General features: G+C 37.2%; 3 protein-coding genes across 4 annotated transcripts in view; 2 read left to right on the top strand and 1 right to left on the bottom strand.

Annotated features, from left to right (window-relative positions):
* LOC139713798 (mitogen-activated protein kinase 1-like) overlaps positions 1–17,965 on the top strand; it is a 56,508-nt gene extending 38,543 nt beyond the window's left edge. The window contains exons 5-9 of one of the 2 annotated variants that reach the window (XM_071625501.1): positions 4,194–4,398; positions 5,646–5,804; positions 8,882–8,991; positions 10,523–10,625; positions 12,252–17,965. In XM_071625501.1, coding sequence (XP_071481602.1) covers positions 4,194–4,398; positions 5,646–5,804; positions 8,882–8,991; positions 10,523–10,625; positions 12,252–12,265 — 591 coding nt within the window. In that variant the 3' untranslated portion in view covers positions 12,266–17,965. Of the gene's footprint in view, positions 1–4,193; positions 4,399–5,645; positions 5,805–8,881; positions 8,992–10,522; positions 10,643–12,251 lie in introns of those variants that run through there. The other variant, XM_071625500.1, reaches the window with a different exon arrangement.
* A 4,693-nt stretch (positions 17,966–22,658) lies between these two features.
* On the top strand, positions 22,659–34,588 carry LOC139713799 (NADPH oxidoreductase A-like). Its single transcript, XM_071625502.1, has 12 exons — positions 22,659–22,792; positions 24,166–24,326; positions 25,022–25,139; positions 26,435–26,579; positions 27,090–27,306; positions 27,923–28,142; positions 28,597–28,730; positions 30,195–30,353; positions 31,324–31,558; positions 32,177–32,260; positions 33,184–33,305; positions 34,338–34,588. Exons 1-12 carry the CDS (start codon positions 22,660–22,662, stop codon positions 34,509–34,511), a joined length of 1,902 nt encoding a protein of 633 aa, XP_071481603.1. The 5' UTR covers position 22,659; the 3' UTR covers positions 34,512–34,588.
* Positions 34,589–41,886: 7,298 nt separating this feature from the next.
* On the bottom strand, positions 41,887–57,821 carry LOC139713804 (lysophospholipase D GDPD1-like). The gene is made up of 8 exons (XM_071625508.1): positions 57,655–57,821; positions 55,598–55,640; positions 54,698–54,896; positions 53,361–53,471; positions 45,699–45,788; positions 44,354–44,490; positions 43,293–43,398; positions 41,887–42,095 (listed from the first exon to the last, which is right to left on the bottom strand). The coding sequence occupies exons 1-8, from the start codon at positions 57,794–57,796 to the stop codon at positions 41,937–41,939; spliced, it is 987 nt and encodes a 328-aa protein (XP_071481609.1). The 5' UTR covers positions 57,797–57,821; the 3' UTR covers positions 41,887–41,936.
* Between the last annotated feature and the right edge of the window lie 14,268 nt (positions 57,822–72,089).

Below are 72,089 nucleotides of genomic sequence, written 5' to 3'. Positions count from 1 at the left end.
CTCGGCCATGGATCGCCTGATTGCCTCAATATTTTGCATGAGGGTAGAGGATGAAGTAATCCACAAAGCTGTTTGACTTAATTTAGGAAAGTCCTTTTCCTCTATTTTATATGAATTAATTTATGCTAATTTATGGAAGAAATCATAGCTTTGGTTTATTATTTCTCATTGAATGAATCTGTAGGGATTGCAATTTTTGGTACAAATGCCCTTTATAACTTCCTAATCAATTTATCAAAGAAAATGATAGGTTGTGATTTTTATGTCTTATGTATTTTATTGTTTCCAATTTTCTTATGTATTTCTGTGATTTTTTCACTTTTTTTGGGCTGTGTATGATATGTCTATGTGCAAGAGGGTGTGTGTGTGTGTGTGTTTCATATTTAAACACTATTTGTCAAAGTTATGTTACCTTCTAGAAAGTATAATGTACATAATAAAGGACAAGTTGATTTTGTCCAATATAGGTTTATACACAGTTATATCGTCGCTGGGGTGACAAGACCTTGTATCTGAAATTTTGGTGAAGATGACTTTTTTTGATTAATGGTCAAATCATGGGTTAAGTGTCATCCTGGCCAAATCCCAACTGTCTTACTCCAAAAATGAAGCCACCACGGCATGTCAAAGGAAAGACTTTTGACATGTAGAAATGTCAAAATTTCACTGACATGTGTTCAGTTAATGTAATCTGACATCTATACCATAGGCCCAATAACTAAAATTTGGTATCAAAACATGCGGGAAGGATCACAGAAAAAAAGTTGTGGAATTTTGTTTTGAAATATTAAGCCCCCCGCAGTATTAGGATTTATGAATATTCTATTATTCAGTTGCAAGGATTACAGATGGCAGGGAAGCAAAGTCTAACCTCTAAAACACCAAGTTTAGTATAAGTCTCCAGTTTCTCTAATCTTTTTTGTCAATACACGAAAGTCACACAAAGCGTGGTGGGATGTGGAAACAGTTTTCCTCAAAAGAAAGAAGATTTTACCTTTCGCACCGATGGCAAAACTATTAATGTGCTGTAGCAATAGAAGTTTAAAACAGCTGTCCTTGAATGGGTTGATCTGTGCATGATGTGGGCTGATGGGACAGATTTTCAGTATTGTTCACAATTCATGCAGTAAAGTGGTATGTTACGATTTATGAAACAGTGTATTTGACTGCAGTGCAAACAGTAAGTTGCGTTTTGCATGCATGATTGTACCGAAACTGGTCACATACAAATGTAATTTGTTCCATGGTACATCTGCTCTGTTTCATTTTGTAGATGAATTGAAATTGAAATTAAGCCAAACTTTCTTGCTAGCATGTGTAGAACAAATGTATAGTTGGTATGTTCCAGTGTTTTATGGTAATGTTTGTACTTAATGCACAAAAGCCACGGTCTCTAGTCACACAAATTCAGGAGGTGCAATGGCTGATGGCATAGGATTTAAACTGTCACAGTATTGCAAAAGCTTTGCAACTGCCCATATTATCAAAACTCTCAAGGTATCACGTAAAGTGCTTCAGGCTTTCTTTGAGCTTGTGTATATTTTTTTTGGAAGAAAAAAGTAGGAAGGGAAGAAAGAGATCTTTTTAATATCTAGGTGCAGGAAGTGCTTGCCGTGACCAAATACAGATCTGAAGCAGGATGTTTAATATTCATTTCAGTAATTCCTTCTGCATCATGCCTTTCTTTGTAACTTAGTTCTATTCCATTCTAAGCTTTGTGTGTGTGTGTGTGTGTGTGTGTGTGTGTGTGTGTGTGTGTGTGTACATATTCATTTCATTGTAAACATGGGTCTGATATCGAATGAAATTCAGATAAAGAATATCTATCATAAAACAAAAAAGTGTGTGTGCTACAGATTTATTAGTCTTCAAACTTTAAATATTAAACACTGCACATGGTGCCAGAGCTACACATTATATGTTATAGACTGTGTGTGTGAAAGAGAACAAATTGTTGGATGCATAAAATGCATCATGACATACAATCTTTCTTCTATTCCTCACAAGAATGTATCGAGTGTGCAAGAGTCAGCAAGCCATGAGCTGATCTTAACAAGATTGTGCCTGTAAACTATGAAGAGAGGCAGGGAAGACATTTCCACGAATGTAGAGTGAGCCATATCAAGATTGTAAAAATTAGCCCCGAGAGCACCTCGTCCGCATCTTCACTTCTCACAGACGTCTCTCCTTCAAACTACTTTTACGAGCTCTCCTTGAGCATTGGGGGGGGGGGGGGGGGGGCGTGATTGCGTGACAAATTACGCAGTGATGATATTTATATTTCATCTGTTAACTGCACCGTGCAATTACAGCTCTGCCATCAGTGTATGCATTATTACTGAGGGAGAGGCAGAACGTAGGACTGCCACATGCTGCATTTATGGATGGTTCAGCCACTTAGGGAAGAAGTCTCAATATTTTTATCTCAGTGCTGTGGTGGATTGAAGCGCAGGAAGCTTTTCGAGGAAGTGGGTGATGAGCACATATACATAACACCAACCCCCCCCCCCAAAAAAAAAAAAGAACAACAACCACAACAACAACAATAACAAACAAAACAAAAACAAAAACAGAGACAGACAGACAGAGAGGAAGAGGGATAAAAAGAGATAGAAAGATAGAAAGAGAGAGAAGTCATAACAAGAAAGACTTAGAAAATGGCAGTATTATTTTGAGAGCATAGTGTGGCATTATTACAAACTTGCCTAGCAAATTATGGGGCTCAACTTTAACTATCCTATGTTACTCAGGTTCATACACTGTATCTGCTTCAATGAAACTGCAGTGCTAATGATTTGAATTGAAGGAGGATAGCCAGAAGTTGTTAAATGTAGGGAGAGGCAGGACATTCATACAAGAGTTCAGATCATTTGATTTCAGCTGTTTTATTTGCAAGCTCCAAAATGTCCAGGATGCTGTTGTACACTTATATCAAACCAGAAACATTCATGGCATTAAACTTTTGTGAATTGCCACTGGCATTCAATGCACTGTGTAGATTAAAAAAAAAAAATCACATACATTTTACTGTCACAAATCTTGGCTCCTCGCAAAATTTGCAAAAGTTTCATGCTTGCAAAAATTTGTGGTTTTACAGTATATGTGTCAATCAATGACGACAAGCATTTCAACTAGGCAGGGTCCACAATGTGTGGCACTAAGTGACTTACAATTGATTTATGTTATTACTTTCATCCGCAGTGTTTTCTCACGCTACACAAAAGCAGTTGCTCATCACACAAATATCATCATGGAGTGCAGTATCAGTTACGCATTCATCATGATGAGCGATATCATTTGACAAGTTGATATGATATCTGTTTAAGAGCTTTCTGTTGTCTCAACCGATGATTTGTTTTTCTATTAAAGGGAAGGTAAACCCAAAGAGCAATGTGGATTGAGTGAAAGCAGCAACATTAGTAGAACGCATCAGTGAAAGTTTGAGGAAAATTGGACAATCGATGCAAAAGTTATGAATTTTTAAAGTTTTGGTGTTGGAACCGCTGGATTAGGAGACTACTAGAGGATATGACGTATGAGTGGACAACAATACAAAGAAAATATAAAGGAAATTCAACAAAAATTCACTTTTCTAGAATTATAAAAGAGCAATGGACCAACCGCTTTCAGAAAGCAGGGGGAATAATTGCTACCCTTAACATAATGTCAGTATCAAGTTGATGGAATTTGTAATTTTCATGAAAAATGGATTTTTGTAGAATTTTCTTTTTATTTTCTTGGTATTGTTGTCCACTCATACATCATAACCTCTAGTAGTCTCCTCGTCCAGCGGTTCCAACACCAAAACTTTAAAAATTCATAGCTTTTGCATCGATTGTCCGATTTTCTTCAAACTTTCACTGATGTGTTCTACTAATGTTGCTGCTTTCACTCAATCTACATTGCTCTTGGGGTTTATCTTCCCTTTAAATGTAAAGATTGTCTCAGTGGTCAGTATGGTTGAGCCCTACACCATGCATTGTGTCTGACTTATTAATTTTTGGCTATACAACACCTGTAGATATTTAGTGGTTTTTTTTTTTTTTTTTTGTTCCTTTGTTGTGGCTTCAGAGGAACTACTTGCGCATTGAGTTTTAACCATGATTTACTGCTTAACTCTCCTTATATGTTTAGCTGAAGCTAACTATACGTTTTGTCTTGTTCTTTTATAATTTCTCAATTGTCTCTGGTAGATCTGTGACTTTGGTCTGGCGCGAATAGCAGACCCTGACCACGACCACACGGGGTTCCTGACGGAGTACGTGGCGACAAGGTGGTACCGTGCCCCCGAGATCATGCTCAACTCCAAGGGCTACACGAAGTCAATTGACATGTGGTCCGTGGGCTGCATCCTGGCAGAGATGCTCTCAAACAGACCCATCTTCCCCGGCAAGCACTGTATCCTCTGCCTGAAGGCCCTTTGCATTTGATTTGATTTGATTTGATTTGATTTGATATATTTATTCTCCGTATGGCATCATTTACTATTTTTTTTAATCAACATAATCAAACATAATATACACAAATATGATACTCATCATAGCTACATGTAGTTTCTACTATTTCAACAGTTTTGATTACACATACATCCTGTGACTTAATTACAGTACATGTGTTATGAATTACCAAACAGAATGGTCGCCAATAAAAAGCTATAAGCTTGACCCTTTGGCAACCGATGACACAGTACGTTAATGCAATAAGAGAAGGGGGGGGGGTCCAACATGATGCTCGTGGATAAGGGGGATAATACGAGAGACAGAAAGAGCGTGAAAGAGAGGGTGATAGAAACCTTCCGATGCCAGGCTGGCCAGATCAAACTCACAATAAATACAGTGTGTGTGTGTGTGTGTGTGTGTGTGTGTGTGTGTGTGTGTGTGTGTGTGTGTTTTGGAAGAAGGGGGTTTGGGGTAAATAGGACATTAATAGGGCGGGAAGATGGCTGTAGGAAGTACCTTTAAATTCAGAGGGATGGTACAGTTATGGTTAAGATGGGGCTTCAGGTTTCCAATGTTTTTTATGACGATTTTTGGAGGTAATGAGAAACGTATAATGAAATATGAAAGACCATGCAGTTCTTAGAGGAATTCAAAGTTATTCGATGAAAGTTGGTTTTGAAATGACTTAGATATCCAAAACAGAGTGATTCTAATGAAAGGTGGAACCCACCTTTTATTAGGATCGCTTTTTTTACTTTGTTTTTGGATATCTCAGCCATTTCAAAACTGGTTTTCATAAAATAAACTTTAAATTCCTCGTAGGATTGTGTGTTCTTTAATATTTCATGAAGTGGTTTCTAAGTATCGTCAACGAAATGGTCACTTTGTCGATGAAATGACTGATTTCGTAACGAAATAGACCATGGGATACTTTACGCTCCATGCAAATTGTCCATGGTTTAAACCCTGGTTTCAATTGTACCACCTTCGTGAATCCGGCCATGGATTCTTTTGGTGATGCTGCCATGTCATCATCCTTGTTCGTTGCAATTTGTGATAACTTTCAAAAATATCCTTATTCTTCATCCCAGTTATCATAAATTCTGAAACTCTGTTTTCAGTATAACTAATTTATAGCTGTTCCAATGTAAAAATCTGAAAATCATCCGGAGGTTTCCCTTAACTGTGTTGATGCGTCTCACCCAGACCTTGACCAGCTGAATCACATCTTGGGGATCCTGGGCTCTCCTTGCCCAGATGACCTGGCCTGCATCATCAACGAGAAGGCCCGGGCTTACCTGGAAGGGCTGCCCCTTAAGCCCAAGGTGCCGTGGAGTCGTCTCTACCCCAAAGCTGACGGCAAAGGTGAGATGGCAACATGTAGATGATGTTGGATAGCCCGAGGATTCATAATCATCAGTTGAGAACCAAGAGACCAGTGATAATAATAACATAATAATGATACTAAAAGGTCTTACTCATCCAGGGTAGCCTCTTCGGTGTATCCACTGCTCTACCAGAGAGCCCTGCCATTATCATTTTAATACCCTAATGCCCCTTGGGTTCTTTGCCAACTATTGAATGTGCATACACTTGAATTGACAGTCCTAAAATAAATGCACAACTTAGGTATAATTGGGCCAGGTAAAGTTTAATGCCTCGTGGCTGAAGGCCATGGTGGAATAGAATTGCACAGGGGCTATTAATCAAATGCTTAACCCTAAAATGGCCGGGGGGGGGGGGGGGGGGGGGGATGGGGGATGGGGGAACAGAATCCGCCCCCTTGACATTTCACACAATAATTCTGTAATGCAAAAATGCCTCATCATGAGGCGTCAGGAATTTATTTGTTCAAAACTCGTGCAAATTTTGAGACCAAGTTCGTAACGTGTGCGCCTACTTTTACAAAGCCAGGGCCACTTTTGTAACTACATGTCACCCCAGAACGAGCATAATTTTGTGATTTTGTGTACATTTCCTATAGAAAACAGTGCTCTGTCATGAAACTCATAAAACCTGATTTTTTCTTCTTTTTTTTTTTTTTACTAACAATCACCTTGAGTGGTCAGTGACTATTTTCAATCAAAAACCATAGAAAAAAAAAACAAAGTTGAAAAACCAAAGGAATACATAAGTTCCTAAAACAGTAAAATACATACATAAAATTGAAATGACTTTTGTAGGTTTTTGTGATGTATAATTGTTGAATATGCTTAACAGATATACAGACCAAAAAAAGTAGACTCTCAATTATTTGTTTGTTTTTGTTTGTTTGTTCATTTTCCATCTGAGAAGATGGCTGGATATCCCACATTCAGCTACATTAAGCTGATCTTCTATAGGGTCCAGTTGGATGTGAGGTGGGGACCACTTCACCGGGTTAAACACCCTGCTCTTTGCGATGAATGAATGAAGCAGGATCTTTTATGTGCATGAGTTGTTACTCTCTCATACACGGGACCTCCATTTTATGTCCTATCCGAGGGACAGAGTGTTTTGCCTCTTGCTAGAGGGGACGGTATGCTTACACACAACATTGCTCAGTCCAGACTCGGGTTCGAACCCGGGCCGCGTGATCGTGAGGCAGACGCGCTACCGACTGAGCCAACTCACCGCCTGACAATGCCTTTTATTAGGCTAAAACTCTCTCAATGCCTTTAATTAGGCTAATGGGCTTAGTGTGCATGATCGATTAATTACGTTATAGATGCCCCTTCATTCATTGCAAATAGCAGGGTGCTACCCAAAGAAGTGGTCCCCCTACCCACCCATGCAAGAAAACGGCCAAATGTTGCTGACCCCTCCTGGTTTGCCCCAGACAGCAAACAGTGTCAACCAGGCACATTGTGCCATATATGCTTGAATGAGTGATTCCAGTGATTGCATAGGATGCCAGAATGACATCTCGTAGTACAGTTGAACCTCTCTTATCCAGCCTCCCTTTATCCGGATCTCTCTATTATACGGACGCAATCTCGCCGTGATTTTTTTAAAAATAATTACGGGAGGAAAGGGGGATTCCCAACTCCTTGAGAACTCCTACACAAACACACATGAATTACATATACTTGATACATTTCTGAATAGTTATTTAGGTAAATAATCCCAAGAATTTATAAAAGAAAATGATTTCATTCTTGCAAACACGAACCTCTATTTTGGGGTCTGTTACTGAGTGTAACAATGAAAAGGTTGCAGTATACACATTACTACATGTGGTACTACAATGGGCTACTGTACATGTGTATGTATATTATGTACATGTATAAAGCATTGAGTCTCCCGTATCCGGCCAAATCCCTTATCCGGATGAGCCCCGGTCCCGACTTGTCCGGATACGAGAGGTTCAACTGTATGAGCATACAGAGTCACAAGGCAATCTAATAGACCCATTCATATTGTAAATCACACTAGAGCAATACTCTTTATACAGTGGGGTGTTGTACGGTGGAACCTCGTATATAAAGAGGTCAGATATATAAACAAAACCCTTTCATAAGAAGGCAGTTTTGCAGGTCCAAAGTGTTTCTCTGATGACATAGATGGTACCCTGGGGTACCAAATGAAAATCAGCGATTTTGTCGAATTATTATTTTTTTAAAGATTGTACCCTGGGTTGCCAAAAAGTGAGAAATTATTTTGGTGTGATTTCTTCAACATTCAATCTGCCCCATGTTGTTGTAAAAAATTCTGTAAGTCATTTTTTTAGCTAGCTAGAGCCAGCGCGCACTAGCCACCGCACTGCACTGCACTGCACATGCAATTACTAGCACAGAATACTATGCATGCATGGTATAACATGCAGTGGCATGGGAATGACTACGTACATGCACACACAGTGCATGCATTTCTCTGCGGCTGTCCTCGAGTGGACGTGAGGTGGTGCTACACAATATGGTACCCCGTGGTACTACGGTACCCCGGGATAACGCGTGATGCATCATATGTCCAAGTTTCTCTACCCTGGGAACCTTATCTAACAAGGTACTGTAAAACAAGGAATGTCCGCGTGCATTTTAATTTCGCGAATTTCGCGAATTTCGCGAGCGCCAAGATTCGCGAAATTAAAATGCACGCGAAATTTCTTGTCTACACTATATGCATTGAATGCCAGAGGCAATTTGCGAAAATTTCATGCCACGAAAAAGGCCGTCGGCTCCAATTCGCGAAAATTTGGTGCCGCGAATATATCATGTTTTACAGTAATTCTGGTTGTCGGGTCCTCGTCATGACGAGGTTCTCCTGTACGTTACTAGTATTGGCTAAAACACCATGGTTTGCCGCTTTCTGTTACAAGAGTTATACCATGTGACTCTACATTGGAACCCAAACAAGTGGGGATCAAAACTCCCCACCATTCAGCTCCATGCATATGCAGACTGATCATGCTGTTGTTCTTGCCATAGAAATCACTTGAAACTATAAACTCTTGTCACTTGCAGCACTGGACCTCTTGGAGCGCATGTTGTCCTTCAACCCGGACAAGAGAATAACAGTGGAGGACGCCCTCGCTCACGAATATTTGAGCCAATACTACGACCCCGAGGATGAGGTAGGTGGTACACTTTGAGTGTATTTAACCCATATCTGCCGGTCGTGTAATGCAGTTTTAAAGGCTGTTGCAGCCAGAGACTATTTCATGTACATTCACTAAACTGTGCTGTCTCAAATTCAAGGTAATGTCACCGACACTTATGAAAAGAAAACTATGAAAAACTATGGAAAACTATATATCAATTGAAAGAGAAAGAAATGGCCTTTCATATAAGATGTAAATCAGCATCATGTCATGAATTATGTGATGTCAAATGATTTTAATATTTTCATATGATTTACATATTTATGAATAATCACATCGCTTATTCAAAGGAAACCACTAATGAAAAATATCCATAGCCTTTATGCAGAAAAACAACTATAAATTTTGAAATCTTCATAATGTAAGCTTTCCGATGGTATGTAACTCATAGTGTGTATTGATTACAAATATGAAGAAATATCGAATAATAACTCAAAGAGCTGCACCTGCAGACTAGTGTGGTCTATAAACTCATAGACTCTATGGGTGGGACTACAGGAAAGTACGCCTATACGTACACGTACAGCAGTGTTTGATCTCACATATAGATGAAGACCTATTCTGTCAGCAGCCTGCTGTAAACCTCCGAAGGGAATACAAATCCAAGTAAAAATATCAGTAACAGGAAGTGATGCAAAGGACTGGGGGGGGGGGGATATCAGGTCATAGTTCACAGGCTATAATATAAAGCTATATAAATGACGTCATTGTCCAAACCATTTCTGCTATGGATTATCCCGTAGATTGGCGTTCGCAGTGTTTGCGTGAACTACGGGATATCCCGTAGATCGGCGGATGCGTATGGGTTAATTTTGTTGTTGTTGTTGTTGTTGCTGGTATTGTTGGTGTTAGTAGTAGTTAATATCACAATTATAGATATTGCTTCAGTGTAATATGTGTACTGGAGGTGCTGTTATTGTCTTTCTCATATGATTATCATTGTTTATTGCTGTCAAACTATAGTATCAATTTATTAGCTTCAACTTGGTAACTTTCTTTATCAAGTAAGGGTTCCTGATAGTAATGGAGATTAAAATCTGTAGAAAGTGCAAATATTTATCTTGAATTTTGTTCTAGGCACATGTTCTTACAAAATTATTTTGCTATGGAAATTTGATCACTTTGAATGATATTTTAGGACCAGATGATTCATATGATACTATATCTGTGTCATGATCATAGAGTATACACTTCTCCATTTGCTGAATATATCATAGAAGTTGTAAAAGACAGTACATCTTGTGATAATGGCCTCTGTTAGTGTGATCATGCAGTCAATGAATCCAAACTTTGTACGTCTTACTTTGAGTAATTGCTGTTTACTTTAATATGTCGATGTAGAGCAATTTATCAATCAGTTTTGGTATTCAGAAAGCAATCCAATGCAAGAATCATTAGAATTGTATGCTCTGTAATATTTCACAGGTGGTTTTTAATTATCTTGCAAAAAGTTAAAACCTGAATTCCCCATCTCAGCCAAAACTCTACCATCCTTTTAATACAGCCCGTTGCTGAGAAGCCCTTCACGTTTGCCACGGAGCTGGATGACCTACCCAAGGAGAGACTGAAGGAGATGATCTTTGAAGAGGCCAACAAGTTCAAAGCAGGTATAACAGGCTCTTAGGGTGCATTTGAGTGCTCAAAAGCAAACCAAAGCGATCTGTACTGTGCTTTGCTATATTTGGAGTGTTCGTGCGCTCTGTGGAGAAAGCGTACCTCATGAGTTCTTTTTAGAGGGGATCACACATTTTGTAGCAGCAGGGTCATTCACCTGGCACACTTAAACTATTTACAGATGTCCCGAACAAAGAGAATGAACTCTTTGCATTATGACATATGTGCACGTTACGCGTATTCTTCACATGCAAACTTTTGGTGTGCTTTGGTACCCTTTTGGAGCACATCAGGAAGTGGTCCACTTCTGACTTGGTTCGGTTCGGTATGGTACACTGTAACAGTGTTCAAGCGCTCCTGTGATGCAGGTTCGGTTCGGTTCGGTTCAGTTTGCTTTAGGAGAGCGCTTGAATTCCACTAATCTTTCCCTGCCAGCTCTCTGTATAATGTCGCAATATTGTGGAAAGCATTGCCCTTGTTAATTATACAAAGACTGAATGGTCGTGACTGCGATGGCACAAGATTTCGTAGGAGTTGAAAGATATCTAGGCGCTCTATTAATTGAGGCGAAGCCAAGTTCAACAGTGCGCCTCATCTTTCACTGAGTGTGAAATCTTGTTCCATTTCATGAGTAAACACCATACGCTACTGTATTTGTTTTATACAACACCTCAGACGTCAAAGGATGTGGCCCACACTGATTCTTTGATTTAGTACAGAAATGGCAACCATATTTCTAATGAAAGGTGAATGAATGGCACAGTGCATCAACCAATCAGATATCTAGAATTGCTGTAGGTGTCTACTCTATGTAATTGTAGAAAGCATCGCCTCATGCATAATCATGAGATGAGCACCTACCAAAAAGATTGAATAGGAAGGGAAAAATACAAAATTATAGAGAGTTGTAGTCACATACAAGGTATTGTCTTATTTCCATTGTTTTGTCTGAGCTAAAAACAAAACCAAATTTTAGGCTCTGAATTGATCAACATCCAACATCTTTGATTGCATTGTAATTTCATTCATAGAGATCATCAATAGCAAATTTTAGGCTCTGAATTGATCAACATCCAACATCTTTGATTACAATGTTATTTTATTCATAGAGGTCATCAATAGCAGAGCTTTGAAATTCTCCAGGAAGTAAGCTTAGATACCACTGCATGTCCTGACGGAGTATGGGACCTCCCAGATTGGGGATTATATTTCAATTTGCCGATTTAAATGCATGGAAGACACAGTTATCTCCAAGTCTGCTTGTGGGAACTGCCCTGAATTTGATGTGTAAATGTAGGTTTTCCTGCTATAGACCAATCACAATTAGATTGACCTTTTCACATGCTGTGTGTTTGTAGGCCAACTTTTCAGCGGACATGCCAGTTTTAGAAACTATGTTTCTTTAAATGTGCTTTTGAACAAAAAAAAAAAGGAAGATATTTGTGTGCACATAACCTTGAACATCATTCATAATTGTACCGTCTGGAAATGGGGATGTGGTAAGCTGTCAGCATTGAGAGAATTCATGCATTCAATTAAAACTTAGCTCTGCTGCATAGTGTTGTTGACATGTGTCTATTTGTTCATTTTTGTCTTTTTCATGTTTTCTGAATCCACAGATGGTAGAAGTTAAGCAGACTTAGCAAAGCTGTATTACTGCCATACGATGTACAGGGCTTGGATAGAGATTGCTGACTGGAGGAGGGGGACATTTAAGCGTTTTTGACAGTTTATCCAGAAATCCGTTCGACGTCGGCAACATAGCTACAGCTGTGGACTGACCCCATGGAGTGAGATCCCTCAACCCATGACTTGTGTAAAAGTGTTGTACATATGTCCCTGAGTATGCGTTATTTGTGTGAGGTAATTTTGTCAATGCGTTCCACTGTGCGCAATCCAATTGTTCTGCACGTGGAGTAACGGCTGTGAAGTTCCCTGTGTTTGTAGACTGTAGGAGCTTGTCAAAGCTCATTCCCCAGCATGTGTTGGCCAGTCCTTACTTTGTTTCAGGTTTTGTGGGTGCTGTCAGTCTTTGCAATCAAGCTAAAATGTGGAAAGACATATATTTCATTTCTTTATGTGATCACTGCCTAGTAGCACAATTGTACATAAAACTTATTGAGAGTAAGAACACCCTGTCCCCCTTTAATTACCTTCTGTAATTCCAGTCTTTGGGTTAACACCTATTTGGGATATCCACAAAATGCGGGCTGCGGAAGGCGTACACCTTTATTCCAATGTTAATGCTATTTTTCAGCATGTCTCACCTTCTGGTTAAGAAATGGGAAAAAACATAGATGTTTCATGTGTTCTAATGGAGATCACTGGAAAACATATGATTGATTTTTTTTAAAGATTTTTTGAAACACTTAACTTTTTATGCCCACACACCTACCTCCAGTGAAGAGCACATGTGAAAAGGTAATCAGTAAGTCAAAACACAAAATGACAAAGCATATATAATGTGGAAACTCTAACAAAGGCATATGATTATTTTTTTTATTTCATTTTTCAGTGTTGAACATGGCTGTTCTCAAGTACTGCTGTTTTGACTACCTTGTATGCATTTCTGATTTTTAATGCACCATGGTGGACAGTGGTTACTAACCCCAAAACATTTATAACTTCTTGTAATCGTCAATGATGGATTAATCTGAAGAAAAAAGACCTTTAGAATGGTAATTGAAAATTGGTTTTGTACATTAAGCAATTATAAAAAAAAAGTATATATATATTTTTTTTGTGTGTAGAGAAATAAAGTGCAGTTTGCTGCGTCAAAAGTACAGACCTCACCCTTATCATTGTGACGAAAAAGGAAGAAATTACAGTCATGTAAAATAAATAGTCTCTAGGTGTGAATGTATGAAGTGAATTGATCATTGTCGGAATTGATTTATTTCTTTATCACCTGTTTGACAGGAACTTGTACAAAAAGGTGACAGGCCTGCCAGTCTACCTTTAAAATCGTTATGGAGGTATTGCAGAGGGAATTTTTGGTTGCGTTGATCACTGTGCTACACTGTTTTGGGGCAAAAAAAAAAATGCCCTTTGTTTGATAGTTTAGTCTGGTGAAAGAACAGTCAGTTTACCAGAGTTGGTCCCACATGGATGACCATGGTTTACCACTGTATGCTTGCCCTGTTTGAATGGGTGGCTGTGATAAGTTTAAAACTGTCAAAAGTCGTGAAAATGCCAAAGAAAAATTGAGGAAACCGAGTGGAAGAGGAAATGGAACGGGGAGAAGAAGTGTGCCACGCACGTCTCACGAATACTGGGAAAGTGTACTGATAGTCAGCAGTGTGAGGTTGTGTCACATGTTTGTAACAGAGTATCAGATCATGGTTATGAAGTAAAGTATAAGATATAAGATTTATAATGTTTATACAAAGATTACATAAAAAAGAAAAAATCACTGTAAAAATCATGTGCAAGTATTAATGGTCATTAAAAAATAAAAAAAGATAAATGTGTAAAAAAAAAGAAAGAAGAGGAAGGAGGTTGTTTTGCTTAAGTGAAAATAATATTGCATAATATTGCTATGTTGTAAATGCTGTCACTATGTAGACATGTGTGAAGTGCATGCAAAAAAATCAATGCTCGACTGCATTCTAATGTACAGGTTTGCTCATCGAGAGAGAGAGAGCTGTTGGTTCTTACGAAAGCAGTGTAGCACACTATATTCTGCTGACTGGTGAAATGTTATTCTTTTCTGCTTTCTTGTGTAGCATCTTAACAATGGGGGGGGGGGGGGTTAGAAATTAATGAAAGAGATATTGCACCAGAGAGGTTAGGATCATGCATGTTTTTTGCAGTAGTAGAAGATGGCTGTTTGTAGGTTATTTCTACAAAACAGTGAGGGAATATTCCAGGAATTGTCTGGTGACTTTTCTTCAGATATCAATGCCAAATGCACATTGAACATTTTTCCTGCTTTGTTTGTGGTGTTTGAAAATATCGCTATGATATCGTACGTAATATAGGATACTATCGGGAAGTGCTCATTTTGTTCGCAAGAAGAGTTCTCATTTCGCGCAATCAGCTCTTCTCGGGGGAAGAGCAAGGTCTGTGAAAGTAGGACTTACTGTGCTCGAAACCACGAAGGGTGGCGATGTTGAAGACCACAAAATATCAAAACACCATCAAGCCGCAGCTGACTTTGAATGATGTTACTTAAGTAAGAAGTATTGCAACTTTGGTATTACAAGCATGAATCTGCATTTCGGTTTAGCTTCTCTTGTTAAGAATATATGAAATAGCTCTCTTTCTTCACTAGTGATGTTGTTAGGTTCTGAAGTTGTTTTTATGCCTCCGCCACGAAGTGGTGCCGGAGGCATTATTTTTTTATGCATGTGTAATTTTTTTTTGTATGCATATGCCCGTGATGGTTCTGTGAACATCTCGACAGGCGGTGTTGAATTTCGCAGTCTCTTGATACAAGCATGAAACTGGTGTTTTTCCATCATTCTCTAATAGCTAACATTTCAGTTGTTTCATTTTGTACTTAGTTTTGTGCATGCCATACACCGAAAGAGATGTGTAATGTGGAATATGCTCATACTCTTATACTGTGATATATGCTATGTTGATAAAAAAGTAAATAAAGTGGCAAGGGGAGTGAATCTGCAAACTTAAATGCTGAGCTGGTGTATATTATTGTTCATGCATCTTCTCTTGCTTTGGTGTTGATTTCCATCTTTCTTTCTCAAAGATTTTGCAATTCATTGAAAACTTTGTCTCAAAACTGTTCAGTGTGAGACATCTTTACTGTTGGGTAATTGCATGAGTCATTGCTGTACGGGATCTTGTTTAGCATTAGGCTTGTAGGCATGGAAACTTGTACCCTACGTACTGGAGACATCTGGACATGGTTTGCTGTTTGTTGTAACCACTTCAACCAGTTGCCCACCCTTTGGAATCAATGTGTATAATCTGTTTGTCATAACCAGTGTGAACAGGTGTTAAGTGCTGGCCGTCTAAATCAGTTTTTTTGTGTTGTTTTGTTTTGTTTTTTTGCTGGTTTGGCCTCCCAATCTCTAGTTTTGTAGAATTCAGTGTCAACTGACATGTCTTTTCACAGTGTTCAACGGCCTGTGAATAAAACAAGTGCAACGTTGGCTCTGCCACTGACAAGTTCGCCAAGTTTTTCCTTTGGAGATACCTCTCATGATCATGGAAGAGGAATAGCTTTGTGAAATGTGGAAGACCTCTTATTTCACAATTGGTATTGACTTGATGCCAGTTGGTAGTAAAACAACCTATTTGCTACCCATGTTCTCAGTGCCCCCCCCAAAAAAAAAACCAGACACAAATGCACATGTACACAATCACACACACACACACACACACACACACACACACACACACACACACACACAAACACACAAACACACACACACACACACACACATACACACACACACACACAAACACACACACACACACACACATTACCAGAGAAATCCACATTACAAGAGCACGTGGTGCAGTTTGTTATTATGATTTTTTCCCCTTTGTTTCATGTATGTACAGAATTTCTTGAGTTACAGATTTGTAAAATAGGCATGCTTTGCAATGCTGATCCAGTGAAATCTCTTTGAGATATTGTGTACATGACTGTGGACAGACAATTTTATGTAAATGTAATGTCTTGTATATATTTATACTACTTGCGCTTTAAGGCTAGGCAGTAGGGAGTGCTCATGAGTGAGGTACGCATGTAGGAATTGGAGTCATGCAATTAGTGGTCAAATGCTTATGGAATTTTGTAAGTTTTGGAATCTTGTGGCAGGAAGGGGCAACTTGCTACATTAAGGCACTCCTAGGGGGTTGGAATACATCAAGTGATATGATATTCCAAAGAACATGAGTTTAATAGAGAAAATATTGAAATTCACCAGACTTTTTGACAGAGCATTTACAACATTATGTAGATGTAATAATACTCAAATTTATGACGTGTTAAAAAAAAAGACACGTACACATATGATGCATATAACAGTAATTGGGTGCATGTCTTAGGAATACATTGATACTCTTTTTGCCCCAAAGTATGCCTCTTAAATTGTTTTGCACCAACATATTTCAGAGAAACTAAAGTTCCTGTAAAATCATTGTGTCATTAAAGAAATCAATGTCTGTTTGCACCTGTAAGCAGGGGTAGTCATGATCGGGCTTTGAGATATCAATAATGCTTGCAGAATATTCCTGAAATGGACTAATCCCAGCTGCAAAGACGACTTGCCAAGGTGACATGTTACAGAGTTGGAATGGTGGTTGCGCCAGAGTATTCACTGCAAATTTTTAACTGCTAACTGCTTATGTCATCATGGCCTGTTCTTAAATGATGCGTCATTGAACTGGAAAACTACTTGTTGTCAGGCCTGATATGGGGTGTTTCAAAGCTGAAATGCCAAGTGCGAAGTAGCGCTTGGGACAGCTCATGTTATGGTGTGCACTGACAAAATTTGAACATCAAGCAAATTAAGGAACTTATAAGAGCTCTGATGAATGGGCTGTACCTTTAAATTCACCAGGTGAGCGTTAAAGGGGGTATCTCACTGAGCGGGAAACGTTTGCGAACGTAGCGAATTTGGGATTTCGCCAGGGTTTGTAAAGGGTTGCAAAAGGTTCATTAACAGTTGCAAGAAAGTTCGCAAACGGTTTTTATTGTCCCAAGCAATTTTTCTTGTCGCAAAGAAATTTTCAACATGTTCAAAATTTCTTTGCGAATTTATATTTTCACGAACAGTTGCAAACATTCGCAAAGCAGTTGCTAATATTTGCAAAATTGTTGCTAACATTTGCTAACAGTCGCTAATAGTCGCCACCTGTGTTTCGCAAACACTTTTGCAAACATTCGCCCAAGTTTTGCTAATTGTTGCTAAACATCGCTAACTGTCGCTAATGGCAGAAACGAACCCTGATTTTTCGCAAACATTCATCAGAAAAGTTGGCGAATCTCGTTCGCCACTCAGTGAGATACCCCCCTAAAGGATGTGCCATATTCACTCTGCTCTTGAATATTGCATGTAGCAAATCAATGACTGAAAGTCAGTGTATCTGTTTGTATATCATTTTTTTTTATTGTCACGATCAATCTTTTTTTTTCGTAAATGAAAATAATTTCTTGCATGAAATAAACGTAATCATTCCAACTCAATAATAAGTAAAGCAAGCAGTTATGTATATGTGTACAGCAAACATTTGTAGAAGGTTACCTGGTTATGAGGGAGCAACACAAGTGCAGCTGTTTCGCTTGTAGAGCTGAGAACTCCAGCCGTAGCAACCTATCACCTTTGGTTCATGTTTCATTCTTGCAAGATGACGATGATGGGTTATACAACAACAACAGCAAAGTAGTCACAAATCGTGTCTTTTTGAATGAAGTGACTGAGTTGAGATTTTACCACTTGCCAACCAAAGTAGAGTTGTCCACTTGTATATCGTGTGGAGGCCAAGCATTGCATGTTGAGGTGTGTTGGACTGGTGGGCAGTGAGATGCCCACCCATTTTTGATCGTTGACCCATCATTTCTTTTTATGCCCAGTGTAGGAACCTGCGAAGACTGCCAACAATGAGATACAATGTTTTCAGAGTACCGGTATCAATAGAGATATTCCCTCTGAACCAATACATATGGCAGAGGGTGGAGCTCATGATACCAGCTGTCTATGCAGATACAAAACAGCAAGATTTTTTTCTTCTTTTTCCAAATATTGACAACTAAATTGAACAAGGAAAGACAGATCCCTGCACATATATATATATATTATTATCAAGAAGGAAAACCGAAAACATGCCTGTTCGTGTAGAGTGATTAGATAGACAATACACACATGTGAAAACAGGGTTTCACAAGTACACAAGATTCTACGCATTTGTTGTCTGCGCAGATAAACAGTTTTCCGTACCACTCGAGTGTCTATCCGTAGGAGCTGAGTGAATGTTCTCCAAACTTATCATTGTGTTCACATGTATTTGCCGACTGGAATATTATTTGCGAGTGTAATTTGGTAAAAAAATCTAGCTACAAAACTTAGAGACTGTAATTGACAGCTGATTGAAGCAAGTTGTAGTAGTCAAGACGTTGAACTTGTATAGGATGACTCGGTTTAGGAACACATATTTTGTGAGGTTTGGAGGTTAAGCAAATTGAGAATCGACCCGTTTGATTTATTAAAGATCAAAAGGAAACATATTTTATTGATTGCAATTGGTATCACATTCTTTGTAGTCTTGTGAGATGTTTGTGTCATATATGTAAATATTTTTAGCATGCCTTTAAAAAGGAAATGAAAAATATTTGGCATGCCAGAGTCACTGAGGAACAGTCTTACTTGATGAACAGATTTCTTTTGATAATGGGAAGCAAACTGAAAGTGCTGAATTAAAATGTGTTCTTATCTGAAGAAGGGGCACATAGTATGATTTTCTTAGATGGGAGAGAGTTAAATTGCAAGAGATAAGGAACTTTTTTGTTTTGTTTTCTGGATTGAATAATGGATTTTTGTTGTGAAATTATATTGCAAGATTTTTATTATTTTAGATATATTTACTTGCTTTAACAAAGAATATATATGAGTATATGTCTGTGCCAGGTATGTGAAACCTTTTCCATGACAAATAGATTATGCAGCAAAATATATATGAGTGTCTTGTAAAGCTGACGATATATCAATCTCATGTGGCTAGTGTATGGTTTTCGGCATACTGGTGCACACTGTGAAATCCATAATGTTGTTTTCATCTTTTGTTACACAGAATTTATATTGTATGATCCAAGTGGGAATTTTATGTAACAGCATGTTTAGGACGTATTGCGAAAGCAGCATCACTGATTGTAAACTAAGATTAAGGACATTAGATACAAAGAAATGAAGATGAAAAAAAAAGAAGAAAACACACACGTAACCATTGTTGTAGCTTCAGATTCACAATAAATGTACAGTACTTCACAAAAATAGCTTTGAGCAGTCCTCCTGTGATAATTCTGTGATCGTACATATTTGTGGTGTGGTGTTTGCTGACACTTTTACTTTGCAGTATCTAATGGGTTCAGTCAGCTTTTACAAGTGCCGCATAATGCGGAGATATATTTTGTAAGTCAGTAAATTCTTGCAGGGCTAAATTATAATCATTTTCTCTTACACTCAGCAAATAAGAGAAAGAAAGTAAACAGTTTCTTGTGTTCATCTTTCTCATAGACCATTTGGCTAATAATGGTGTTTTATATACCATGTTAAAGGTAATTTGATTGGCTATAATCCCAGTAGGTCGATAAAAAGGAAAACTTTATGCATGAGTGAACACATTCATTTTTCTCTTCTAAGGCACAAAATTTAAAATTGCAAAAATGGACAAGTTGTTATTTAAGCGTGTATGCTCTTCCATATAACAATGAGAACAAAAGACAAATTCAACACAATAAAAATGCAAATTAATTTGCAAAACTCAACCTATGATGTCTATAATGTCTCTGTAACCCTCCAAAGATAAAGAAAGACAAAAAATAATGGAAGATATTGAAGAATATTCTGTCAAATCCACACAGAAAAAGTAATGGTAACATAGAAGGTTAAATATGAAGTGTTATTCCAAATTAAGAACATCTGAAAAAACATTTGGTTCCTAAATTTGTTTCATGCATTCTTACATTCCTTGATTAAAAGGTGAAATGAAGAAATTCCGTCGTTTTTATCACCTTTGCGGCTTACTCCCTATATCATTTAAAGTTTGAATTGATAGAAAATTCTTACGTTACCCCTTCAGTTTCCCCACTATGTTTTTGTTTTAGAATATGAAGAGAAACGAGGGAATGGAAACTTATTTCTGCTATTTCACTCATGTCTCTCGTTACATTAAATTGGTCTTTTGTTATTGCTATCTTGGAGGGCATTTGCAAATGAATTTCAATTTTTGCAATTTTTACTTTTCTGCCTTGGAGGACAAAAAATGAATGTGTCCACTCATGCGTACAGTTTCCCTTTGTATAAACCTACCAGGTTGATAGCCAATTAGATAATCTTTAATATGGTATTTGACAATGATTTTCATCAAAATCTTCTATGAAAAGTATTAACTGGAAGAAGTGTTTACTTTCTTTTTTTGCTGAGTGTATTTTGTCCTTATAATCCAATCAAAAAATACAGGAGCAATGCATTTAGTAAGGCAGACACACATACAGGCACATACATAATGTGAAACCCACTTAGGTCTTTTATTAAATGAAATAATATAAACAGGAATTTTCCAATCAATTTAACATATAGCATAGCTTGACAAAATAATAATAATGATAGGAAACATAACTGCTGGTTTGTGTTTTCATACAGTGCACTCCCGTTACAACGAACACAGTTATAACGACATTCCAGTTACAACGAAGTAAAAATTCAGGCCGCACCATTATCCACTCTACATATTTTTATTGTTTATTTGTTCGGTTTTAACAAAATTTCTATATAACGAAAGAAAACTGCTGGTCCGAAGGACTTCATTATAACTGGAGTCTACTGTACAAATTTGTTTTGAATGGAGAAAGACTGGAAAAGCATTTGTATAGTTTGATGTGTTCGTGGAGTATGAGGCAGGTAATTAATTAGATTAATTTCCACACAAGTACTGCACAGATGTTGAAGCTATCCTAACCAAAGAGAATGTTCCAAACTTTTCAAGCAGGTTATACAACAGTAAACTATTTCCAAAGAATGGTTTCTCCAAATGCTCACTTTGAAATTAAAGTTCTGAAGCCATTTTACATGATAGCTGTATTGTAATTTTCCTGTGCTTGCCAAATTTAAAAAAAAAGAAAATAATTGAAAAAAATCTGAAATATGTAGTCCCTAAAACTTTCTTTGCAAAGAAACAAGGATGCAGGAGGATTTGGAAGAATTGTGTCATTTCTGCAATTTAAGAAGTATGACAGAAACCACAGATGAAGTCGGGGGAAAATGGAGTGACAAATATATACCAGATAGTTGAATAAAACTTCAGATTGCAGTAGGTTTCTGCATATGCACTGTCCATGACAATGTCTTGCAGAGAAATTTATGATATAAATGAAAAACCCATGCATTATGCGGCAAGGTCTTCATCAGTTTTCCAATGAAAGGAACTTTCAATCATTTCCTGACATTTTCTGGTAACATTTACAGCCTCCTGCATTTGTTTGTTTTGTTTGTTTGTTTGTTTGTTTGTTTTTTGGCAACTGCAGTGCATTTTGAATGAAGCAAAATGAGGAAATGGAAAGTAGCACTATAATTCTGTCAAGGAGATATCCCATTTTCTCACAAAAAGGTTTTTTAAATGTTTTATTTTACAATATAAATGATTTAATATAGGACACAAAATTGAAACAGTCAGCTATTATTCATCAATCAGCCAAGTTCAATGGCACAGGGAATGTAGCAGGGGGAGACTTTTCTTGGTAACCTCAAAACGAACAATAGACTTCATCAAGTAAAGATGCAGCTAAGAGCAGGGGCAGATCCGAGTATTTCGTAACTGACCCCCAAAAATCCCCCAAACAAACAAACAAAAAACTCCAACATCAAAGCAAAACAAAGAAAACAACAACAAAAACAAAAGGCTTCCAGTGCAATTTTTTGGTGTCACTACATTCGAAAATTAAAGGGGGCGCATGCACCCTCTTTAATTTTTCCCTTTTTATTTCTTCTATTAAAAAAAAAAAAAAAAAGATTTGAAGGGTGGCGCGCGCCTAGTGCCCCCCCCCCCCCCCCCCCAACCGATCCGCCACTGAATAGAAGAGGGGACAGTTTAACACCTCAAAACGATCGCGTGCCCATCTCTTCGACCCTCCCTCTCTCCTATGGATCAAAGTCCCACACGCGTGCATGTACAAATGTTTTAGACGCAGTGCGTGCCGTGCAGCTTTTCCCGCCTTGAGCCTCCCTGGGGCTGCGCCCACCTGCCCTGTTGAATTGTGTATGGTGTTGGTAGCAGACGTCCTGAGGTCCAAGCAAAGATCGTACAATCTTTGGTCCAAGTGTTGCACAGGTGGGCCGCACAATGTTCGTGGCAGCTGTCGTCGTCATTTTGTCCGTCTTTCTTTGGATCTACGCAAGCAACATACTGAAACCAAGCAAGAAGCATGGCACTTCTGTCTACAACTTCAACAGCTTTATTGATGACACCGGTTCAGGTGAGAAACAAGTAGTAGGCCTATATTCAATGTTTCAGTGGGGCAGATGGCCAACAGAGTTGCCGGCCAAACTCCCGCCCATCTCGCTGCTAGTAGTTGACCGAGAGATCTGGTCGTCGGGGATATATGTTCCGCGGAGACTGCGTCTTGCTTCACGGATCCCCTGGCCCTGCTAGGGTTGGGGGCTGAAGTGCTGTCATGAACGCAAGGGTTAAAAAACCGGGAACATTGTACTGGGTATGCAGTTTTGAGTTGGAAACTAGAATGGAAAGAGTGGTAATTTCAGTCTGAAGCTCGCATTTTAGATTGCAAAGACGATTAATTGATCATGCTTTTAAAGTTATGATGACTATGATGATGTAGGACCTACCCTGGCATTTTTTATTATAGTTTATTCATGAGTACAAAATAAATAGGCCTCTAGACAGTTCAGCCCACAAGAATGACACTGATGAAGATAAGGTTTGACTGCTTGCTACAACACTGATGAAGAACCAACCCTTGTTTCCCAGAACTTCTACAATTAAAGAGGAAGACATTTATAATAATATTCTTAGAAATGCCCTGATGAATTCATTGTCTTCTATTGCTCATTTCAATGAGAAGTAATGTTTCATTTAATCCAGACAAATAACTGTTGAATGTATGCTGTGGAACCAAGTCAATAGAATTGGCAGTGCATGTCCACAGTGTAATTTCTTATCTATCACCACATCATTCACAAGCAGCAGCATGTCATGTACTTTGAACCCAGCTAGTATTTGAGGTCTTTTGTATGGACATATTTTTTAAAGTGCTTTGACATCATGATTTTATATGCTAGGAAGTTGCTCAGCTCAAAATTATTAGTATGCATCCTTGCTGTGGTACATCTAGGGAGGTGCTTTAAAGAAACTTTTACAACCTCCTTGTTCATATGAATTTTCATCTATTTTTACGTATGGTCTTACAGATTATGTTTTACTAGCTTTCACTGCTGAAAAGACATAGGACCTACATGTATTTAAAAATGGATAGGATTACAAATACATGTACTTCATTACAACATTTCAAGCAGATTTTAAATACTGTGTGTGTGTGTGGGGGGGGGGGGGGGGGGGGGGGGGGGGGGGTTTGGTTGTTTTTTTTTTTCCTAGTTGGGGGCAATTTATGTAGGTGCAGCCTAAGCAATGCTTGTCTCATATCCTACTCCGGGCCTATTGATATCTGATACATAATATTATACACTATGTAACCATATGAATCTAGATAGAGAGAATGAGAGAGAGAGAAAAAATGTATATCATATACATGTATATGAGATACACACAACACACACATACATAGACATTTATCAGATATGTAATATATTGTGCTGACAAACCTCTTTGCAGGGCCACCTTGTAGCAATAATGACAATCAAGTAGAAGCCTCACCCACTGACAGATACTCCCCCCTATACAACGATCCGGGCAGGCAGCTCCTCATTCTCTATGGCACTGAGTATGGATTTAGTGAAGAGGTCGCCAGAACTCTGTTTGACAGGCGAGTACATGTAATAGAAAGAGAATGATTGAGTCTACCATTAGCCATGCACCTTCCAAGTATGCTTTCAATTTACTTCCTTTTTGTTTTGGTTAGGCTAATTAAGTTTATTTGCTTTTGTTTTTTGCTTCCAGCTAAAAAGATTGAAGGATCATGAATTTCCACAAGTGGTTGCCCCCTTTAGAGAAAAGGCAATTGATGTTTACTTGTTTACTTTAATGTCTAAAATGTTTACTGTAATATAGTAGACCTTTAAAAGAGATATGAACTGAGGTATGGGCTAGGAAGAGAGCTACCATCTAGGGCAATGTTAATGGAATATGTAGCACAAGACATGGGACTCTTAAAAAATAACTGGTTTCATACTAAAAATTTCTCTTGGTGTTACCATGCGTGAACATACATTTTTTTTTTTGTTCTCAGAGATGTCAAATGTCACTTTTGTCAGTATTTTGTACTGTTTTTTTTTTTCAAAATACTGCAGGGTTCATGGAAATACTGTTTTTATTTCACAAATTGTATTACCATACATGTCTATTTCAGGAAAGGTAAAAATCCTGTTTTCCACCTTTGTTGTACACCTTTTCAACCCCAAAATACCTCGGTGCTATTTACAAGGTTGGTGTCCCTGATTAACATACTTTTGTAATTGTTTGTTCATCCATCTATATTTGCCTGTTGTTCATCTATACCAGGCTGGAGCAGGTCAGAGACAGCCAGTACCCAGACCTTCAGCCCCGTCTCCTCAACGCTGCCCACCACCAGTACCTCAGACTGGATGAAGAGCAGCTGGTACTGGTGGTCATCTCTACCAGTGGAGATGGTAGGGGATCGGGGGGGGGGGGGGGGGCATTTCATGAAGCAACATGTCAAATATTTTCTCTGTGACAAACTGTTATAAGCTACCAAAATCATTGCATCTGATTGGCTGAGAGCAAATTTGTCAGACAGAACGCTTCGTGAAATGCCCCCCAGAGCAGGGTTACAATCTACTTTCTATCCACCCCTCTTCCCTTTCCAATGACTCCCCATTTTTGTTTGCTTCTTTTTGTCTCAATTATGGCACTCTATTTATCTCTCTATCTATACTATGAACATCTATATTTTTGCATGATTAATTTTTCATGCAGAGCGGCTAAAAAACATATTCGCGGGTTCTATTTATAGTTACTGTAAACGTAGATATTTTCACACAATTAATTTTTTGCACTGATCGGTTCAAAAACATATTTCCTGGTTCTTGAATTTGTGCTGTGCAAATGATAACCTATTCAATATGTGCAGAGAAAATTGTGAAGATATTTTTGCGGGATTTAGAATTTGCGCTAGCCAGGAGTAGTGCAAAATACGGGAAAATTAATGTACTGCAAAAAATTCTGCATTTACACTATACCTATTATTATACACTTTGGTCCATCTGCATATAAGCAGAGAACATAATATGCATTCTATATATAACCCTAACTTTTCTTTTCCATGACTTGTCAATCGTCACAAACAACTGACATTAATTTGTTGAAAATGATCACTATTTTGATGTGAGCAAGCCACCTGATGTCACATTTTTACAGGCATTCTAAATAGCCATCGATCTATGCCTGATAGTAGTGATCGCTGTACAAGTAGCATTCATATATCTTCCACACATTCAGGGAAATACAAATCAATTTTGTGGAAATAATTATATGAGAGGATATTGAAAGCATGAACATTACTGTCTTGATATCTCAAATTTCAAGGTTCTGCTGCTGGTATCATTCCGTTGTTTTCTTTTTGGTCAGCGCTCCTTATCACAATATAAGTGCCAGTTTCAATGTTTGTTTTTGGATCTTTGTTACTCCTTTGTCGGGTAAGGATTGTATTAAACATAAATGTTCATCACACACTTCTCTGTAGTCTTATTATTATTTCACTTTTCATTACAGCGCTTGTGGAACAGTCATGGAGAAGAATTCCTTTCTCCCCTAAACTGATTTTTCTCTAATTAAATGCTCAAAGCCCTCTTTCATCTCTTTCTTGTCTTCCCCTGCCTATAACATGTCTGCCAGCTTCTTGATATCTTGCCCCTTTATACCTCTTTTTTTTTTCATACTACATTTCTATTCTATATTTTCCTAGGTGTTCCACCTAGCTCTGCTATGGCTTGGTATTCCTCTTTCTTGTCGTGTCCAGACAGTCTAGCTCACCTGAGATTTTCGGTTCTCGCTCTCGGGGACTCCAATTACCCACATTTCTGTAGGGCGGGGCGCACTGTCTGTGACAGGTGTGTGACAAATGGCATACATTGAGAAAAAATATTTCCTCCTAACAACTGCTTTAAATGATAAGCATATTGACTGAACTCATTTAACATTTTTTTTTTGTATCAATGTTGCATTTCTTTCCATAGTTTTGTTCTAAAAAAAACCCCATTAACATTATTTTACAACTGAATTCTCGAGGCTTGTCTTTTTTTATAACAGCAATGAAACACAAATAATTGTTTCTGGAGGGCAATTCTGACAGAGCTGGTTAAACCAAATAATTCTGATACTGGTACATTGGATGTTTATTGTATGAATCCCATGTAGTTTGATAATGGTAGGAAAAATAGAAAAGATAGATAATCATTTGCACCTTTTTACAAATGTGAAACCCTAACACTTCAAAAATGTGTAAACCACTGATGAGGCAATGTGAATAAAATGCAGATATCACTTCAGCATTTTAGATAATTGCAATGTGATTTGTAAATATTTTTATTCAAATGTTTGCCTCAAACCAATGTATTTAGGTTTCTGAAACGAGGAGCACGCCCTCTTGTGAGCAAAATGGAGGTAGATGCTGAGGATTGGACGGTCATCAATTGCTGGATGAATGCAGTCTTAAGTGCCATCACATCAGACGACTTCAGTCTTGAAGAAAGGCTAGATTACCTGTCACCCTTGATAACTCATTCTACAGCAGAAGATGAATTCAGCAGGCTTAAGCCATTTATGGCAACTTTGAAGGTATTATGTCAGATGTAGAATGCGTGCAGTGTTTAAAATGTGATGGATTGAATATGCATATTTGTCGAAATAATTTGTAACTAATGATTGGTACTAGAATATATGTAGAATTTACCATGAGTGCAAAATTGGTTGTATTTTTTTTTTCACTTTCCATTTCTTGTAAAAAAAAATGCATCACAAAAAGTTTATAACACAGATGAGTGGCTAACCAACACATGGAATAAAAAGGGGAAAAAAAAAATCAATTTTGAGCAGTGTTACTCTCAATTCTGTGAAAATTATCATAATGCTATAAAGATCAAAACCTAAATTACCTAACCTAAGCTAATTAACCTAGGATTGATGTAAATATTACACAACTGATTTCCTATGAAAAGAGACATCACATCGTGTTTTAGCAAGGATATTTGAATAGGAAAGTAGTAAGTGGTGATGGACATATTGTATATGATATAAGATATATAAATTATGATAAGAATATTTTATGATATACAAATAGAATAATAAATTCCTGGTAAAATGTTTCTTTAAAAAAAACACACACCAAAAGGTTGAAGACTCTCTGACCTTGCTGCTGTTGTTGTTTGTGTGTTTGTTGAACTTGTGCATGTAGGTTAAAGAACAACTTACTGAATGCAGTGAGATGGGGGATAAGGAGACCATTCACTGCGAGTTCAACATAGAGGGCAGCAGTCTCTGCTACACTTCAGGAGACGCAGTAGGCATCTATCCCACCAACCGGCCAGAGGATGTTGACCTGGTCTTCAGTGCAAGTGGACTAGATGGTGACAGTATCTGTGCTCTTCCAGCCTCGGCTTACCGGCCGCACCCTGGTCAGTCTTTTGTTTTCCTCTATTGACTTCATATAAATCTAAAGTAGATCATGAAATAGTGTCCATCACAGAAAACTAGACAACCTCAAGAAAATCAATTTTCTTTCAGCCATAAACTTTCCATTTCAAAATTCTGACTGCTGATTTGAAGCACACTGAATTCTCCTGACCTGTGTATGTCACACTCATATATGGAAACAGTGATTTTGGACTGAAATTATATGTGTGAGCTCCTTTCCAGGTAGTTTAATTTGTAATTGCATTGCTGATAAATGCCATTCAAGCATCAGTTTTGTTCTGTAACTACCTTGTGTAACCACTTGCTAAGAGTTCATATTTATCCATGTCAGAATTACAATTCCTTGATATAAGCTCTCCCATGTTATTTTGTAATAGCTTTGATAATGTATTTTTTATCTCTGTCTGTATGTCTGTCTCATTATTTTGTCAGAAGATGAAATTTCACTCTGGCAGTGTCTGCTAAAATACTATGATCTGAAGAACATCAGAGTGTCTTTGCTGGAAACTCTTTTGAAGTTTGCTGTTGGTGAAGTGAAAGCACGTCTAGAAGTTCTTCTAAATGATGGTGTGAGTAGTTTGGATTTATAAGGAGATATTTCAATGATCGGGTGATTTCAAAAACGGAGACTTTGCTTTAGAGCAAAGATCACCATAACAAAGGGTGCTGTTAACTCTGTTAGCATGAAATATCTGCATGAACAGATGTTTGTCATATTAATCAGTATTGCAGGTTAGCCATTTATGCTTCATTGTAGTAATATTGAATTTAAGTGTCAACTCTATATTTTTTTAACATTGCAAAACAGTTTCATTTACATTAATTGACATGCTAAAGTGACAGAGAGAATCATACCTTCACAATATATGCAAATTTTTTATTTGTTATCGAACATTTTCAGCTGATCTTGTGCTTTATCAAATGTTTGATGTGTGCACTTAAAAAATATCATAGGAATTTTGCTACAGGGGAAACTCGGTATAACGAACACTGCTATAACGAGATATCGGTTATAACGAGGAAATTTTCCCGGTCCCAAATTTCCTTCCACACAAGTCTATGTAAAATGCTACTCTTATAGCGAGATCGGCTATAACGAAATAACTGCTATAACGAGATAAATTTTGTGACTTCCAAACAAAGAAAAACATAGTCAATCAAACCTGCTATAGCGAGGTAAAGCAAAATGCCTTCGGTAAAGCTTTACTTCGCCTGTGCTATCATCTTCCGAGATTGTAAAGCTTGATGCGCCAAAAACTGTCTTGTACACACATAATCATTTTCTTCAGTGCACTCCAGCTAGCACTGCATGTTGTACGTGTAAGTGTGTGTGTGCGCGCACACTGATACATGCAGAAAATGTGGTGGGACGGCCATATGTATACATGACATCATCATGACGTTTAGCAGGTGTGAGGCAATCTGATGCTGTGATTGGCCTTCTACGTAGGGAATTCCCCATCTTCACGCACACGCAGTCATAATGTACATACAGAATGTGTCACATACACACACACAGCATTGTGCAGACCATATTCAAGCTTTCCACACAACACACACCCATATACGATAACCACATACCAATCCACAGACGATCTTGATACAATCGCAAGCTATATAAAATTACAAATTCAAACATCTACAATTAATAAGAAACACATTCTTGTTTGGATTTCCTTGGCGAAAAACATCTTCTTACCCATAAAGGTGAGTAATTGCCTCACACACAATATCAAGTTATCAGTATTGATTGAAATATGATGGGTAGTCCCACATGTGCAAATTAATGTCTTTATGTTATGCCTTCTTTTATGCCTACTGATATAACGAGATATCGGCTATAACGAGGAAAATGACTCGGTCCCGACCATCTCGTTATATCGAGTTTCCACTGTATTTTCAAAGATCATGAACATTTAGTCCAAAGGCATATCCTACCTGGTGTGAGCATAATGCAACACATAATGCATGAGTGTAACATGTTAAAATAGCCATGACATCATTAAGGCAGCTTTCTTTTCATATATTTTCAGACATCCAGGAGCAACAAGAAGCTCATGGATTATTTGGAAGGAGTGGAGCTCGCAGATGTCCTGGGGGATTTCCCTGTTAAAATGGCAACAGGGGATTTGTTACGTAACTTACGCCCCCTTCAGCCACGATACTACTCAATCTCCTCCTCGCCTGTTGTGGTGAGTGTCCAAACTACTTCAGAGGGATATGGAAAAATTTGCCACAAGCATCCATTTCATTATTTATTCACTCAGTATCCTCAGGGAAGAAATTTTGAGCAACTAATCAACCATGTATGAAATGGTAGTCTTTGCCCTAAGAATGTGTGAATGAATTCATCACATTTACTTCAGAAAAGGAGGGCTTTTACATACATTTGCAAATATAGGCTTATTTAGATAGCAAATTGCCCTTATGTATTCCAGCCCATCATATTCTATACATGGCTTGCCAATGAGGAAATGCATTTTCTTTTCTTATAGTCGAAAATCTGGATTCACGATCACAGCAAGGTTTCTTTTAATGCGCTCCTACTTTGCTATCTCAGTACAAAGCTTGTTTGTTGCCCATGATGTGGTAATGATCATAAATTGCATCACGCGTTACCTCGGGATACCGTAGTACGCCGGGTTACCGCGTTGTGTAGCGCCACCTCACATCCACTCAAGGACAGCCGCAGAGAAATGCATGCACTGTGTGTGCGTGTACATAGTCACTTCCATGCCACTGCATGTTATACGATGCATGCATGGCACGCTGTGCTAGCAATAGTGTGTGCTTCAGTGCACTGCAGTGTAGTGGCTAGCTTCGCTAGCTCCAGTACCAAAATAATTTCCACTCTTTGGCAACCCTGGGTACAACCTTTTTAAAAAAATAAATAATTCAACAAAATGGCTGATTTTCATTTGGTACCCCGGGATACCATCTATGTCATCATATGTCTACTATGGTTGCAATAACAGTCACACATTTTTTATTTGTCCACTGTTGACAGTCTTTGTGATGGACAAGGATTGTTCAGGTAATATGAATATATCCAGAATGTCACTTGATACTTGGTATACTTGGTATACTTGGGTGTAGAGACTGGAAGCAAAGCTTCTTTGTCCCACTTGACGATTCCATCTCTTGTCCATCTCCTCCTCCAAGGATCCCAACAATGTTTGCGTCACAGCGGCTGTGGTGCGATACTCCAGGAGAGGACGAGCGCGGGTTGGCGTGGCAACCACATTCCTCCAGGACAGACTGCGGGTTGGGGACGTCTGCCCCGTCTTCATCAGTCCCAACCCAGACTTCAGACTACCCAAGGACCCATCCAGGGACATCATCATGGTAGGACCAGGAACTGGCATTGCACCCTTCAGGGCCTTCATCCAGGAGAGAGGTATAATTATTAGGGAAACATTCTTTTGCTCTAAGCTCTGTGAAGATGTTTATTTCACCCAACAATAGATCAAGCTACATGGGTAGATGCACACAAGCTTTTTGTGTGGAATTTGGTAGTCTTCTCACACATACATATATGGAATATTTGACCAAAGTTTGACACTATTGTAAAAACATTTACTGAGGTCACTATGTGAATTGTTTTTGTGTACCATGCACCTAGTCTTAGATAATGATCATAGGATGCATCTCTCAAATCAATCCAGGACAAATTTTCAGTTTTTATTTTTTTTTTGTCAGAAGTTTTTATTCCTTCATCATTATAGCTCAAGCAACATTTCATGAATTTGCTATTTTCTACATATCTCCTTTTGCGACTGTTTATGATGTATGAAATGTATTCTTTTCCAGGATCTTATTCTGTATTTGTTCGCTATTCATGCTCTCTGATACTTCATTGGTTTCTTCATCTATTTCATTACAGCTGGAAGCTTGCACTGATGATGGCACATACTTCAGTGAATTGAAGCATGAAATTTTCCTGATCATTACCACCAACATTTCTGTGTAGTACTTATATTCAACTATTGTAAATTTCTTCTCATTTATCAAACAGTTGCCACAAATGCAAGTGGGAAAAATCTCCTATGCTTTGGATGCAGACATAAAGAACAGGACTTTTTATACAGAAATGAGCTAGGTAAGTGTTCAAGACTTTTGTTGGTCTTATTTTATTTATTTTATTTGTTTAGAGCTACCCTTTCCTGCCAGGGTGTAAGTCCCAAGTGTTTATTTCTTTAAATATAATTTCAAATTGAAAGCATAGGCATGTTTAACTAATTGATATTCACTTTGGCCTTTTTTTTTGTCAATGAATTCAATACTGTTTGGTAGGAGCATTTCGTAAGTACGCTATATGGGGTATATTTCACAGGATTTTTGTAAATATTTTGCAAGACTGGAGAGTATAGAGTCAACTGATATCTGTAACATTCAAGACTTGCAAAAGTATCGCTTCCCCTTACATGAAGTTGTATATGTGACTGCCCAGCTCAAACCCAGTAAAAGTTGCAGATTTTGGGATTCTCTGTGATGGACCAAAATATGTCATAAGGGTTGACAACTCAAATTTTTGAAGTTCATCTTACATTGTACCTGGGAGAATGATTGTATTTATTTATTTATTTATTTATTTATTTATTTATTTATCTATTTACTTCTTATTTATTTATTTATTTATTTATTTATTTATTTATTTATTTATTTGTATATTCATTTATTTATTTATTCATTCATTCATTTACTTTATTTCTTATTTATCCTTTTTTTTTTTTGGGGGGGGGGTCTACCTACGTACTGTCAAAATTTGGTGGCATAAAACAAAATCAAAATGAAGATATTTGCAGTTTCTGTTGACCATACTTTTTTTTTCAGACAGGTGCTGTTTTCACTAGAAAATAGAATATAATTACATTGTATTTTCACTGATACTTCTGCACAGCATGCTTGAGAGACCCTAATCTTTAATACTAAGGTTACTTAGGTTCCCACAAGATTTCCAGTTTCTGTGAAAGCAGCTATGTAATATGCCTTTTAACTGCCTTTCTTGCTTGCACCTTCCAGAAACGCTAGTTGACAGGGGTCAGCTGGTGCTTCGGACGGCCTTCTCACGAGACCAGGAACAGAAGGAGTATGTCCAGCATCTCATCAGTCAAGACGGTCACATGATATGGGAGACGTTAGAGGTCTGCATAGGAGTCATTCATTTGGTTTTGTTGATTATAAACCAAGAGAAGATATTTCTGTTTCCTTCCTTTAAATAAAAATGAGATAAAAACTTCGTATGTTTCCCCAAAATCGTTACTCATAAGTCACATTTACAACAGTAAGGAATCGTTGGAGTGGAGGACATCATGAAGGACCACCACACAAAATCATAATACAATTTTTAAGTTTTCAGTTTTGATGTGCGGTAGTTTGCCTGCCTGTATATTCCTGCCATGAGGAAAAAGAAAAAAGAAAGGGGAGAAATCACAGGAACACATTTTTTTAGGAATAAATATATTTGAAAAGAACAAGTGATTGAGTGCATATGTTCCATTTCAGAAATGTCAACTTGCTGTCTCACATGGAATCAATGATAACTTGATTTTAAAATTCAATATGACAGTCCTAAAGAGAGAAAATAATTGACACAACTTTCAAACCCACTTTATGTAAGTTCTGCTGTTTTGAGTTGAAATTACATGGTACATAAAAGGATGAAATAAATCAACCTTCCATGCCATTTGACAAGTGACAGCAAGATTATCTCTGTATGAAAGTCAATTATTTGTTGGTCAAATAAGTCATAGTGTCATAGATACAATTGTATATTTATGGTCGTATGACTAAAATACTAGTTGTGTAGATTGCATTAATTATTTTGTGTGAATGTGTGCTAAAAAAATCAATACAGTAGGTATGACTGCCTTTTGATTTCTATCCACATAATACTATTGTAATGTGCTCATTCTGCACATGTGGCTTATGTTAGAATACATATGCATTTCATTAACCTGTTGAAGACTAGTCCTGAGTATACTCGTGCAAGGGTCTATGGGAAATGGGTATTGTAGCAAAATTTGCCCTGTCCTCGATGGGTTAATACCGTGTAGTCTTACTGTTAAACTTGTCCACTTCCTTTTTTTTTTCCCAAAGCTGTTTGCCAACTGTATTCATTTAAAGAAATCATATCATGTGCATTATTTTTTTCTATGACTTTGAATCCTCCGCAGGGTGGGGCCCATGTATACGTGTGTGGGGATGCCAGACACATGGCTCCGGATGTCCACCGTGCTCTCGCAACTCTCATCCAGACTCAGGGACAAATGACGGAGAGGGAGGCCATGAAATACATCCAGCACCTTGAGGAGGAACACAGATACCAGAAAGATGTCTGGGTGACATAGGGATGTGGATCTCATTATCAATTTGCTTGATCAGATGTCACTTGTTATTCCTTCAATTCCTGAAATACTCGTGGAAGTGTCAGGTACAGTGCATTCCCACTATAACAAATGCAGTTTTTAAAGTTTGTCACAGAAATGATGTGTAAGTGATTTCATGGCTCACTGCAGAATCCACAAGTTATATCAATGAGAATTTAGCCAATGGCAGCTGTGAAACATACGCTGATTTTATATCGTCACCAATCAACTAATTTCAAATACACTGTATATAATCATATATATATTTTTTCAACTTTCTTGGTTATTAAAGGCAATATCTGAAGGTGTAGTAAAACAAAGTTTTCTAATTATTTCACATTACTTGAATAATACAGTCAGTATCTACAGGATGATATTTATACAGATAGGCCGAAGGGTGCTACATAAGCACTTGCCCGATTGCCTGGGGCAAGTGAAAATCAAATTCAGGCGAGTGTTTCTGAACAATGAAAACGAAAGCTTGCCCAAATTGGGCAAGCAAAGACTTTTGAAGCAATTTTTTTTCACTTGTTCCTCCCAACAAACACACAAAGTCAACCATACACAAGCCCAAAGATAATGGCTATTTAGTGATGCAACACACTTTATATTTCATTTCAGCAACTTTCCAACACTTACGTGAAGAAGCACAGTGCAATGCAATGGCAAAACTTGAGTGGACCAAGTTTGTTACTCCATTGTGTTTAAGCCTTCAAATCAATGTGTGCCGTTTATTCAAATGATAGTGTTTCATTAAGCTCTTGACTTACACCTGATTTTCATTACCTTATATTTTGCACTTTCTTTACGGGCAAGTGTTTGGCTGCACATTTGAAAATCTGTTTGCCCGACCGGGCAAGTGGTAAAATAAAGTTCTGTAGCACCCTGACAGAGTGCCCTGAGTGACCTAAACTTTACCATTTGTTGTGGCATGGAACAGCAAGGTACCGGTAGGTGTAGATACCACAGGGGATTGTCAAATTTTACTGTGCAATACAAATGTACATACTATGACAACATGGTATTCATTTTATACTTCATAGAATTCAGGATGTGTAATACGAGTTAGAGAATTCAGGATGTGTAACACGAGTTAGAGAATCAAATTCTGTATAAGCAAAATGTGAAATGTTACATAGATCATATGATATTGGTACCACATTCATCCTACATGTATACTTATCAAAGTATATACCACAGATTCTTATCACAAGTTGAAACATAACCTTTGGAATGTATACAATGTAGATCAAATGATTCCAGCTGTGAGGAGATTTTTAGTATAAATGCAGTTTGCTGGTTCTTGTATTTCAGCTTAACCAGGAACTCCCAGGACACAAAATCCTAGTGACTATGCATGTAAACATGTTGCCATGGCAACTTGAATATCAATGACAGACAGTATGTGGTGTAGAGTTCAACACACAGCCAGACATCAATCTTAAAAATGTGCTTGAGGTCTACCCTCATACCGAGGGTAGATGTCTCATGGGAACTGGCTTTTAGTCATTTCTGTTTTGAGACTACAACTAGCTTGGACTCTGAGATACTGTTGAGTATAGAGTTGATATGAAAATATGAATGATTCATAATTTGTGCAATAACATCTTTATAATATAATGTATTTCATATTGATATCAAGACTTAATGAAGACTTACTTGCCTTAAATTATGATTTCAAAAAACCAATGCAATATTGTTCCACTTCAGAGAATTAGCAATACATGTTTTTATTAGTTTGTCAGTCTTTCCAATATGATGCTGCAATGCCATCAACTTTTATAAATACCAACACTGTTTTATACGTACAGCCGTAATATGTAAGTCATGAGTGGAAAAAAATGCAACATGGAATGATTTGATATAACTGGACAGTTCTCTGTCTCTGTACCTCAGATACACAATACTCAAGAGTTGGTCAGAAGACTATGAGACTTATGTAAACATCACAGAATGTTGGTGACTGGCTTCTTGGATTACTTTTCTTCTCTCAGAGTAATTGAAATGGTGCAAAGTCCAAATAATAATCATGCCCACTGTTCAGAAAACCCCTTGACATGCCAAGATAGTAATTTGTGTGCATGTGTGTGGACGCATGGTTCTTGTTTGATGACCTTTGAGCATTGGTGTACTTACCTCAATACAAATTTAATGAAATACAATATGTTTACAGTCGACTCTCATTATAACAAAGACCTCAGGACCGGCAATTTTCTTTCGTTATATTGAAAAAAAAAAAAAACTGAACAAATAAACAATGAAAAATGTAGGGCTGGTAATATTTGGGCCTGAATTTTTACTTCGTTGTAACCAGAATTTCGTTATAACCGTGTTCGTTAGCAACGGGAGTGCACTGGAATATACAAGTGTGTATTTCTATCTATCTACCTCTTTATATTTTTATACACACACACACAAACATACAGATATGTGTGTGTGCATGGGTGTGGCTTACTGGTAGAAAAAGAATAATCTACTCATAAGCAAAAATCACATTTCATGATAACCGAAGAAATGTCGAGGGACTCACATGTCCGACTGTAATGAAGGATGATGATAACGGATCACAATGAAGTCACTTGTAGTCTGCATCATTACTTTATTGAAAATAGACAAATTTCAGCTGTGAGCTACATCTATACAAATATTTTAACTTGCACATCTTGGGAGTGTTTCACTCAATGATTAATACAGCAGCTTTAAATATAGCTACACATACCCAAAGAACAACTAAAAACAAGTACTTAACAACTAGTATACCAATTTCATTACAGCATTGAAACTATGAAAGATGTCTGTCGTCAACACTTTCAAAACACATCCCTCTCAGAAATCAACATGATGCCTAAATGCATCAGGCAATGACTGACTGGAAGGAATGCGTTAAAAGTCTTACTCCTGGATAAGCCCTATGGCCCGAATTCACGAAGGTGGTACAATATGAAACCATGGTTTAAACCATGGACAAAGACCACAGTTTTGTATGGGGCTTCAAGCGTCGCTTGGCCTATTTCATTACGAAATGACCATTTCGTTAATGAAATGATAATTTCTAAAACGTTAAGTTAACTGACTGCTAACCTTTCGTCAGAAATCAACGAAATGACTGATTTCGTTACGAAATAGGCCAAGCGACACTTGGCGCCCCCATACAAAACTATGGTCTTTGTCCATGGTTTGAACCATGGTTTCAATTGTACCACCTTCGTGAATTTGGGCCTCTGTGTTACTATTATAACTTGTCTGAAACATGATATTGAAATAATCATATTAACCTGGTAGTTTCAATGACTTTACATAATGCGAAATAATTATAATGATGGTGATGATTATTATCATCATTAAATTTGATAAAATAACCTTGAAATACATTTGCTCGAATGGAGGGATTTTCCATGATTCTTTGGTCCAGCTGGGCTTGATTCTATTTGTGAAACAAGGTTGCACATGTATGGTATATGGCCATGTTTGTTTGCTATTAGACTGAATAGTTTGGAACACCAATCTCCATAATCAATTACATGCTCCCCTCTTTCTAAAGAACAATGTGAAAGAAAAAAAAATATGCGGCCCTTTCAAATAAAAATGTGCTTATACGTAGGCCTAAATGTAACCTACTAATATGTAAGGAAAGCAATCATTTGCTTTGGTAATTGCTTTTCAGGACTTCCCATGAATGTATCTTATGGCAATTTCTAAGAGTTCATGTAGGCCCTATCTCAAGATTATCATTATTATTATTTATCCAAAATGATCTTAAGTCAAAGACATCTGAAGAATAAATGAACACATTCATGGACCACTTGTAAGAACATAATATGATACTGTGAATAACAACACTGGCATATGTGACAACACGACCTTTGTACTTTCAATACTTTCTGCAGTAAGAATGTGACCTTACATATACATGGCGGGCAATTGCACTATAGCTGTAAAGGTAAGTACCTGTGTACTTAGTACAAGAAAAGGGATAGATATGCAGTCAATTCATCACACTCAGAATAACTTTAGACTTTATGTGACTTTTCATGATTATGTTATGCTTTTTTTTTTCAGTGATATGATTTGAAATCCACAATGGATTCAACACACATTTATGTGTCTTACTCTCTTCTTTTGTAGCATTTGTACATATCCAGCTCATACAGCTGTTTGTTTTTTCTTTAATAGGGCTTATTATATGCACAGAGTATAGGTTCATATTCTCAATTTTATATGTATCATCCCAAGCATAAGTAACCTTGTGGGAAACTGTTCTGTCTAGTAAAACTGAAAACTTCACAATCAATTTAGGCCATGCTGCGACACCACTTATAAAAGAACATGAAAGCATCTGTACATATCAGACTATGTAATTTCGGGTGCCATGTAGATAATTGTTCTTTAATCTCTGACAAAAACAATTCATAATTTGCTCTTAATGTAGAATAGCTGACTGGCAACTGCAAATTCAACATCAGGACTATTTTCCCATGATGAAGCCAGACTGCAATTGTCAAGTGTAGCAACTTTATGAAACAAATTGCACTTTAATCATTGCTATTGCAATTGCTGCGAATATGAGGTATGTGTTCACCCATTTACTTTCCAGCTCAGATTTATGGCACAAATTACACTTAAGTACGTAAAAATGTATTATGCAGCCTAATAATGGTAAAGAAGAATCTTTTCCTCTGATGTAGTTTTGAGCAGGGGAGAAAGAGAGAGAGAGAAAAAAAAAATAATGGCCATAATTACAGAGCCATGCTTGTTTTTTCTTCCAACAATGGAAATAAATTATCCCTCCACTTTTAATGTTTAAAGTTTTTTTTTTAGCCAAAAAACTACCAGAATGCGAGTACATGTAGTACCGGTACTATCATTAAACTTGAAAAATCATAACCCATGCATAGGCATCACACAAAGGTAAAAGGTGTAGACTTGAAAAATCAGCAAATAATATTCTTTCACTCAGTCACCACAATGAATGAAAGAATGTGGTATTGCACTTTGAGCTAAAAAGGAACTCTCAAATCTAGAAACTGAATCAGATTTCTATGACTTTTATACACATTTCAAAGAAAGCAACTCCTTTTCACGTACAAATCATCAACAACAACAACAACAATAATAATAATAACAACAACAACAACAACAATCTGGAGTGATGAGCCAATACATCTTTGTCAGTATTAAGTGCACTGGGATATATCCTTGGACAATGCAGAATGTAGAATGCCCCATTCTTCCCAGTACCACAAAAACAGTATCAAACTGACAATGTTACATAAACTGTAGTGCAGTCCTTATCAATTGCTCCATTCTAAACACTATCAAAGTACTGTACTTCTTCCATCAATTTCGGGCTGATAATTGCTTTCTCCCATGGACATAATTTCATTGCAAAGACAGTCTTTATCATTACACATTTGACAGAACATAAACTGGTAAATGGAAGCTGCTCTTTTCAACAATTTTTATCACAAATTTTGACAAAAAGCTATAAAGCAAAGTTCTAAAAACATAAGGGCATATAACTATAAAAAAATCTATTATTGCACTGCAAGCATCCTAAAACCAGGAAATGATATATGATAATGCGAATTACTTTCTTACAGAGATGCACATTCAGTTGACTAGGCCAGCAGACAGCCATACATTTCTAATGTATTGCAACTGATTAACAAATTGCCTTACATCGATGGAAGAATTTCATGAATTTGAATAATTTTCAAACTATTTCTTTATTAAATTTGATGTACATACCCAACAATTGCTCATTGGCTTTTAACTTTTCTAGTGATACCATAGATGTCTAAATGTGCATATCTCCATATTCCCCATTCTCCGCTCACCTTAATCTATCTACTTACCTATCAATCTTTTTACATCTATCAATCTACCAACCTATCCATCTATTTATCTCTCAAACTACCAATCTTTCTATCTGCAATCAATCAATCAATCAATCAATCAATCAATCAATCAATCAATCAATCAATCAATCAATCAATCAATCAACTTACCAACCAAACAACCAACCAACCAATTTATAAATCAAACTACAGTATCAGTTGATCTGTCTATCTATCTATCTACCTACCTACCTATCTATCTATCAATCTATCTATCTTGATTTCCCCTTTCACTGAACATTTTGAATACAGAGGCATGATACACATAGAACAAGGAAACATATACAACACTGTGTGAATATTTACACCATGCACAGTCAGTACTGGAGTATAAAGTAACTGTGTCTTCACACAAGCTACCCTGCGACCAATGGTACATAGATTCTGGCAACTGACATTTCATCTAGACAAAATTCTGGATCATATGACACTATTACATTGTACTAGACTGCCTGCTCTTTTGGCATATTGCCTATTCTGGTTGCTAAAGTCAAGTAAACATATTGGTAAGAATTGATTTCTTGACTGATGGAGTGAAATAACATTATTGATGATATCTGATTGCTGATTGTCAAACTATGTTTAGGACAAAATCCTAATATATGTCTCAAAGTACAAAATGAGTGGGGAAAACAACACTCTCATGCACGCTACCCTGCACTAGTATAAACTGTGTCTGATCTGCTTCCAGAGAAAACTATAAAAAAGAATTATGCCAATCACATTGAACACCAAATTTTGGGGAACTCATGCTGCATTTTCTTATGACAAGTTCTATCTATCACTGCCAGTATTTCATTAGTTATAATATAAACTTCCTTCTCACTTGAGCCCTATTTTGGCCATACAGTGTATATCAATATTTTACTATTTTTAGGCTGCAAAACAATCAAAAGCCTCCGAATTACTAATTTCTACTGATCTATGTATTGGCAAAGCATTCCATTGAGTTAATATTTGTATCTTAATTTGCCAAACTTCTTGTGCATTTGAAATTGAAATTATCCAGTTCCATCAAATCTTTCGTACGATATGACGTAGCAGTCAGATTTGCCAATGTAATGAGGAAAATGTCATAATTCCTAAAAATAAATTCTAAAATTAATTTTACTATTACCCCTGAACTCAATGAAGCTTGGTCTAAAATCTCAAAGAATCTACACAGTGGTCTTTACAATATGGACTGCCACATGCAAACCGAGTGGATGCCAAATCAAAATGCTACATGAAGCATCCTACGATACTACAAAATGGGAAATCCTATGCCATCTATAAACTTCCTTCATTAATTTCACTGGGCCATCCTGTTTCACAGAACACCCTGCAAACAGATTCTACAGAAGCATGACAGGCAAAAGCCTGTCGTGCTTTTTTTTTTTTTTGTCTTTTTTTTTACACATGCATACACACAGACATGAATACAAAGACACAGTATAAAAAATCTTTGATCTTTGCTACAAGGTACTCAAATCATTCACACAGAACACAGATGATTCATGAACCTCTATACTCAGTGGTCTCTCTCTAGTAGGGGATCCCTGGAGGTGGAGAAACCTTTGACGTCACAGAAGTTCTTGAGCTTTGATGGGTAATCTGTCATGATCCCATCCACCTTCAGCTTGATGGCCCGGTTCCATTCCCGCTCGCTGTTCAGCACCCACAAGTAGATCTGAAAGAGCAAGTAGAAATTCATTTGTTTACTCTTTCTTGTCGTCTTGGAAGCACGAGGTCACCATTTATGAAGAATCATGAAGGGTAGGGCAAGTTCTGGAACAAACCACTGCAATTCAAAAATTGATTCTGTGAGAGAACATGAAGGGATTGTTACAGTTTTGGTTGAGATCTAACTTCATGTTTTTCACATTTTTGGTGAGATAATGAGAAACCTCTTGGGAAATAGGAAAGAGCATGTAATTCCAAGAGGGACTCGATGCTTATTTGATGAAAATTGGTTTTGAAATGGCTTAGATATCTAAAACAGAGCAACCATAATAAGAGGCGGGACCCACCATTACTAGAATTGCTTTATCTTACTCTGTTCTTGGATGTGTCAGCCATTCCAAGAGCAATTTTCATCTCATAAACTTTGAATTCCTCTTAGAATGGTATGCTCTGTATTACTTCATAGGTGGTTTCTTGGTATTTTGCAAAAAGATAAAAGCCCAATCCTCATCTCCATCAATTCTATACCATTCCTTTAAAGGACAAGTCCACCTTCATATACATAAGGATTGAGAGAATGCAGCAATATTAGTAGAACACATCAGTGAAAGTTTGAGGAAAATTGGACAATCCGTTCAAAAGTTACGAATATTTTAAGTATCTGCGCAGTCACTGCTGGAAGAGAAGACTACTACAGTGTATGATGTCACATGCCTACAACTATATAAGGAAAATAAAAAGAGAATTTCACAAAACTTTACTTTTTGAATAAAGTGCACATTTCTTCGACTTGCTACTGACGTATGTTAAGGGTAATTTTATTCCCCCTGCCTTCTGAAAGAGAGAAGTTGAGTGTTCTTTTGTTATGCGAGAAAAATGGAAATATGTTAAATTTTCTTTATTCTGTCTTTATATCGTTCTACTCATGTGACATCACAAGCTATAGTAGTCTTTTCATCCAACCGCGACTGAGCAGAAACTTCAAAAATTCATAACTTTTGAACGGATTGTCGGATTTTGCTCAAACTCTCACTGATGTGTTCTACTAATATTGCTGCATTCACTCAACCCACATGTCTATGAAGGTGAACTTGTCCTTTAAACTAGCTATATCTTTTAATGAACTCTCCAACATGTCCACAATGTCACCTTACTGAATTCTAAAATAGTTAAATGCACAAGATTAAAGCAGTGTTTATCTCACCTTGATGCCTCGCCTCTGAAGGTGCCTGAACAGACATGGACGGATAACGAGGAAGTCGTACACACGGAGAATCGCTTTCAGCACGCTCCTACCCTCCAAAAATTCTCTGCAAGAAAAAAGGGACAGTCTGAGATGAGCAAAGAGGCATCTTGTGTTAGATTTCATTATGTAATCTCAATTTGTAAAAAAGCCAATGATAAGATATGATTTCGCATTCTGATTGCTCTAGAAATGGAAGGGATGAGCTGACATTACTACAAGTGATTCAGATTTCACTAATTTGCAGTATTGTCAGCATCAAGTTTGTGAAAATTTTGTGGTAAACTTACAATGAAATGCAGTCTTTTGTATTACAGTGGACTCCTGTTATAATGAAGTCCGTGGAACTGGCACTTATGTGTTTGCTATAACGGGAGTGCACTGTATTTTTCATAAAGTTGGGAGCAATTTGGTGGTGTACCGAGAAATGTAATGTAATCTCCTTTTCTATTTTTTTTTCATGATTAAAGAGGCATACCAGACAAATTATATGATTTACATTCATTCATCATTACAAACCACATTACCTGATTATCAATGAAAGCAATGCTGAAAATTCTTTAAGTGATGAAATAACATTTTGTGACAGACACAACATATGTCCAAAACAATTGACATTATGCTTAATTTTCTAGATGGGTTTCTCCTATCACAATTTCTCAGTGGTTTGTTTTTCATAATCATTGCTTACCACTGATACATATGAATAATTTCTCGTATCTTTTGGAGAGCTGACTGCCAAAGTTAATGGACGAATGAATAAAAGAAAAAAAAATGAACAATGAATGAATTTGAATGAATATATAAATACATGAAAATTTAAAAGATAATGGCATGTCAAGTGAATGAATTGAATGTGAATGAATGGCTGATGGATAATGTATGAATGACAGAATACACAAATGAATGATTGAATGAATGAATTAATGGCATGAATGAATGACACGAATGGAATGACTGGAATGAGGGATCTCCCGGGACTACTACAAAGAACTAATGAGTGTTCCAGTTGGACGACTTACAGATCATTGATGAGTGTTCCAGTTGGTACCTCAAGGTAGGATTCCATCAGAGGTACGAATGGCAGCAAACCGGTGTATGTTAGGAGTACAAGCTTCAGCATACCAGTCATGCCAAAGATTATAGGGATGTCTGGTGCCTTTGAGAGAAAGCCAGCATAATTTCCATGATGATAGTGAAAAATTGCTTTTAAAGCAAGTGAAATCAACCATCCAATACATAATTGTACCAGCAGTCTAAATTAAGTGAAATTCACCAAATTACCCTGGCTACAGTATACATTACGATGCACATCTTAAAAGTCAAATTAGATTGTTGCCTTTGAAATTTAACACTCTAACACCAGGCAATCTTATTTCTCTAATACAATCATGGCTGTTGAAATGCAGTGTTATGTGTTTGTGCATTTCATCAACAATTGACCAGAAATTACTGTTTGTGCCACAAATTGTTTTGACCGATTTACTCTCTTCATAGCATTCATCAGATGTGTGGCCAGACTTGAACAAACCAAGAAGGCAGACAACCTTCATTGAAATTACAAATATAATTATGTCAATATGACTGGAATCATGAGATCTTTTCGCCTTTCCTCTCTTTCTTCCCCCTTTATTTAGCTTTCTTCTTAAGATGTGGATGGGGGGGGGGGGGGGGGTTAAGGATCAATGAGTTATACAAAACACCCATTTAAATTGACTTTGATCATGGAGTATCTCTTTTCTTTTACAATCTGAAATAACACAACTACCTAGCAGAGCACTTTACATGAGTTTCTGTAAGTGCAAGTATGACATGAACAACAAAAAGTAAACAGAGCAATTAATTTGGCGTAAATTACAGTTAGAGATCACATGCCAAGTTGTGTGCTATATCAAACATTCATATGCAGTCAAGTTCAAACAATAGACATCAGCCTATGCCTACTTTTCAATTCCTTTCACGAAATGAAATGAAGTTTGTTTATTCATTTAATTTTCTGATCAAACAATACAACAGTAATGACTTTAACAATACAAAGTAAAAATAATCTCAAATTTACATATAACTGTGAAAATGAAAAAAAAAAAGGAACTCAAATAAAGCCTGAACCATATGCCGGCAGGATATTTTCATCAAACAAACAAACTTCTGCATCTTGAATGAAACCTGACTGACTGATACTAGGTACTTATTTCTATTGTTATTATCATTTATTCATTTCTTCTTCTTTTTTTTTTGTCACAAACATCATGCATGTTCCCTTTAGAAGTAGATGTAAGTATGCACTTACACTTTCAAACAATGAATTCTGATGTCCTTATACATATTGTAATTGGAAAAATTATTCAAAAGTAAATAAAAACTCACCTTCTTGTGGACCTTTACGCCAATCTTGCTGTTGAAGTTTCCCACCACAGTTATCTTCTCCCTCTTGTACTCTTTGATAAGTTCAAGAACCTATAATGGTAACATTATGTTATTATAACAATAATAATAATTTTGAACTTATATTGTGCAGTTTCTAAGAAGTATATATACTCAACTGCACATGACAATATGATATAATCAAAAGAAAAAAGGACAAATAGATCAACAAGAAAGTAACACAATATAATTGTTAACCAAAAATTATAAATGATGAAATTATAATATGATACTCCCTGTGATTTGTGTTCTGTCTGGCAAATCTGCTGGTAAGCTTAATAGGCCTGCGGATTGAGGCTGAATTTGGGGGTCAACTGGCAACTATCGTATAACAAACAAATTTTGTAATTTTTTGAAAGTATATGTCTTAACAAACTTACCAGTAAAATTTACCCGAAATTTCTGCGTCGGAACATGCTCAAATGACGTCATCAATATGGCCACCCCAAAACCAAAAAAAAAAAAAAAAAAAAAAAAATCAATTAGAATTTTAGGATATCTCAAGTGTTCATTATACAACTGACATTATAATCATTAGATAAGTTGCCAGTGTATGTATTTCTTATTTCCTGCCTTTCTTCAAACAAAATTGGGCCCATTTGTGACCTCTTTTCAAAAAATCTGAGCCCAAAGTAGGTCATTTCTATGGCAACTTTATGCTGAAAACATTTTTTTTTCTCAAACAAAAAATGCAACACCCTCTCAACGATAAACACCATTCTAAATTTATATAAGTATGTAAATTTAATAGACTAGAGTTGAGACCTAACCTGTGAGAGACCATAGCTACCATGGTTACACTCAAATTTGCCTGTAGCCATTACGTGAGTATAACACAGCTGTCCAGATATCACAGTTTTCATTATTAGTGGTGTATTATGTATATTCCATCTCAGTAGCTGGATTTTTTGTTGTTTTTCGTTTTGCATTTGGCACAATCATAAGACAATCTGACATTTCGTTCAAGCCAATTAGGCATAGAACATAGATTAAGTCAATTTCTCATATTAGATGAGACCCTCCTCCACCTCAGCCCCCCTTGTTAGTTCATGGCTGTTCCTTTCTTACAGTCCTGTAGGGTGTTTCACCAAACTTCTCATTGGTTTCAGTTTCACTTCACTGGTTTCAGTCTCGCTATCTCACTTTTTTTATTATGTTTCAGTCACGAGGACTTGATAAGTGAAACTGAAAACACTAATTGACACTGATCTCACTGAAATCAATGTCGGTGAAACGGGTCTTGCATGGATTTCTGTACGATATCAAAGCAAGCTCATTATACTCGATGGACTACTACAACAAATACTGTACTTCTGAAAGAAATGAAGCACTGTTAACAGAAACTGGATACACATTTTGTCATAGATCACATTAGTCCAGTCAAAATAGGGTTTCACCCACCATACTAATTGCAGTAGGAAATTCCACTACAGTGCTACTTGTTATGGGCTACTAAACACCTTACTCAAAGTCCCAAGAAATCCAGTGGGGCATAGTGGCTAAATTTCCATAATATGCAAATTAGCACCCATTATGATAAAAATACAGTGTTTCCATGAAAACTATGCTTCTAGGTTTTAGATTGGAACACCGAAAGTGTTAAAACCTATGTTTATAATGTCAGTTAGTGTGATGCAAACATTCGCCATGACATGTACGTAGTCTGGGCCTCATTTGCATAATATGCAAATTAGCTCCCATAGGCCTAATGATAAAAATACAGTGTTTCCATGAAAAAAAAAATGCTTCTGGGATTGAGACTGGAACACCGAAAGTGTTGAAATCTATGTTTACGATGTCAGTTCGTGCGATGCAACTATTTCCATGTAGGCCCTACATAGTCTGGGCCTCATTTGCATAGTATGCAAATTAGCTCCCATAATGATAAAAATACAGTATTTCCATGAAAACATTGCTTCTAGGTTTCAGATTGGAACACCGAAAATGTTGAAACCTATGTTTGCAATGTGAGTTAGTGCGATGCAAACATTTCCACGTAGGCCTATATAATCTCGGCCTCTTGCATAATATGCAAAGGGTTCCGAGCCAACGGAATATTCTAATGCATCAAGGTGCCCGATATGAGCATATCAAGAGTGTTCAAATATGATATTTCAGTTTCTCTCCACAAAACCCAAACTTTACAGCCTTAGTAAACTAGCATGAATAATATCATAAAATTAGAGTCTGTTATCCACCAGATAATGATAGCTTAAAAGTACGAAATTAAACAAGTGTCAACATCTATAACTTGTCTAATTTTGTAATGAATGAACTCTATTTGGAGGGTGGTTTGCTCGAATCTTGATGATTCATCTCTTGCATCCTTGAGGGTTTTGAGATATTGAAGATGGCACAGTCAAAGGAAACCCTGTAGGTAGTGCCCAAAGTCACCCCAGTCGATCATATTATCCCCACGACCATTTACACAACATGCATCAACCAACGCGATTTCCGTTGTTTTAAGCGTACGAGATTTTATTTTTTTTAAGTCGTTTGGCCGTCTAGCAAAGACTCTTTTATTTCCATGAAATAGAATTGGCATTGACAGAGACATTTTCCTACAATGTGTATAATTATCTTTAAAAAGTGGTGCACAGTCAAAGCGACTCGTAGGGAGGTACCCGAATTCATACCTATACTCTCACGGATCGGTACAAAACATAATTATACACACGTGAATACAGCTGTTTGAAGCGAAAAAACTCTGTGCATAACGTCCTTTTAGTTTCATTTCCATTAAAATTCAGTGAAAGTTATAGAAGAATTTTTGTTCTACAATATCTATAGACTAAAAATGGTTCACATACGAAGGCAACCACGTGGAGGGCGCCAAAAATTACCCCACCCAAAGGCAGTCTAAGACATGCAATAATCATGTACCAACGCAAATACATAATTATGTTCTATGGGTACATGCCTTTAAACAGTCCTTTTGGTCCTCTAGCAAAGAAACTTTAATTAAATGAAATTCAACGGAGTCAACAGACGATATATTGCTCTGCAATTTTGACTTACACTGACATAGTTAGAGTGGTTATCATTCCAAGGGAGCGTACTATATGGGAAGTACCCACATTAATTGCCTCTATACATGACTCTTTGTAAGGCAAATATCAACGCAATTACAGTCGTTCCAAAAGTGCATGTCTCAAAAAAAAGTCGTTCCTTGAGTTTTATGACTATCACTTGAGTTTTATGTTTATGTATAATTATCGTATGGTGCTATAATCATTGTAAATTCTTTTCATTCGACATAGTTTTACGCACCTCATTTTCTTTTACAAAGAAAGTGATGTCTCGATCTGTTCTTGTTGAAAATGAAATAAAAATTAAATTGAGTCGTATTGAATTGGATTCCTGCCATATCAAGACACTTTTTTTCTATAAAAGTTGCCGGGGTAGAGATAAAATAACAACATTGATCTACAATGTCTATGCAGTCCAAAGGGCTCACTTGCAAAGACCACCTTAGGAGAGGTGCTCAAAGTAACTCCATGCATCCTAAAGGCGATGAAAAACATGCAGTATACAACCGAGAAAAATGTTTCATGGTTACATACCTCTGAAAAGCTCTTCCGCCTGTGTAGCACATACGCTTTTATGTTCGTAAAATGCAATTAAGGTGATATAGGACACGTTGCTTTACAATATATATTTTGTCAAGCCCTTGGGAAGTGCCCAGATTACCCCTACCCTGACCGTCGTGGTCCTGAAACAGATTAACAAAACATGCATTTATGCCAAAGCAAACTCACTTGTACATGCATGTAAAGTCGTTTTGCCGAGTGGTAAGTAAAGACACTTTACTTTTCATGATTTCTAAATGGTAGAGACACTGCTTTGCAATCATCATATAGTCAAAGGGGTGCACATTCAACGGCAACCGAGTGGGATGTGTTCAAAATCATCTAACCCCACGGCAATCATATGGCAATATAGAAACATGCACTAGCATACAGCACAAATATGTTTCAATTTTCCATGCCTTCACATTTTCCCGATCGTTACGGTTGTAGAGCAATAGCCCTTTTGTTTGTAAGAAATGCAATATAATTACAAAAAGAAAACTATATTGTCAAAAGGGTGAACATTCAAAAGCAATCCCTTGGGAAATCTCCAGAATTACACCGCCGCTCAAGACCCGTAATTACATCACACGGATACTATGAACGCAAATGCCGACGTTCTTTCGTGCATGCATGGTTTTAGAAGTAGTTGCAGCAATACAGCTACACACTTTTATATCAATGAATGTCGTGGAAATGATAGGAAAAGCGTTGCTTCAAAATATCTATTTAGTGGGAGGATGTACATTAAATGCCAATCCTGTGGGATGTGCCCCCAAAGTGCACCACCCTCATGGCAATATAGAAAACATTGAATATCATTAACGCGAATACACTATATGTTCCAAACATAATATGTTTTCAAACTTCGATCGAGCCGTAAATCAAGGGCACTTTTGTTCTCAAAAATACGTTGTACTTAATAGAGGAGACATTGCTCAACAATATCCATATCGTCAAGAGGGTGAACATTAAAAGACAACCCCATGGGATTTGTCCAAAGTACACCTACGCTCAAGCCCCCTTAAGACAAAATATAGATATTAGCAACACAAACATCGTTGTTCTATAGCGTGGATGGTTTTAAAAGCAGTTCCGGCAATATAGCAAATACACTTTTTAACAATGAAAAGTCATGGAAATGATAGAAGAGGTTTAACTTTACAAGATCTATGCAGTGAAGAGGGTGGACATTAAATGGCAACCCTGAGGTATGTGCCAAAAATATTCCACCCTCACGGCAATATATAAGACATATAAAATCCTATAACGCAAATATTATTATATATGTTCCAAACGTGTATGACTTCAAAATGCCATCGCGCCATACAGCAAAGGCACTTTTATGTCCAAGAAATACAACTTACTAACAGAGGAGACATTGCTCTACAATAAATAAATTGTCAAAAGGGTGAACATTTAAAATGAATCCCTTGAGAAGTGTCTAAATTCACACCTAAGCTTACGCCCTCTTGTTACAGAACACATAACATTAGCAACGCAAATACCGTTGTTCTAGCGTGAATGGTTGTAAAAGTAGTCCCGGAAATACAGCAAATACAATTTTCATCGACGGGAAGCAATGGAAATGATAGAAGAGACTTAACTTTGCAAGATCTATACAGTGAAGAGGGTGCGCATTAAACGGCAACCATGTGGGATGTGCCAAAAATACTCCACCCTCACCGCAATATAAAAAACACTGTAATATCATATAACGCAAATATATATATGTTCCAAACGTGCATGTTTTCGAAATTCCATCGTGCCGTATTGCAAAGGCACTTTTGTATCCAAAAATGCAACCAATTACTAGAGGAAGCATTGCTCTACAATAGCTACATTTTAAAAAAGGTGAACATTCAAAGGTAAGCTTTGAGGAGGTGTCTAAATTTACACCTACACTCACGGCCTTTATTACAAAATACGGATATTAGCAACGCAAATACAGTTGTTCTAACGTGAATTGTTTTAAAAGTAGGTCCGGCAATGCAGCAAATATACTCTTACATCAATGAAAAGTCATCGAAATGATAGAAGATTTACCATACAAGATCTACATGATAAAGAGGGTGCTTATATTGAAGGGCGACCCGGTGCCGTGTGCCCCCAAAATGCCCTTTATCCCCTTGGCAATATAGAAAACATATATTATCCTATGACGCGAATATATTATGTTTCAAACGTACATGCTGTCATGCCTTATAGCAAGGGCACGATTGTTTCCAAGAAATGCAATGTAATTAATACAGATTGTCACATAGTTCTTTACCTCAAATGTGACGTCCATATTAATATATTTTGATAAACAGAATACACGAGCAAAATGACACTTGACAGATATGTTGAAATTGCACTCTCATTCCATTGCGTAAACCTGTTTCCGAAGCTCTTTCTCGTTGCCATGGAAACAATTTTGGTGACCATGGTTAGCCTTACAATGAGTTGAGTCATCTAGTGACTGGATACGTTTACTGGGCACCTACTTATTTGAAAGTTATTAAGCTTAATTTATAACTATTTGCGTAGAAGGAATTACATTTTATCATTTAGGGTTTTTTTTTTTCATGAAAGCGTTACCATGGCAATGACTATATTCCCCCATATTAACACATGATTAAGACGGAAATTGGTTCGGCACTTCGCTGAAACCAACAAGACACATCAAAAAATATATATTTAGGCATTCTTATTATATTTCAACAAATTAAATGAAAATTATGAAAACTATTATGAATTTTTTGTTTATTTCTACTACGTCAGTGTAAGGTTGCTATAGAAACGCTATTGGTATGCGTACAACTCACCAGCTCAACTGAAAATGAGCATGATTGATGGCTGATGACCTGAGGTACATGAGAAATAGCATTACTGTAGCTAGAATTACCTCCTTTCCGAAATATTCAATTTTTATTATGAGAGATGTCGAAGTGACAATTACTCTGGCAAAATTGCAGATCTTAAGAGGCCATTTTGATGACGTCATTTGAGCATGTTCCGATTAGATTTTTTTGGGTAAATTTCAGGTGGGATATTGTCAGGATGTATACTTTTTAAAAAAGTTAGAATTTGCTTGTTATACGATAGTTGCCAGTTGAACCTTTTTTAAGCCACTTTTTGGCCATCGTCTGCAGGCCTATAATAGGCAAGTTGGCACAGAGGGCAAGAAACTATATGCCAGTGAATTGGGAAAAATGTTACCTTCCTCGAACTATTGTAAGATATGTGCACACCATGGACTGTGCCAGTGTTAATCTGAGTGCTCTTTTAAATGCCACAGTACAATGAAAGCTTTGCACTCAGTTTTATATATCACGAAGACAGATTGCGTTGTGTAGTGATCGAATATCAGTGCTCCTTGTGTTTTTCAGAGCAACTTTTTTATTTTCTGTCACAGTTGTTTCTGCAAAAGTTGTGCCTCCCAGACCCGGACAATAGCGTAGCTATTGGCCATTTGCAAGAAAAGTATTCACACATTTGTGTTCTAAAATGTACACAAATGGATAAGAAATGCGTGATAAAATGCTGTAGTAATACAATTTCAGGTGGATAATGACATAAATGCAAAATATCAGCCGAAAAGCTTCACCAGAAGTACTACAATGTCAGAGCTTACCAGAACATGGTTTCCACATGATGTTTCACATTCGACATACATTGATTACAATATATCCAGTCATAGCAGTATCCACTGTGTGCAAGGGTGAATTATCATGATTCGATTTTCATGTACGTACTAGCAGTCTCCTCCATACCAACTACTCTTCAAGAATAAAAGTTTGTATACCGACTTTTATTACTTCACACTTTTGATCTAAAAAATACTACATAACAACTAATCATCTCGCAAATCGCATCAGCCAGGCAAGTTTCTTTGTAGAGTTTTCCAATATACTGGGAGTAAATACCAAATGGTGGGAGATGAATTATGAGCCCTTGCAAGCACTATGTTTTAGCTTTAATTGGACAATATAAAAGTTGACTGACTATGATTGTCTCCACTTGATTTTAAGTCTACCCTGACCTATCAGCTCACCTTTTCAATAAGTTCGTCATCGTTTCTCTTGATGTCAAGGTTGATGGGAAAGTCTTGGAACTCTTCAAAGACCTCTCGCAGCAAAGGTATCCGCCGGTCCGGACAGTCAGGCTTATGGCACGTTTCTGCAGAAGTTTTGATTTCAACATTGATGGTAAATATAATAATAGGATATTTCTAGAGTGCCTTTTCTACGAGATACAAAGCGCTACGAGATGTCATCCCTGGTCGCCATAGGAGTCAAAATATACGCAAATTAACAGGCAGCGACAGTACAATTCCAGAGCAATACATAGATAGGGATTTTAAAATAAATAGGTCTTCAAATTTCCAAATGTACTCTTTCAAAGAAATACAATTTGATCCTCTCGCAAAAAAATGGTAATAATAATAAGAAAACCTGAAAGTACACAATAAAAATCTATAAAAACATAAAATTGATAGACGAAGATTCTCCCTGTTGACGACAACCATGATAAAAGAGAAAGTGTTAATAGGAGCAACTCCCAGCAAGATTTCCCATTAAAGTAAATCATAATTATGAAAATGAATTCACCTAGCTAATGCCATCTTACACCTATCCGCACCTGATAATCAAAACACTCCGACACTTTAAAAAAACATTGTGATATCTCTCACTTTGTATGAAGTACAATCTCTCTTGAATGTCAATTACTAAAAAGCCATGTAAACATCAATCAGTAGACACGTTTTTAACATCTTGTCCTACATCACCCTAGACAGAATTTGTGGTAAACACAAATCATTCATAAATTTCACACATTTTCCATTTTCTATGACTTAAAAAATGAAATACCTGATTCAACATTAACACAGGTCATGAAAATTATCGCCACACATTTTTCCATACAGTACCATAAACGTTAATACAAACTAGCAAAAAAAAAAAAAAGGAAGCAGTTCATTGGCAAATGGCATTTAATAACAATATCATGTCACATAATACTTTCAAATTACCAAGACCATTAAATTTACTGACCTTGTGCAAACTGAACCTCTAATTCACGACGTAATTCTGGTAGATCCTGAATAAGGAATTTAGAGAGAAAAAAAAGAGAAAGAGATCAAAGGCAGAGTAAAATCAGTACATGAAGTCTTTCACATGTGCACTGGGGGGGGGGGGACTCTTAAAGAGTTTCAACAACAGACATCTTTCTCACAGCTCAGGTTCGACCCTGTTTTGAGTGTCATCTGATTGTTTAATTTGATTTATTTCTGTATTCAATCTCAATCAAATACAAATTGAAAACAAATTTCAAAAGCACAAAGACAAGGTATAACAAGTGCAGTGATTCAAATTGATAAGGCGACATTACACAAATAGATAAGCATAAGCAATAGTGTTGTGATATCATAGAAGTCAAGGGTTTCAATTGTACCTGATAATCCGTCTCCTGAATTGTCGCTTCATGTCCGGTCACCCTGCGCAGGTCGTCGTCATGGGATACCACCACCTGTTTGTCCCTGGTGAGCTGGCAGTCCAACTCAAGCATCTCCATACCAACCTCCCGGGCCCTGATAGAAAGGGAAAAGAACTCTAGCTGCCTGATGCCGTGACTTTTGATCCCCAAATTTCAAAATCCATATGCCACCAACAGCCACACCGTGAGAGGCATACTCTCAAACTTCTAGGTTATATTTGAAGAAATACTTAACTAACCACGTTCTTCCAAGCACAGCGAGAAAGAGGGAAGAGTTAACAGAATTAGCACGAACCACATTTCTCACTTAATTATTAGCCAAGCTAACTAGCACACGTGCGGATGTCGTCAACCCATCTTCCAGAAAGCAATGCGCTCAAAAATCAACTGCTGCATTTGAACCAAATGAGGGCGTATGGATTGCAAAATGTGACAATTGTATAACAAGTATAAGTGCAAGAACAAGCATAATTCCTGAACTTAAAGAAAAAAAAATTACCTTCACAGATATCCTTTTTTCCTTGTTGAAAAGTATGAATACCATGACAGCATTTGCAGTCCATGGCCATGGGTAACATAAAACTCACATTTTCAGTGAAATTGCAAGTCTAGACGAGAAAGCTGAAACCCAGCTCTCAAGATCAACACACAAAATGCACCTTCAACTGGATAATTAAAATCAACCTGCTGATGATATTCATGAGAAGGTATGAGCTGACGGCTGAACACTGAAAGTCCTGTCACATCTTTGCAAAAAAAGTGATTCACTTGTATCCTACATTTTTGTGCACTTACCATTTGAATGCAGTCATGGTGTTCTCATAACCCTCTGCTGCACCTATCCAACACATACAGACATAAATGGGAGAAAATATTTAGAGAATACAGCAATATTTAGAATCAGATGTGTTTTTGTCCGAAAAGAGGCAGTTTGGTTTGTTTCCTTGTTTCTACGTGCCACTAGTGTTTCCTTTTTTTTCAAAATCTGTTTTAATGCAAACTGGCAACTATTCCCTTTTTCTTTTCTTGAACTTCTGATTACATGTTTTGCATCTTAGCATATTATCAGATAACCTGCAGGTGAAACAGGAAAATCAACCAAACATATCAGACCATACAAAGTGTACGTAACCCTACCAGGACATTCACGGACATAGCATGATATTTTAAAGCACCCCTTACAAGCCATGATTTACAATGTCATCGGATGAAAATAACATTATCAGTTTTTTTCTTTGCCTGGCCATCTACCTCATGCTATAAAAAAAAAAAAAAAAAAAAATGACACTGATTGGCATATGATGACATAAATGGTATCCCGGGGTACCAAATAAAAATCAGCCATTTTGTTGAATTATTTATATTTTTTTAGAAAGGTTGTACCCCGGTTGCCAAAAAGTCTAAATTATTTTGGTGCAGGAGCTAGCTCGCGCTAGCCACTGCACTGCACTGCACTGAAGCACATGCTATATTGCTAGCACAGCGTGCAATGCACGCATAGTATAACATGTAGTGGCATGGGACTGACTATGTACACGCACACATACATAGTGCATGCATTTCTCTGCGGCTGTCCTCGAGTGGACGTGAGGTGATGCTACACAACGTGGTACCCTGGGATCCATCATATATCATCATCATCACAATAATCAAGAGGGATTAGAGTACAGGAGTATATGAGCACCCAGAGTGCATTCTGAAAATTTAAAGGAGACCTCCGGATGATTTTCAGATTTTTACATTTGAACAACTATAAATTAGTTATACTGAGGACAGAGTTTCAGAATTTGTGATAATTGGGATGAAGAATAAGAATATTTTCAAAATTTAGAACAAATTGTAATGAACATGGATGATGACATGGCAGAGTCACCATATGCATGAGTTGGGGCTCGTGGAAGCAGAACAAAAGAAGAAGGTATGCATAGATTATACATAGGTGAACTCGCAAGCAAGTGGTATTGTAATGAAATTACACTGCTACATTTCTGAAATATGTGAACCTCCTATGTCATCATCCTTGTTCAATGTAATTTGGTTAAGGTTGTTCAGAGTATTGTTTCTGCTCAAGAACCACAATAAATTCCACAAATCTGTACATGGAGTTGTCGATTTATGTACTACATGATGTGAAATTATGAAAATCATCTGGAATGTCCCTTTAACATTACATTACCCTGCAACATGAACACATTGTGTTCTCGAACATCTTCCCCCCCCCCCCCCCCCCCCAACATTCTCACACTGAGGACTATAATTGCAATCTATCATGCTTGGAACAATTGTATCTGATATGTGTTTGTTTATTGTTTACCAATTTCTTATCTGTAGTGTTGTCATGTTTGAGTTTTCATTTTTTGAAGCGCCATTGAGCACTGAAAGGTGGACCTGTGCGCTATACAAGTAGCCACTAATATTTAATAATTATTATTACATTCTTGACCACTGACACAGTGTGTGTTGCAAACTCGTATGCAATTGCAGCATCACCCACGGCCCACTCACAATCAATACAATATCGGTTGTGGAAGGACTCTCAACATTACACTGATATATCTAACAGTTACATTCTTTGTAGAGCTCTATTTAATCAAGGGTAAAACCTTTCATACAAATTGTTACAGTCGTACAGAGTAAGACAGAGAGAAATGTTTTTATGAATTTAGACAGCCTACCGTATCAGGGCATTAACCTCCAGCCTCCTGAGGTAATGGAGGTTTGCCCTGATACGGGCGCGGGTGGAGCATGACTCAGCAAGAATCAGCGGCTTGATACACTACTTCGCCCCCGAAAGTTTGGGGGAGAGAAGGTAGCTACAGCCTACAGGTACAGCGGTAGTGGCTGATACTTACCTCCCCGGTGAGCGATTAATTTGGCATTGATGCTAGACTTCTTCTTCAGATGAAGGAGGTTCGGAAACCGGAATAATACAGCCGATGCTACAACATATCCCCCAAACAAGGAAAGAGGTAGAGCGATGGCTAGAGTACTCATTTTGAGATCTCAGAAATGTCGTGACTCCGCTCCCCACAGCAGAAACACTACGATCAAAGATTGTATTTTTATGCGAGACGCGTACAGCATGAAGACACTGCGCGTACGTAGGCCGACCGTGGCCGTATGCCTGAACCGTGCACCCCCCCCCCCCCCCTCACGCCCCTATCTATGCCATGGTATCCCCCAGCCAGCTAGGCTAGCTAGCTCCCCTCGAACTCGTCGATGTTCTCGATTGATTGATTGCTGTTGTTGTTGGTTTGGACTTTACCGCTATTATCATTTACAGCTGAATACTGGTACATAGCCATCGAGGTTGATCTTCATGTATGGAGATCAGTGGTATACGCCGAAATAAAAACTGTGTTTAACATCTCTGCCGCCACGTGGAGAAACCTCTTCAAAAGGATTTTCTCAAATCAAATAGGCCTATAATTCATAGTGAACCTTTATTATTCAAAATCTCTCACTGTTCTTCTTCTTCCAGGTCGGTACACCGTCGATAACTGACAATGATTCGAGGATGTGTAATTATCCGATATTTATATTCATTGATTGACGAATGAAGGGCCGGCGGAACCGGGGGGGGGGGGGGGGGGGGGGGGGAGGGGGGCTCGGCCCCCACTTTTTTTCACCATACAAAGGAATACTTCAGTGACCTTTTTTTCCCTTTTTTTTTTTGCTTGTCAGCTGAAGAAATCTGGAAGTGACAACCAACAGATTTCATTTTTCTTGTTAGCTGATGAAACCCGGAAGTGGCACCAGAAGTCTGCTGAAGTCCCCCCCCCCCCCCCCACCCCCCACACACACACTTTTGAAAATGTGGCGCCGGCCATCCAGCTATATATTCAATGATTTAAGTAAGAATGAGGATGGATATAACTATGTAAGCTTAATTAGCTTCACTGTCAGAGAGAAAGCTTATAGAGTTCTAAACACATCCAATAGTATATTTACCTGTGACAGTGTGGACTACGCGACGGGCTGTCATCATTCTCAAACGATGGCTAATTGCCAACCGGATGATTTGGCGCCAAACTACAAAATACAACAGTATACTGTTGTATATTAATTGGATGTGTTTGGAAAACTCTTTATCTTACTATAATCATCGACCATCCGTATGAACTTATATCGCAGCACCCTTATCATTGCCTGTAAACCATAACCAAGCTGTACATGCTTGTGCATTTATTTCATTCAGGGACATTACAATAACACATGAAAAAAAAAAATTGAAAGTTTCGACGCCAGAAGGTATAATCATATTACATTTAATACAACTAACTTCCACTTTTCCACGTAGTAAACACTGTGCACAACACTCAAAATTTCATATCAGTAAAATGTATCGTAACTGCCAATCTGAACATAGTACCGTTAGTAAATCTTATTTTCATAATGCCACTCCCTCTTTTGCAACTATATGCGGGATGTGTAATGTCACATTATAGAAACGATTATCAAATCTCCGACCTACATTCATTTACCACTTTTTGCACATTCAATATGTATATCACAGTCTACAATATCCGGTACAAAACTCTCTGAACCATTTTTTTTTTTTTTTTTGTCAAAGCAAAACATGATACACTTGATTCCAAAATAAAGCACACACAGAGAAGGAAAAACATTCTGCAAATTCACTCATAATTATTACTCCTTACCCGGTGACGACTATCCGTGCATCTCAACACGATTTCTACCAAACCGTATAATCATTAATGATTAATGCAAAGAAACAAAGGCAGTTAGAAAACATATTTACTTGAATGAGAATCGAGTAAAGCACTTACTGATAAAAAATCAGCTCCAATTTGTTCACTAGTAGCTTTTTACAATGTGACTGCGTTTAGATATAATCTTATGACGCTTTTCTTCGCACTTTCATGTAATCCATTCCATTCAATTCAAATCTATTTTACGTCTTTTAAAAAATGTCCATAGACATATAAATTAAAAGCAAGACACATGATATCAACATGTTATTCAATCAATTACGAAAGCACGAATAAGACCAAGGAGTGGGCTCTGGTACGGTATGAAAAGAAAGAATTGTAAACTGTAAAGACATATTTTTTAATGAAACGGATTAAGGGGATGTTGACCCTTGACCTATACACCTAACAGCCATTATTAGAAACGTTCCGTGGTCCCTAATGTGTGTGTGTATAAGACATATGTGTTGGCATGTGTGGATTTGTGAGTGTTACTTTGTCGTAAAGTCATGATAGTTTTTTTTTTCATTTTTACTGATACATGAGGAAATGCTTTTCGAACACACTTAGTACCCATTTTTATACATAAAAACCGTCTTTGCTCTTTTACAACGTTTGCACAGACAAGACGCCGCTTTGTTGAAACCAAGCAAAAGGGTTTCAGCACAAGAAGAAGGTAATGCATACACAGATTAAATAAATATCTCCTCCAATATTATGTATCTGATACTGACTTGAAAACATTATTGTCTTTTGTATGCCTATCAGGTCTATGAATCTATATTTATACCTGTACTCTCTATATGTATGCACTATAATGTATACCGATGTAGCGTGTATGTATGCAAACAAAACAAAATGATTTCCAGAATTGGACAATTAAATCCAATTTACAGTTTGATTCAATTGAATTGAACTGTGATTTAAGCTACTGCTTGGGCTTGGTATTTAGCTGAAAACAAAAACCGAACAAAGTTGCGCTTGTGGTAATTGAGGTAATTGCTTGAAAGCATTGCATATAACATACGGCCCAATGACAGGACCCTCTTGAGGAATAATAGTAACTATAAAGAGGCAGTACCAATTAAGGGTGTAAAATCCATAGTCTATAGAGTCGTGTAACAACAGACCAAGAAAAAGAAGAAGAAGAAGAAGAAGAAGAAGAAGAAGAAAGTATGTGCAAAGAGGTAAATATAGGTTTTCCCGGTCAATTTCATACTTTTGTCATTCAAGTTCCTATTCCGAGCATTCGATTTCACGCATTCCACGCTCGCAGCACTGAATCAGCAATCAAATTCAAAATCCGGTCATTCGAATTCACTATCCGAGCATTCAAATTCACTGTCGGAGCATTCAAATTCACTATCGGAGCATTCAAATTCACTATCGGAACATTCAAATTCACTATCGGAGCATTCAAATTTAAGAGAGGAGCACGCATTTCATCAATGAGCAGTCAAATTCATGTCAAGCTGGCGACGGAATCTCGTCGGTCATTCAAATTCGTGAATAGGCAACCATGTTCCAAATAACTGCATTCAATTTAAAAGAAGTCCTGAATTTAGTTAGTTTGGGGTCGTGTATGCATGTGCTTCTCATTTGGCTTTGAATATATTGGGATTTATGATGATTATCTATTTTGCAGTAGAGGTCCACCTGTTCATTGACAATTTTGAACTCGCACTTAGCAAATAGGAATATACAGGCACATGTCCCTCGGATTGGACATAATACTAAAATGGAGGTCCCACGTGGAAGAGAGTCACAACTCATGCACGTAAAAGATCCCATGCACTTCATTTATTCATCGCAAAGAGCAGAACATCAAACTGGACCCCATATTATGGAAGACCACCTCTTGCAGCTGAATATGGGTTATCCAGCCATCTTGTTTGATAGAAAACGAAACAAACAAACAAAAATTAGGCACTGTATAGGCCTACAGACGAGCATAATGCGGATGGTTGGTTGACACTTTCGAGGAAAAAAAAAACAATTTCGGCTATATTGAAACTGATACTTTAACATTTTATACGTGCTGTTTGTTGTGTATTGCTGTCTTATTGGTTTACTTTTGCGGGACTATGTGAGATCACTGTGTGTCAGTTTGTCTTTAAATTGATGAATTGTCATTATCACGATTATGTGGTTGGTGTTGGGGCGTTGTCAGCATTCAGTATCACCAAGAGATATGATTACTAGTCGTTGTGTTGTTTGGATGCACTGATGATGGCTGATTGGACATTGCAATTTGAAATTTATTGAGATGAAAATTAAAGAATACGTGAACAGAGAACAACGTAGAACCCGTAAACAACCATAATTACACTATTTGCAAGCCTTTATTGATTGTGTTGGCCCTTTTCCCTTTCTTAAAAGTCTACTTCATTTTCCTCGTTAAATTGATTGCACGAAGTAGGAACTTGATCGCCTAAAAATGAATTTGAACGCTCCAAACAAGCTCATTGGGACTATCACGTGACTATCGCATGAATTTGAATGCACGAGTACGAAAGTCGGTGCTCGCATTTTGAAATTGAATGCCCAATCGTGAATTTGATTTCACGAAAACGAAATAGAACCCCCATAATTGAAATTGATCGCTCGGATTCTGAATTTGAATGCCCGAATATTTTCGCGTGCGTGCGCTGCGTGAATTTGAATGCACATTAATGAATTTGAGTGACAAAAGTATGAAATTGACCGGGAAAACCTATAGTATAATAAGTAAGTAAAAATAAACGTAGCTGTTACAATCACTTTGAGAAACTTTTCAGTTTTCAGTTTTAGGCGATTTGCTTTGAAACAAAATGAAGTCAAGTGACAAACCAATAAACTTTGCACTAAGGTCTTCAGCATTAGAATATCTGTGCCTCAAGATTTGTACTTGATTGGCTCTGGTGCGTGCATGTCATCGAACAACGTACAGTTCCAATTAAAACCCCCCCACCTAAAAAAAAACCACAACAAAACAAACAAAAACAAAAACAACCTTCGATCCTAAATCACGTCTCGTCAGATGCTTAAGCTTTAAAATGAGAAATTACAGTACCATTCACATACCTACTATATGTTCTAGATAAAAACTATGATAAAGTAAATGAATAATTGTATCTACTCTAAAGACTTGTAATATATAATAAGATCTTAACTATGATTATAGCTATCTAAACGAATAAAAGAATATATATTTCTTTAATATCTGATTGAAAGGAAATTTCACATAATTTCAGTATGTATTTAAAAGAAGAAGAACGGTACCAAAAAAAGCGAAAACCAGCTAAGACACAATGTATAGAATTTACCTAAACATATCACTGCAGTACTATAGTATGTCAAAATTCCGTGTATCCTGGACGACTAAAACAGTGCCATAAAATATTGCTTAGCTTATCACCTTATTCAATTGGTACATTTATTGTGAAAAAAAGTGCACAAATGCTTTTAACGTGTTTAGACAACTTCGAACAGGCTGACACTTAAATCAGCTTGCCTGAGTAGCTTATATCAAACTCCATCATTATGGTAACATGACGTCCTCTTAGAATACTTTTTTTTTTTCAAATCACTTTTACTCATTTTCAAAACGGCAATAACAACATCAACATTTTTGTTTACATGCGCAACGAGGGGAAACATCAAACAAAATCAAATGAATAGTTTAAATATTATACGAAGGTCTGCCAAAATATAATTATAATTATGTTTACCTTAAGCCTTTTACGTAGTTTGGATAGAAACGTATATCTCAATCTACATTTCTGTGATCAACACCATTATAATTGCGTAATGCTATCGTTAATTGATATGAAACACCAAAAAGATATCATAACTTTTGGAACACCTTCTTACTACTTCTAAAGATCGAAAATACACAGAATTAGTCAATGCGAAAAGAATGAAAATATATAGGGTAGGAAACAAGATGGCTATATGGCAGAGTCCGCTATCTCATTCGAAATGCTACTTACCCTTGCCATCCGTTCCTCTTGTTGGTTTGACTGTGTCTGGGGATCGGGTTCCACGCGTTTCAGTCCAAATTTCGCGAGCCAGAGGGCGGCGTTTCGCCGGCTGAAAGCCCACCACAAGGAATAGAAGTAGCCCTTGCAGCGAGTGGACGGCAGTCACACTCGGGAACTTGGACGTGTTCACAGACAAAGGAAAGAATCCAGGTAAATGCCATCACAGAAGAAAGCTGGAAGACGAAAATTCGAGCAATAGACCCACATGATACTTTATATAACATGTGATACACAATAATTAGTCATACAACATATAATTTATAGGTATACATGAAATTCGTGCATTTGGTAACATTTACATTAGTGATAATGTTAAGTTATGAATAACACTTCATCTTTGCTTTGTTTCTAAATTGGTACTTTTTCAGGCGAAATCTTCATTGTGTATAGAAGGAGAGTGAGTGAGAGTGACTATTGTGAGTTTCTCATTGTACTTCCTGCACTTTAGAATAATTACGATTTGTATAACGATATTTTATATTCATTTTTTCATGTTTTCAGTGATCCATATGTATTACAAGCGTAGCTTTTTAGCGGACCACTCTTTTTTCCATACCTACTTTATTGTTATCATTCAAAGCATGCCTATAGTTGTTCTCAGTTATACTGCATATGTGATTATGTTATTATATGCTATGTGAGCCATTTTTCGTTTTGTATGTCTGTTTTCCTTGATTGCTTTATATCATATTTTATGTTGTTTGAATTCTTATTTGATGGAGAAAAATAAACTGAACTGAACTGGACCGATGAATGATATTACGGAATGTCTGGCATTCCTTGAGTACATTTCCATAATTTACTTCAATGAAATGTTGATGGACTGTCAACCTAAAGTCAAGTGATGTAACATATTGACCACATTATCTTGACAATATTTCAGCTGGTAATATTATTGAGCGTGAATTCAATATCAAAAGAACTATCACCTTGGCGCAGGTTGATAAGGCTCGTTTAGCTTTAGCTACGTTGTCGTTGGGGGCGCCACCCTGCGGCATTTCATCTGAACCCTCCCTCGTCATTCGGATTCCTCGGACTGTGTCTGCAAACAGGATGATGTTGACGAACAGAAGACAAGCCAAAGGAACCCCGAAGCCATACAAACTGGCATTACCTCTAGTTAACCAGCAGATCCCGTTCTTACCATATCCAAATGTAAAGGCAGTATATTGGCACAAATCGATGGTCAGGCAGATGCCAACAATGACAGCTGGAGCTCCCCAGGAGTACAGGGAATACCAGACAAAGTAGCAGCTGGAAGTGAGGTTCACACGGATCTTTGCTCGAGAGCCAAACCTACGGCAAAGGTCGATGGCGAGAACGTTCATCCAGGAGAAGGAAGAAAGCCAGAAATAGTGGCAGGCAACCGCTATGGATAGGCAGAAGACACTGTCTTCAACAGCTATCGCGCTGACGATAGTCAAAAGAGATATCATCATTGACGAGACGGACAGAGATACAATGGACCAACCTAATAAATTTCTGTTTTCTCTGAACACGGCATATGTGACAATGAGAAAGCACGTGGAGAGCATGGACACTGGAACCCCAACGTAACAAATCGTGTCAATACCCCTTGGGAGTTTGTGAAGAAGACTCGAGCTTTCATGACGACAGTACAGCGCGGAGCCATCTGGCATCAAGGCAAATTCACTTGCTTCAAGAACCACCGTCTCATTGGGCAGTTTCAGTGTTACCTCTCCCTTAGCTCCAGTAACAGCCTCAAAGAATACGGCATCCAGTCTTCCATGACTATCGCAGGGCAAATCCTCTAAATTTTGGCATATTGACTGACGGGAGTAGTAATCAAGAACATAACTTCCGTTTTCGCTTGTGGCAACAATCATAAAAGGCTGGAGCAATCCATCGGTGGCATTATGCAGAATCGCGTTACCAGCGTTTGAACAATTCCAGCTTGTAGGAGCCAGAAGAGACAGCCTGGAAATTGAGATATTTCCAAGAGGAGGGACATCAAGGCAAGATAAATTTTGCCTTCTGGTATCAGAAGCAGTGTTGATGTCCGACGCCGTGAAGGCAGTGAAATCTACAGGAAAATCATAACACATTCGACATCTCTTTCTTTGATATCTCATTTGGCATACGTCAGACGCGTGCTTAACCTTATCATCAATGTATAGACTACATGAGGATTTTACCAGGAATGCGCCATCGGCATCGAACAGCAAGTGTCGGTTAAACATCAATTCAATCACGTCGTCCAAGTGTGAAGCCACCTGTGTTTCGTCATCATTTGATAGACGACTAATGTCGATGTCAGGGTCCACATAGAGTGAAATGCAAGCTCGGGCGACTTTATCTGTCTGGACAGAGGAACACTTTTTGCTTGTCTCATTAAACGCAAATCCCGGCCAGCAGAAGGCGATTGTGCATGTACCAGTGAGTGGATCAAACGCTTCATTTAATGCGCATGTAGACGCATTCCGAGACAGCTCATCGGGATTGAAGAGAAACTGTGTTAAATTTTCAGAGAAATCTGAATTTAACATGCTAAAAAAGCCCTGAATCACAAACGGGTACGTACATACATCAATGCCGTTGCAGTACGCGCAAAGCAGGTTAGGATAAACGACTCCTCTTAATACCGCTGGGGAGGAGTAGGATGGGCAAACCAGATCGATGTTGGGATCGGAGGAGAAATTCTTTTGGCAAGTTGTAATGTCACTTACGATGCAAGCCCTTGGAGTCATATTAGCAGGTAGATCATCAGGCGGAACATATCCTGAAGCAAAGCAATCTGAACCACTGTTCGCATTACTGCTAAGTTCGTCACCAGCGGAATAATCGCTGAAGAAGGATGGGGGGAATCCTGGATTGGAGCCGCTGAAGACTGATGAACTTGGGACATACCGTGACTGGTCACACGTCACTTTTATACCCCATGGCTCAACATCAGCCAGAAGTATGCGGTGACAGAGAGCACAGTAGATGTTCTTGAAATGACCGATCTCCCGGACAGCAACGGGGTTGATAAAGATGTCCTCGGTCGATGGAGGCTCCTCACAGTTGGTTCGCAGACTGCTCTTAATCGGAGTAGCATTAGGGCACCTGGATATCATCTGAAATGCTTCGTGTTTATTTGATATCTTAAATACCGGTGAACAAGACATATAGGGCAGGTAATGGTCCTCCCGAGCAGTTCTGTCAGGATCAAGGGAGGACTTCCGGTTGAACTCTCCTTGGACACGTTGGAGAGGTGCCTTCTCGCGATCTACACAACAATCGTTGTATTTTTCACATGATTTATCGCACTTGCACGGGCGACTTTCCCACTCGGTGGTGCACGAAAATATTGAATGGCAAGAAAGTGACAGAGGGACTTCCAGACCATCTTCTGTGCACGTTATGGTATCTGAAATGAAACGATCGTCACAAAAAGAATAGATACTTGAAATCAATACATGTGTACAACATTATATCAAGGCCGTAAATGCAATTGTATATACATTGTATATTCATATATGTATACATATATATATATATACATCATATATAGCAAGGCCGTGCGCCATGCATCCAAAATTATTGAAAACCTGTATTCATTTATACTCGTTTATTAGATAATCAAATGAATGGATTAGTGAATGAGAAAGTCAGTAGACCATTATATAATAATACGTAGATATTCTATTGTTGTGTTTGCTATATAGTAGTGTGAGAAAGCACGTCGCGTCATGATGATAATATACGTCACCACTCGATTCGTTGAGGTTCATTTTGTCAATGTAGGCGTTACCCACCTTTATAAACTTACACAGTGGAAGCACACATGCGGAAGTGACAGATACCAGCAATGCACATCATTATATGTGAGCAAATTTACAAATCTATGAAGAGCGATTTTTTTTAAAGATTCCACCCCCGGCTCGGTCCATCTCCATAGACTTAGTACATTTTAAAAAGCGACACTCGTTAGAAGAGGTAAAATTAGTAATACAGATTATTCAGCCTTTCACTCTGCCCTGACTGAATATTTATGTTTCCAACTTTTTTGGTTTGCAAATTGTCTATAAATATTTTAAAGAATGACTCTGAGATTTTGGTAAAAAGAGGATTTGTGACGGCCCTTAATTCCCTCGTGACGGAACGTCTAGAAAACTATTAAGAATTTACAAACAAAAATCAGGTTAGAAAACACGTACTAGTGCTGGAAGATGGAGGAATGTTATGTAGCCTGATTTTATTTATTCTTTTTGATACGATGAAAATGTGACTATACCAATGTGTCAAATGGGACTATAGATTACCATATACCTACCTTTTGGTAGGTAAGAATACGATATCAAAATGAAATACAGTGTATAATATTGTGTGTGCATCGTATATGAAATGTGCCGAACTTCCAGAAGAATTAATGTCGATACAGTAAATAAAAAGATGAGAAAAAGCGAGACCATACAGACCATACAGACCTAACTCATCACTGTCCTTTATTGTAAAAGGGTCAGAAATATATGCACATAAAACATTAATTTCCTTTTCGACAATTCTATTCGTTGGCTTCAGGAAATACAAAAGTTAAAAAAGAAAGCAAATTTTGCTATCTGCAAAACAACTCTTACAAAAAGAACATGTTATCATTTACCTTTTGTTTGTTTGCTTTGTCTTCTTCTTTAATTGGTGTCGCCTATTTGCAATACAGTGTATTTCAATATTCCAAACAAAGTGTTTACGCGTCTATTCGTTACCGTATCTCTACGTGGAGTTCCTCTGGGCTTAATACTTGTTTTTATGCATCAATTATATTCTCAACAACTCATCGTCGATTCTCAAATCAGTAATGATCCTTGTGGATGAATGTTTATCAGTCAATGTCGAAATTGACAAAATCATCACCTTTGCCTAAAAGCAACAATTATCTCTCACCAATCTAATGCATTTTCAATTAACTGTTGACTGTTATCCTATGATTATATGAAACATATCTTAATGTCATGTGGTGGAATTGTGGCAATTCAAACTTGAAGACCATTTTTTTTCAAAGCAATTAGACTCTAAGAAATTGTAAAAAAAAGAAAACTTTTTATATTGCATGATCCTTTACTTCACCAAAAAAAGTTCTTAAAATAAAAGATATCTATCTTCCCCCCAAACTTAACATTGAATAAAACACCAAATAATCACTATTAAAGCTTTCAATATTTGTCATACACCAATTTAAATTCATACCCAATACGTACCCGCAATATCATATTATTCAATCGAATAGCATAAGAATCACATTGGCTCCTAAATCCTTAAGATACAATGCAGCTGATGACTGTATGGAATGCTTTCCCAAATAATTTAAAGCAACTCACATTTTTCTTAAATAATTTGAAGAAACTCAAAAGATTAACAATATATGACTACAATTCCTTAAATGAATAATCAATCCCATTAAAATGATAATGAATTACTAGTACAATAGCGTAGTAGTGACAGCTAACACAGAAACGCGTTGTCATATTGCATTATGAATATGTTAAGCATACAAAAACATTTGATATTAATACTAACATCCTTTCAAGTAAAGTCAAACTAGGACATCATTGTTTTGTGAATCAAGCCTCTTCTCTAGGCTTACACTTTTTTCTTTTTGTGCATACATCATAGCAGACATTTTCTTACACTTCTTAAGTACAAGACAAAACTGTCACCTCATTAATTGTCATTATGTACGTTTATTGTGACGACTTGCAACAGTTGTAGGTATGTTTTGAAAGAGAAAGTGTCATAATGTAGTGTATCTTTGAATATGATAAGTGATTCACAAAATCTTATTTTCTTTGGAAACTTTTTTTTCAACAAACAGTTATATCACTATACTGTTGTATTTTCGTTTGTATGTTGAATTCTTGAAAAACAAAGAAAATAATGAATTGAAATTGAATTATAAGAAGAGTATTACAAGATTACACTCATTGTGAATGTCATGTTGGACTTTCATTTGTCATTATGAGAGTAATCAAAGAAACACGGTAAGCACGCATTCGATGCATAACATGAAGAAAAAGTGGTATTATACTTTATGAAAATGTATCCACGCAGATATGTTATGAACAACAGAGAATATGCTAAAAAAACTACACTTCCGACTTCAAAATTTGAAAACCGAATTGATATATCACTTTTACTACTGTAATGACACAAAAGTCGTTACACTCACTTATCACACTAACAATAATAAGATAAGAGCAGTAAGCATTAAACTCCTATAGAGTTGTTTCACTTACCCGTAAATTCAACGATTTCTCTTCCGACGAGGAAGTGAACTTCTAGAACGAGGAGAACTACGGCAAATTAAAATTTCTCCATGTTGAACACGAGCTTCCCTAAGTTCCCTTTGTTACGAATCGGACAGGTGTCAGTGGTTGAACGCCTGATTGAGGTGATGGCGTAGGCGTTGTCCAACGTCCGATAGTTTGAAGGTCGATTTACAAATATGTATACAGAAACAATCATGATAATACACAGTATTGGTACCGATAAAATCACCCTGGGAGAAGTCGGATTGCAAAGAGGGGATTGATTTATGGGGTGATAAGTGGAGAATAACCATGCAGTCTGACAAATGGGCAAAATGCTCTTTGCCTATAGTAAATTTTACTAATATCCTAGGGGTGAGAAATATGAGAGACATTCGAGCGTGGCAATTCAGGGTCATGCCGCCAAAAGGCTACACAATGTATAGTGCCAGTGAAATATTTCATTTCAGACAATGATATATAGGTAGCACCTTTTACTTGAATTCATATCAACAAAACTTTATATTTAACTAATCATAATTATCAAGAAGTCACAAAAACAAAATATATATCTATTTTGAATAGAATTCTCACCTCTGCACAGGTATAGTTGCATGCTCTCACCTCCCTGGTGTATGTTTTGGTGTACGCATATGTGTATGTTTTTCATGTGTTTATAAGAATTTTATATCAAGAAAATGCATATTTCGGTGTTTACTTATCTTATGAGGTCCAGTGATGGATTTAAGGTGGATTTTGTTTTGTTTTACCAAAATTCTGAATTCTGCCAAATAATAGGCCTACTTTGTTTATATTTGTAATTGGATATCTGATTGTCTGATTGGATGTCTGTTGTGTGTATCACTTCTTTGCTAACTTGATATGTATTGCTGGTTATTACTTACTCCCCACTCATTAAACCTCCGCAACGCAACAATAATAGCAGCAGTAGCAACAACAACATAAATCCAGCGACCAATTACAAAAAAAAGACCATTCTGACCGAAATCCCCATGAGCAGGGAATCGTGATTTTATGCAAAATTTGGTATTCCATGCTGCAGATAAGGAGAATTTCCCGTGACCAGTATGATAAATATAAAAATTCTAAATTGTTGAACTTTTTTGTTTTTGTTTTATTTTGTGACCAGGCATAATTTTTTGAATTTATGCCCCTGCAGAAGGAAATGAATGATGAATCCGGAAAGTTTACTGAAACCTGACACCTGAAAATAATCTAGAGTGATTCGCCTTTGTTCTGTTTTTCTGTGTTTTGCAATTTTACAAAATGCAACTTATTTATCATGTTTTACAAATGTTGTAAAACCGCATTGAATTCATATGTGATAATTATAGGCTTAACTAATTCCCCATATACATTGGCATCAATGTATTACACTCAGTGTTTATCGTTGGAGATATTCAAGATTTAGAGAGTTACAAACAAATACATGTTTGTAACTCCGAAGATTTGTTGATCCGAAAATAAAGTATGGTTCGTAAGTCTGTAGGTTTGTTGATTAGAAAATGAAATAAGGTTAGTTAATCCGAAAATGAAAAGAAGGGTGCGTCCCATACGTACCCTATTATGTAGCTGTTCGATTAAAGATCCGAATTCTGATTTTGGTTAATCCGAAAATAAAATATGATATGTTCCTCATTTCTACAGTTTGCTAATCAGAAAATGAAATACGGTTCGTTTTCCGAAAGTTCGTTAATCTGAAAATATAAAAAAAGTGCGTGGGCCTATTATACTTACCTTCGGAAATATGAACTTTATTACGCTTTAGGAATGATAAACGAACCTCACTTCATTTTCGGAATAAAGAACATTCGGAATAACCAACCGTACATATTCCGATTAAATTGAAAGTAGACACAAGAGGTAACGTGTTGACTATAATAGTAGCCATATATGGAGTTAAAAAAATATACAAGGGTACTCTAGTTACCGCCGTAATTAAATAATCTCTTGTTTTGGCTGAACATTATTCTTCAAATTAATAAAAGAGCTATGGAACTACCATCATTCCTAGTCAAAAAAAAAAGGGGGGGGGGGTTCCCTTGCTCAATGTAACCGCCTTGTTTGAAGTCCTGACATAGTCAGCACATGTTTGAACGATAGTCAAACGAACAATGTACCTACACCGTAGATAGCAGGTGGACATTAGTATATAAAATGAAAAATGATGGAAGGAAAGAAAGAGAAGCAAATAGATAAAGGTCATTTAATCTATCAATCGCACTACGATAACGCTCATTATACCCTTGTCATTTTATCTTACAGCAAAATGAGTATTCTCTTTTAT

This window comes from Diadema antillarum, unplaced genomic scaffold (assembly GCF_040938485.1).
Source record: "Diadema antillarum isolate AM-2024a unplaced genomic scaffold, OU_Dant_1.0 seq00002068_RagTag, whole genome shotgun sequence".
NCBI lineage: Eukaryota > Metazoa > Echinodermata > Echinoidea > Diadematoida > Diadematidae > Diadema > Diadema antillarum.
The sequence above is the reverse complement of the archived record's forward strand: the minus strand, read 5'-3'. Positions and strand labels throughout refer to the sequence as shown.

Excerpts from the sequence above, each read along its gene's own strand:
- LOC139713804 (XM_071625508.1), bottom strand. The coding sequence starts at position 57,796 with ATGAGTACTCTAGCCATCGCTCTACCTCTTTCCTTGTTTGGGGGATAT. Across the intron at positions 54,897-55,597 it reads ACCATGACTGCATTCAAATG|GGCCCGGGAGGTTGGTATGG; the intron begins GTAAGTGCACAA and ends CCTTTCTATCAG. Across the intron at positions 43,399-44,353 it reads GGAACACTCATCAATGATCT|AGAATTTTTGGAGGGTAGGA; the intron begins GTAAGTCGTCCA and ends TTTTTCTTGCAG.
- LOC139713799 (XM_071625502.1), top strand. The coding sequence starts at position 22,660 with ATGTTCGTGGCAGCTGTCGTCGTCATTTTGTCCGTCTTTCTTTGGATC. Across the intron at positions 27,307-27,922 it reads CATTTATGGCAACTTTGAAG|GTTAAAGAACAACTTACTGA; the intron begins GTATTATGTCAG and ends TTGTGCATGTAG. Across the intron at positions 30,354-31,323 it reads TCTCCTCCTCGCCTGTTGTG|GATCCCAACAATGTTTGCGT; the intron begins GTGAGTGTCCAA and ends TCCTCCTCCAAG.